Raw genomic sequence first — 72,089 nt, 5'->3', positions numbered from 1 at the left:
TTCCTCTCAAAGAATCAGTCCAACAGCTTTGTTTTTTTCCTGTCATGCCAGGGGTCTGAGAAAAAGATTTTGATGCAGCTGACATTAGGTGGAAGAGCTGACAGCAGGAAAAAGAAGAGATGGAAATGAGGGAAAATATGATCAATGCCCATCACCCCAACCAACCACACAGACCCAATAAGCTAGCAGGAAATCACTGAATGTAAAAGGTTTGCCAAAGATGCAAATCACCTAAAAAGCCTCTGATGTAGACAAGGTGAAAATAATTTTGGTGCTTCAAAGATAGCTGTCCAGGATGCTCTTGCATTTGGGACTAGAAGGAGACTTCCTCATTTCCTCCTTAATTTCACTTGTGCACTTTGGTGCCTTTGGTGCCTTTGCCCACTTGCCATGTTCATCATGTGTGAGTGGTTTAAGCATCTTTCCATAATGGAGTTGTGCTATCCCACTCTAGGAATCTGCCTCCTAAACAGGAGGGCTGAGGGAGCAAAGGGCTAGGCTGTGGGAACCTTGTGCCTCAGCTGCATCCCATCCCACCAAAAAAATCTTATGTAGAGCTAAGCTTTTTACGATAAAATAATTTCAGGGGTGGCTACTGGAATTGTGATACTTGAAATATGGATTCAAAATTTACAGCTTATCAATAAAACCACATTGACTTTCATAGAGATTGTCTGGTGAATTTAAGCACAGCAGTGCAAACATTTACTTACATCGTGTCCACAACTGATAAACTGCAGTTGCTAATTAGATCTTGGTTAAGCCTTGTCCTTTCTGCTTTTCTGCAAACCTTTAACATTTGAGGAGGCATTTGCATGCTTCAGTCCACACAAGCACTGAAGGAAGAGCTTGTTTAGGTAACAAGATAAGGAGGTGCTCTCTCCACTTTTGAATTTTAGCTGCCATGGAGGTACCAGTTCCCAGGATTCACAGCTGCTGTTTATTCAGGCAGCTCTGTGGTTTGTGCTGCATATTAATTTCTGTCCAACACAGGAATTCAATTTGTACTGTACATTTCATTTCTTCACAGATTTAGATTTATTTCATCTTCTCTGCTTTTAATTAACTCTCTGGCACAGCTGCTGGTCGGGATATAAAAACTCATTGCTCTCCCTGTGTTAGGAGTGCACCACCAATCATTCAGCACTTAGATGGTGGCACAGGAGCTATCAGTTTCCATGGCAACCAAGGCCGTGGTGATTGATTCCTTGCCAGTATGGCATCACCACAGGGATCGAGGCTTGTAATTTTTGTATGCTTGCACCATCCATCTAATTAAAATGGGATTAGAGAATCATCCCTGTGTATGTTCAACAACTGCACTGCAATCCATTTATGTAAATGTCATCTCTATTCACCACAGTAGTTGGAGTGTTTATGAAGAAACAGTTGTTTTGCTCCTAGTGTCTAGCAAAGGGGAGGAGGGAAGGGATAAAAAGAGTAATATGTATACAACATTAATTTGACTACTAAGTAAAAAAAGTAATCTTTTCACTGAGGCACAAGTGCTATGCAAATTGTATCCTCTTTCCAAATCTGAATCACGACTACAGGGAGCAAAGATGGCAGGGCTGTTACAGCTCTGCTCATGTGCTGATGGCTACCACAGGAAAATGTACTGAAATGCATTAATTAATTTCGCGTGTATGAATTATTCATTTGTCAAAAGCCTTTAATTCATGTGGTTGGTTTTAGTACAGTGGCGTCTCTTGAGAGCAAAGTAATCCTTGTATTCTCATAATTTTTTCCTTCATGGAGCATTCCTCAAGTCTGATACACTTACATGGAAATTTGTGAAGACTTTGCAGATCAGGGACAATGACAGATCTGTAAAATGCAAGGAGATTCCATATGAAAAGAGAGGCATAGTGAGTTTTGGAGGGCTGTAAGTGAAGCCAGGTTCTTTATATCACTAGATTTAAATGCAGAGCCAAATAAAACCCCAAAAGACAGAGAGTGACTGACCAGATAGGGGTTTTTTTGTATATCTTTCCATTTCCACTGCATAATTCTGACAAAATAGTCTGTTAACATGAAAAATTGCAGTTTGCAGTACTAATGGTCTCATGTCTGTTTTCATTTCATTTTGCAATCTACTTCTGTACTGTAAAACTTAAAACCATTATACAAATTTTAGAAAAAATTAATACCCCATGGGATTTTATCCATTGGCTAACCGATACTAGTCGCAGGGATTCTTATTGTTCTTTATGTCCATTTCCTTTCTCAACAAAAGAAAAGCAAGTGTATAGAAGGCAACAGTATACAGATGGCAGAAATACTATCTACAGCACAGGAATGCTGTGTTTTATCATAATTCCACAAAATCCTTCCTCATGAACCAATCCTATCCTGCTCTGGGAAAAAATAAATCATGATGTAACCATAGATGTGGAGCTATTGCAAGTCCTTCCACAAAAGCTGTAGAGGTATGGGATTGACGATTGGTTGTACCTTGTGAAAGCCATGATAAGAAGTGCCACCATCACTTTGGCTTAAAATGGTCTAATCCACCTTAAAATCCATACTCAAACCCCCTTCAAAACAACAAAAAATACCCACATAGAAAAAGAGAAAGCTAGCTGTAGTAAAAAATCTGCCACCTTCCTGCCAAATGAAAGCTCTGCCTTCCTCCTTAAGGAAAGCCCGGAGGCATTCAATGGTCATGCCTTTTGATGTATTTTACCTAAGAGGGAGCAATCCTTCCTTCAGGACTGAACACCTGACAGTTATGAATCAATCTTCAAGAGATTTCTGATACCTGCACTTGGTTTTCATACAGAGAGTGTCTAGCAGTTCTCTCAGATCCTTAAAGACAGCACTCCCTGTACATTAAAACAGCCTAATTACATCCTCCTCCTTCCATATCTCACAAGTAGGTCCACTTGTTTAGGAAAAGGCTTTGGAACTTTAATGGTCAAAAAGTTCAAACAACTGGAAAATGTTGTCTCAAACTGCAACGTCTTAAATTGAATAATTATCTTAGTGAATCCTACATTTCTTAATGAGATTATGAGCAGTTATTCCCAAAATAGAACATCAGAACATTTTAAATTTACAGAAAGAGACTGAAGAACACCAAGGAGAAAACTTTAAAATATATTGTTGGTAAAACAGAAGATTGTAAAACCAACAAAATATTGTTGGTAAACAAATACGTAGAAAAATTCTGTGTTTTCTTTGAATATTCCTATGCCACTTTTTCGGATTTAATTCAGCTACTGAAGTGCAAAAGCACATTCCTCTTCCTATCTGAAATAATTTTCTCAACATAGCCATTTCTACTGTTTCAGCACTGCCAGCTCTTAAATATCCTGAAATTATGCTGTGTTAAGTATGGTCAAGGCCGGGACTTCTGTGTAATCCCTCTGCAGATAATACAGATTCTCACCAGTAAAGAGCAACTCATTTTGTGCAGCTTCATGGCAGGCACAGCAATAGGAACTAGGAGAGGTTGCCCAAGAATTTTGATTAAGGTTTCAGAAGTTTAGCAGTACACCATCTGGGTTTTAGGCAGACAAATGAAATATTACAATTGGAAACTGAGATCTGTATGTGTGACTTAATAATGTGTGGGTTTTGCCATTCATTCAGTACCATGCTGAGCCGATGCTCTGTCAGGAATAGCTAGCTTGCCTTTCTCCCTTGGCTCGGTGCCACAGACACTCCAGGTACTGCTCCTACCTGTAATAATTAAAGCTGATGCTGAATCATTCCCATACTTGCAAGTAGCATGTTCTTGCTGTTTCCCTCTGCAGAAAGAGAACTAACTCAAGGCCATTGAATTAACCTGTCATTGCAGTATGTAAAGGATTGCCATAAGGTAAAACATGGTTTCTGAATAAAAATCTTGGGAAATAACTGCTCCAAATATTTGCAGAAAATGTTTTCAAGAATTTAAAATAACAAATACAGTGCAAGAAACAAGCTTCAGACTGTAAAACATGGAAAATAGTGGCAATGAACCTCAGTATTCAAGAGTAAAATATTGCACTGAAAATAAAATTATGTTGATAATGGAGACTTGGTCTCCTTGTGTGTAGCCAAAATCATTCATATTCCCGTAGACAAAATGATCTACTGCAATTTTGTTCCCTGCTTCCTTTCCAACCAAATGGTCTGGCTACCCCTCACCCCTTACAGTTAGCTGAGCATGTTTACCAGGGGAAGGTGCAAGTCAAACATCTGCATCCTCTGCTTGCAGAGCAGTCTGCCAGGACAATACAACAAACTTCCTTACCTTCCTGGTTTTCTGGAAGCACCATTGTAAATAGTATTTATTATTACTTCTTAAGCACTCCCTCGTGTCCCTAGTGAACTCAGAATACTCCTTGTCATCTATTAAAACCAACCACAAGTAGTATTTTATTGGTCTTATTTTTAATTTTGAATGTGCATAGCTTCCCTTTGAGCACAGACAACCCAATTCACTTCATCCAAGACAATGTAGAGCCCAGAGATGCTCTATTTGGGCCGAGTTTTATGTGAAGCATCCTGTTCTGACAAGAACCCATCATGTCTGCAAATGATGTTTTTAGATTTTCACACAGTTTTGGTAGAATCCAAATGCTATTTACATTTTTAATTTTTGGACAAAGTCTTACTATGACGATGAAAGGTCATTTGCAGTGTATCTTTTATTTATCCCTAGGAGTGGTCTGAATGTAGACTTACTAAAAAAAATGATAATTAATAGCTGAAAAGATATTTCTAATTAAGTGAAACTGCTCATCTCACCTTTTTCTCCTGTTTTGGGAAACTGATTGATTATGGAAAGCAACCAAGAGTTTTTTTCCAAAGGTTATTTTTTTCCAGGCTCATGGCTGGATATTAATACCATACCTAATATTCATATTGCAGAATTTTGCAGTCAATATAAATGACCATCCTAGGTCATGCTTAGGATAGAAATACATTTTGAGAGATGTGTTTGTGCCTCATGTCTCATGTATAGTTTTATGTTTCTGTCTCAGCCGTGGAGCTGTTAATGATCATACCTAACATTGGAGGGAATATGGAGAGCTCTAAGGGGCTGAGAAAATTAGTGACTAGCATCTGATCACAGACCCTACCTCGAAGAACCTCTCCTCCTCATCTGTGTCACCTCCATGGCATAAAGGATTACTGTGCAGACTGGCTCCTTCTAGGGCGAGGGTATCTTACTGCTTTCTTTGCAGGACTTGGCCAACAGGACTCATTATATGACCAGAACTGTTGCTTTTTCCTCCTTTAAAGCTGCAGAGAGGGCACAGATTTGGCTTTCAATTTTCATTCACCAATATTTCTAGGAGGCTTTTCCTGGGCTCCTCCCTTATATCATTAAAAGAATCTATTTGCTTCATCCTTTCCTTGTCCATATATTGCAGCAATCCCAATAATCTTCAGAGACTTTTGAATAAAGAAAGCACATGTGGCCCATTTCTTTCTTTCTCTGTGTCTCCTTTAGCATTTGTTTTCAGGAACAAATATCTAGAACAAAATGTGTTCTTGTGTACAAAATAAACCAGCTAGGTGTTTAAAAGTATACAAAAAGGTGAGCATGAGCTGACCCTCATATCTGTTGCCCTTATGTGGGTGACAGAAATAATTGCCTCTAGACGTATCACTGCACTGTGCGCAGTCAGCACACAGGAGATTGCAAGGTGTTGAACGCGATACGGAGTGTGCAGCCTGATTATATATGCTACAATCCAAGGGCTGCAAAGCATCTCTTTTCACTAAGTCGAGGAACAAGAATTTAAAGATACCACTTAGTTTTTCAACTGCAGTCAAGCAACACCAGTGTTTCAAGATGAATTTGCTAATCACATGGGACTAGGGATTGTATGTGGTGATAAAAGACCAGAAAAACATTTCCTAGCAGGCAGCAATAACTGTTCCAGTATGTTTAGGTAATTTTTTTTCCTTTGCTAGTTTAATTTCCCCTGCCTTGCTGCCTGCTTCAATTTATTTAAGTTGAAAGTGATTGCAGAGCTTGTGGAAGGCACCACATTCATGACTGTGGAAATGAAATACATTTGGTTGCAGAGTCTGTGTGAAATTTACTCTTCATGGAGTGAAGCAATGCAGGACCTCGTCACCACTGGATATCTCCACACTGCTGTCTCTGGGGGAGGTCTGAGTATTGTGTGATCCTCTCTCAGCCCAGCTCCGTGGCCTTTGCTGAGGCAGTGGTGGCAGGGCAAGCCCCTCACGTTGTGCCATCGCTGTCACCTGGTGCTTGCTTGGACAGACGGCAGTTTAGTGTTACAACTCACACAGACTGAGCATCACCAGATGGAAAAAACAGCTGTCAGGGTAGGGAGCACCCCATTTTCTGAGCCCATCAGCTCCTTGACAGGAGTACACACATAGCTCCTGGTGATTACTCAGACATATTCTTGATCAGTGTGATTCCTCCTGGACCTTTACACCATGCTTGAGGTGTTCGTGAAGGATTGACCAGGCAGGCTGGTCAGCTGACCAGCTGATTGACCATTGGCATGCTGCTAAAGAATTCGTCTCAATAAAGACTCTTCCAGAAAGTCTAAACCAAACTATTTAAACTAATTGCACATCATTTCTCTCAATGCAGAAACAGGCTAAGCAACTAATCCTTAAGAATAACTTCATTATTTAGAAACATAATGACTAAAAGTAGTGTACTATTACTGGTCAAGCATGGAGGAAGAGATTTCTTCAAATCTCTATAGCTGTTTAGTTAGATTCATATTTGCATCCTTTTTATGCATTTATTCACAGTATGTATACAACAGATGCTGAATTTTTCTTCCCTGATGTATTTGAGAACAAGATGCATTTCTCAAAACAGCATTTTTGTGCATTTGCAAGTGTATCTATGATGAAATGGCTTGTATCCTTTATTGCTGACTCTTAAAAAAAGAAAAAAGAAAAAAAAAAGCTACACATAATCAGAAAGTGACAAAGAAGCCACAAAAATCTACTTTTTTTTTTCACAGTATTTAGATTATTTATTTATTTATTTATAGGATAGTCTTCATAGAACAGCTTTTCCAGGCTTCTCACCAGCTATCTCACCAAGTTTACCCTTTCTCTCATTTAAAACTGATACTGGTATCACTGTGCAATACCAAGAGTGAATTCTCTTCTACTCTTCTGAGGCTTTCAAACCTCATAGCAACTCACTTCACTAATAGATTTCTGTTAACAGTAATAATATATATTTGCCACTTTTTTCCCTATACCTGTACCTCTTTTTCCTTCCTTCAGTATAAGACCCATTCTACTCTTCTTTCAAAACCTGCCATTGCTTGTGGTCTTATTTTGTTGATGTTATGAAAGTTGGTGTTATGAAAGGCCAGGTGCAGCCTACCTGAGACTTTGAGAAAACTGGATATGCAGACTTTTCCTTAAGTTCAAAAATATTTTTGATAGTTTTTGGGTATCAGTGAGACAAGAACTTTTCAAAGTCTTATCTAAATAAAACATACACATAAACATGTATGCATGAAATAATTAGGTTTGGAAGAACCTTAATAGGTATGGTTATGGTGATGTTGTGGTAGTGCATCCCTCTCCCATTCCCCACCCCCCACTAATCCCACAATGTGGTCTCAGAATATTCTCTGAGATATTCTTTAGAATACATTCTTTGAGCAGCCTACACTCATTTATGACAAATGTAAAGGACACACTGAAACAACAGTGGGTATGTATCAGGCATCTAAAAAAACCAAAGAAATTTACTCTCTCATTAAATTTTGTGCTTTAGTTTCTTGCTGAAACTTAGGCTGGATTCTTTCTTATTCATTCAGCAAGACTGTTTCTGTTGCTAAGGCAGCCCTGCTTATTTACTTTTCACCCATTACCAGACTCTTATCTGAGAAGAGAGGATTCATTTCCTTGATGCTGTGACTTTACTGAAAATAGTGTTCAGTTTCTAGAGCTAAAAAAAGAAGACAGATCATAAATAACTTTGTAGTCTTGTTACAGAATTAAACAAGCTTCAAAATTGGAGTGATGATCTTGATTGGCTAAGTTAGAGTTCCTGCTGAAAGCATGTAGTTTTTCTCTATGAAGAGTGTAGCCTCAATAAGCATTGACCCAAATGTCAGGTATGTAGCACGTGTGGCCCAGGTGCCCATGGCATGAGGGACTGACAGGAACCTGTGCAATACAAAGTTAAGCTAACCTGTGTGCTCAAGAGTGGGAGCTTGTCAACAGCTTTTCCCAGGCTTTCCAGGGTAGTGAGTATCGAGGAGACTGTGGGATGGGTGCGGAACAGGTTCTTTGAGACCCATCTTCACAAAGACTTCCTGCCCCTACAATTGTTTGTGGCTGCTAAGTAAAACATATCATAGTTTATTTTTTTACTAAAGACCAAGATGTGAGGATTCATCTGCATATTGTTCATTGAACAGAAGGGCTAAGAGCAGTTAGGCAGGTACCTAGAAAAAATTATCAATAGTATCTTTTGGAAAGTGCTAGGGCATCAGTCTTGCAAACTACACACAACCATAAGTATATGTACAGAAATTTTCAAAAGGTCAAGATCCACATGTGCAGAACAGTTTGTTTCATGTCACCTTATTATTGTTTCTACCACTTTTACATTCATACATTTCTATGCCTTGTTTATGAAATATCTTTCAAGTTGTCTTGCTAAAACATCTGATTTTGTGGAATATTCATAGAAGGAAAATTTTGATTCTAGAGATTGTGCCTTTTTAGTCAGAGAGCAAAACCAAGTTATGCATGCAAACAAAATCCAGCAAGAATTTTTCCCACTCTGATGGAAGGTTATTTGAAATTCAATTATGGTCCATGAGTTACACAATTCATGAGTTGAATCTTTCAAACAAATAGTAGGAGTGAGAAAGAAAATAACTATAAATAAATCAAAAATTGCAGCACATTTTAGAAGAGAGGCAAATGTGCATAAATGCAAGTTTCACACAGCATTCAGTGTACAAAGTACAGAATCTGTTTTCAGAAAAGTATCCTAACCATCAGCTGCTGTGTGATACTGACCCTCTGCCTGCAAAATGCAGTTGATAGCATTTCCTCAGTTCAGGGTTCTGAAAATACAGTCAAGAGTTACCCTTCAGAATCCCTTGTCATGGAGGTTGAACAAAGAGAAAAAGGATATCTGCAAAATTTCAGTTTTAAAAATATGATCATTTGGGGTATTATTTCAGTGGCAGATAATTAAACAAAAATAAGCAAAACCAACCAACCAAACAAAAAAAAAAGGGAAAAAAAGAGAAGAAAACAAAACAAAACAAAAAAGAAAGGGCAGAGTCAAGCCAGGTAAGACTTAGGATAAGAATTCTTTGTGTATAAGAAAGGAGTACATGAGTAGTTCCACTGAATCTAAGTCAGTGTTACATAAGACACATGCTTATCTGTCAGATGTTAATTCTTACGTGTAAACACTTTAGGAAATCATTCCTCCCTGCCCTTATCACAAAGCATGAGTGCAGTTCAGGACAGGGGATATCAGAATCAGCAGCATGACTTCTGAGCTGAAGTTCTGATGATGTGAGAGCAGAGTTTGCAGCAGCTGGGAATATTGAAATACCACAGAAGAGAAGTAGTGATTTGCTGTGGGTTTTAATGTATGATTTGCACAGTGTATTAGCAAAGGGCTACTGTTCCATTTCCTCTCTGCTGCTCTCTTTTTATTCTCTACAGTCAACAAAATGCAATTATCTGCTAGAGCTTAGGTGTGAATGTGAGCAAAGTTTAAAGCTGTGAAGAATAACCCATGTTATTATTTTTTAATGAAAATTTTGTGCAGGATCACTCCCATGCTTCTGGTTATTTGTACAAAACAGCAGTAAGTTTTCTCTGCAACAGGATCTGACTAAAAGCAACCCTGGAAGCTAAGATACTGTCTCAGAAAAAGTCACTGAGAGGTCACTGACCGAAGTTTCCCAGAAGTAATTTCCTGACATGCTGTCTCTAACCATGACGTATTAGAAGTAGCATATCAGAGCAAATGAATAGTGCTGTGCTGAGTGCCACTTATTTATGTACCATTCTGAAGCCAACAAGTGCAGCCCAGATATCTACTGTCATGTCACAGGGTCATTTTTTCTACCAGTACAGTCTACTAAGCAGAAAAAAAGGGTGACAACTGGGTGATGCAGAGTAGGCAAGCACTTCATGTTGCTTTTTTAAACTATTTGATTGAGAAATCAATGTGTTTCCTATGATTTAAATGAGGGAGTAGCACACGAGCCTTTCCAGAAGAAGAGTTGTCTATCTTTATTTTCTGGATGGAATATATGCTGTCTAATATTCCTTTCATTGCTAGCTCACATTCCTGCACAATCTCTTCCATGTGTTGACTAATGGCTTTTGTGTTATCACAGTAAGTAATTTATACATTTAAGTCACTTTATTTTCTGTTTACCTTTTTGTGCTTCATTTCTCTTACTAAAATTAAAACATACCTTTCTTTTCTTGATCAGTGTTAAATTTCACTTGCAAAAAACCATAATGCTATCCTTTTTGGATTTTAGTATCCAAGAGCGTGGGTGGAGGGGACAGTTAAATGTCAAATTAAACCGTTTCCACCAGAATGTGAGCAATTACGTTTAAACTTTTCTATTACCACTGCTTTCTTTGCTTGCTTGCTTTTAATCTTTCTTTCCCATTTCAATAGAGCTCACTGAGAGATTTATAACTACCTGACAAAAAATGTAGGCTATATGTTACTTCTCTCCCAATATATATATATATTTTTTTCCCTCTAAGAGGATTGCTTTGCTAGCTAGTAAAATTCTGTATCTGTTATAGTTTATAAGATTGATTTTGTAACAGTTCTGCACACACAGTCCACTCAGGTACAATAAAGAATTGAAAGCAATGAGTCTGGCAACATGTAATTACATTTTCTCATCCCTTCAGAAGGAATATTCCTGAGAAAATGTTCTTAAGATTTTGATGGGTCAGTTGTCTTTAATTAAGGCTCCTAATTGCATTTGGTTGCTAGAATGACAAATGAACAGGGCACAGAGTCCAACAGCTCATTTAGTATGTTTTGCTTTCTCTCAGCTTCTTCTCTGAGTGAAGGGAAGCCATGCCAAGGAGGACGTTGGCACTGAGAGGAGACAACATCAATGGGAGAGTGTATTCTTGCAAGCAAAGATTTGCATTGTGACCCTTCAGCATGCATCCCCCATTATGGTGCATGCAATGCCCTAGTCCGACTCCTGTTTGATTGAGGACTTGCTCCCTGGTTCTGAGAAGCACTTGCTTTGGTTCCAGAAGGAGAGTCTCAAAACCAATACCACCAGACTCTCCCCAAAGTCCTCCCCAAACTCCTGCTCCATCTTGGCTATGAGCATGCCCTAGTGCAGAGGGACAGAGTGCCTGCACAATGGAGAAGACAATTCTTCCGGATTCATCCTTTTCCAAATGTAATTGAAGTCTTAACAGTTAATGACCAGATATTTGATATCCACTTACGGAGTATATTCAGGAACATTCTCAGTATTGAATCAGCAAACTGTGGTGGCCATAGAGCAGACAGAAGACCAAGAAGATAAATTAAACCAAACCCTTTACACACTGTTCTGTAGAAGCTGAAAAGCAGTCATTCACAAATAAAAGAATAGAAAAAGCATTTTGTCACTTGAATAGAAGATTCATCTGTGTGAGGCAAGACATCAAAATTGCCATTTGTGCTGAAAATCTTATCTCTGAGAGGAATGAAGTACAACTCTTAATTACTGTATGAAAATAACATCCATCACACATGGGGTGAATGTAGAAAGAAAATGAAGTGATAAAGACTTGTTTAATAGGCTGATGAGTAGAAACAGAAGTGTTTGAGGGGTGGAAGTGAATGTTGTGGGAGAAGCAGTAGTTTGTGCATGCTGTACTGCTGATTTAAACTCCCTTATCTCTGACAAGTGTAAAAAAAATCCGCAAGTACCACTTCCTGGGATCATGCTAAGAAAAGTCTGCTTGCATGAGAGAGTTTATAATTCAAGAAGATTGGAATAGCTGCCACATTTTATAGCTTAAAACCAAGGCACAATTAGGAAATGGATTGGCTTTTGTACGTCCAGTCAGACAAGACTGGGGTCAAAAAGAGGACTACAGCAACCCATTATCACTAAGATAGGAAGCAGTTTCACTGCTTTCTGGGCTTAGACAGGTCTGTGCTTCAGATACTGGAGCTAGGAGTTCAAAAGCCTGGCAAATATATGGCTACTCTGGCTGCATGCAGGTCAGCTCTAGAGTGGTTGGAGGATCACTGGATTAACACAGCAGCACTCAGCACTCCCACTGAAGTGCCCTGCTAGATTGCTAGACTGGAGTAGAGTATCATCCCAAACACAGGCTCCATGCAGGTGTGCCACCAGCAATGCTCTGATGGTGCATAATTCATGTCAATTGCCTTGTGGGAAAAATCACAACATTTTCTGCATCCTCCAAGAGAGCATACTCATCCAAATAGTCTTAATAAAATTGACTTTTCCTCCTTGTGAGAGACATTTTTCCTTAAAATTCATAAATTCATGCTAGGATTTTGATGCATGGTGATGAATAAGAGGAGGGTTTTCTTACAATCCAGGCCTTGGTCTGTTTCTAGAGCAAAATAAACCATAGGCAAATTTTGTAGCCAACATATGATGTATGTACCATTCATAAATCTTCTTTCTCAACTAAGCATATTTTTTCTCCAATATAGGTTAATGCAATGAAACCTGTTCCCATGTTGCTATAAGTTCCACAGCACTATTGGCCCAAAAGGTTGGTAGGGATCCAGCTGGACCAGCAGATCCTGCACAGCTTCAGGGTTAGCTGGGAGTTGATCATTCTCAGTCATGGTCAGGGCACTGACACTCCCTTCATTCATTATCCACACTGAAGACAGGGGCAAGAATGAATTAAACATCCCTGCCTTGTCTCTGTCCCTGTTCACCACCGTCCAGCTGGTGAAACCTTTGAAATCTTCCTTGGTTTCTCCTGACACTACAGCTCCTTGCCTCCTTGGCTGCCAAGGGCTTCCAGGCTGTGATGAGGCTCAGGGCTGCCAAATGAGTTCCTGAACTCAGAAAATGCCTGAACAACTTGATCTTACCCCCCATACTTTCCTTGAGTCATGGCCACTTGAGCATTCCCCACTAAGGTATTACACTGCCTATATTTTGTCCGTGTTGTTTTGCAGCAACACAAATCATAGAAAGGGCAGAAATCCTTTGGTCTGATAGAAAACCCTGAGGGGTCCAGTTTTTGTTTTCTTTCTGTGAGAACAGAACGTTTTTTAATTCTCTGGCTTGCTGCCAAAATTGGTGACTGCAGCTGTGTTTTGTAGTCCAGGCTTACTGCTTTCTCCCACTCTGAAAAAACCACACTGGGTATTTCTGTGATAATTTACAGGGTCTCTTCTGTTCCCTGATTTTTGGTGGGCTTACCAGCTGCTGCACTGCATGCCTTCATAGCTGGTATCCCAAATTTTCTTTCTGTAGATTTATTTTTTGAGTGTTCATCAGGAATGTTGAAAATTTGCCCTGTGCTTGCATCGTGCCCTGATAGACTGGCCACAGCAGCAGCCTCTAAAAAAACGTCCTTGAGTATTTCTTTCTCCCATTTCCTGCCCTTAACTTTAGCAGGTTACCACTTTTCAGAATGGGCATTTCTGTGGCATAGTTCTGAACACAGGTGCTCCAGCCCTTCCCCTCATGCTAAAATATTAACCCTTTCAGCCTTGTTACTCTGCGAGACTTACACTGGACAAGCTCATGCTAACATTTTATTAGAGTCCTCATATTAGATTCCACAAAAGCAGAGAGAGTGAGATTTCAGTGGATATCAAACACGTGAATAAAAAACTGTGAAGAAGGTTGAAGTACTTAATTCAGACAACGGAAAGAAACTTGTTCTGTTTCACATATCTTAGGTGTGATGCCCAGCCACTCCTTTTCTTCTGAAAAGTGAATTCCCTATTCACTAAGGTCCCTAAGGGTCCTAGTCAGAGCACTGGTCCCCTGGTAAAGCCATGTGGTCACTGCTCGCCTTGGGGTACCCAGGAAGTAGTCTAGCTGGCACTTGTTGGAGTCCAGGGCATCCCTCTGGTCACCCTGGAGGATCAGGGACCCAGTCAAAGGGGTCTGTGACCCGGACAGGGGGGTCTGGAACGTGTACAGGGGGATCTGGGATCTGTACAGGGGGGTTGTCAGCCTTGGCACAGAGCCCAGGGAGATGCAGGCTTTGACTTCAGTCCATGGGAGAGAGTACCTACATTGCAGGAGGAATTGCAAGTCACCAAGGTGTGAAGTAGATAGTAGTTAGCTTATCACTGGGGGTGTATGTGTTTTGGGGGGTGTGGACTCAAGAGGACAAGATGGAGGATTCAGGGCGTGGTCCTGTCCTCCTGCTTCTTCTTGTCCGACATTTCTGCTGTGAAGGTGGCACGTTTGGATAGGCTCAAAGTAGATATGACCTGTCTAGCATAGGTGTTGAGTATTGGTAATTAATTGTAAATAATAGAAATGTAATATGTAGTATAAGAGGTCAAGACCCTCCCAGAGGAGGGGTGAGCGTCATTGCCCCTGCTGCTGCATGGAGCTCAGCAGGGCATGAAAAGAGCCTGAGAGATAAGAAATAATAAACAGAGAGCGAGACCTTGAACACGAGAAACCTGAAGACTCCGTGTGTTTCTTTGCATCCGCTCATGAATCCTCAAAGGGCAGAGACACTTTATCACCCTAATCTTGGGGGGTTAAACCCGAGAGGGACCCACCAATCAAGAATTTACATAAAAAAAATCCCTGTTTGGGAGTAGCACTAAAATTTTACTGAGGGTAACAACAGACCTTGATGTTTTATGAAAAAAATATACTTACTTTATGTGCCAGTATTTTTCAAATAGCAATACTAATTATTTTCTCCCTTACCAAGGTCTACACCATGGCTCCTTTACTACTACATCGATAAATGCAGAAAAAAAAATCTTTCTCAAATTGGAACCATAATTGCTTTTCTGATTTTAGCCCTAACAACTACAGGAGCAACTTGAAATCAAATAAATGACTGTGATTTACCCAGCTGGTGATCTACACTGGTATTTCTTATCATGAGCATGTGCCCACATATTCAAAATGAACTCATATAGTTCCTACCATAAACCTGCTGGCTTTTTTTGCTAAATGCATCAATTTTATGACAGGCAAAATTTCAGTGAAAGGAGCTGCCTGGACATCCTATTTTCTCATGATAACAGTGAAGCCCTTTTTGAGCTTTTTCCAATGCTGTATTTGAAAGGGACTGAAAAATAATCTTAGAAAGTAAATTCTTCTGAATTTTAAGACTCATCTTAGTTCTGAGTTTTTTACATAATTAGAATTAAAAAAGACCTTTAAACCATAACTGAATGGAAAATATCTACCCCCGAAAATATTTCATGCTTTAGAGGGCAATTTTTTTTCACTTGGCTGTGCAGTCAGATGTGCTAATTGTTGAACAATAAACCCTGTGTAAGTTACCATCTTAGGGAAATTTTTATAAAGTAAAGGTAGTATTTCAGTATTCCCAAATCAGGTGATTCAGTCTTGCAGCTGTATGAACTGTGAGTGTTTATTTAACTTTGGAAAAAAGTATTTTTCTTTTAATGCCATATCACTGTGGCAGCAAGTTACAAGTTTTGGTTTTGACAGAAAGTATTGAGTGTCAAAACAATTTCTTGGTTGTTACCAAACTGATGAAGCTAGGCTGTTGTGATAAAGCTGTTAAGATCACAGGTGGAGCTAAAGGAGCAGAACAGACTTACAAGATACTTGCTCAGAAGCTGTTTAAAGTACATTGGAAAATCTTTATTCATTTCTTGTGTTTCGTCCCTGGAATATGATCTGTTTCAACTCTGCTGAACAGACAGTTGAGAAATTCTCAAAGGGAACAATTTTTACATCAGAGAATATTTTTTTGTCAAATTTCAGATGTTTGCAGAGACATTTTTATTTCTGTGAAGGTATGATAGGTGAAGCAGGGTTTTGAATCTTGCCAGCAACTCTCTTTAACAGCTCTGTATCGTACCTGTCTGATGGAGATTAAATAATTCCCAGACTCTTTGGTTTCTTGTCAAAGTGGGAATTGGACCTTTTCTGGGTTTTGAGGTTTCAATTAGGACTTTAGATGCCAGTCATAAAAATTAGCTTGGAGACAAGGCCTGTAATTTGGAGGTGCAGAGCTCGGGAACTAGCACTTCTAGGGTTTCCAGATTCCAGCTGTTAATAAAGACCCACTTTTCCCACACTTCACAATGTTTAACTAGAATCCTTTAAAAAACATATTTTGACACTTCCTAGGGGTTGGGAATTGTTGTTGTTGTTGTTGTTGGTTTGTTTAGCTCCTTTTTTAGCTAAAATTCATGACTACAAAATTATAATGAATTTCAGAAATTCCTAAATCTTTAAAATTAAATTATTTTTCTCACTTCTTTTAATCACTTTACAGTTATTTTCAAAACTTCTAATTACAGTTCTGCACCATTCTCCCATAAGGACTTTCAGTTCTAGTCACTGTGTCTAACTATTGATTGTTATTATTCTATTTAATATGAGAAACTGGTATTTTGAAGTGTTTAGACCCTTTTTTTTAGTCATTTTTTTCCCTGATGAAACTTGGCAATTAATTACCTCATGAAAACCAACTGGCTACTGAAACTCAAGGAGAGACATAGTGATCTTGTATCTGCCTTTTGTTCATCTTCTTCGCAGACTCCCTATAATTCCAAGACTTGTATTGGTAGAACCTCCCTTTACTTTCTCCACACTCTTGCACCAGAGTCCCAAAGCCATCTGTAGTCCTTGTAAGCTACACTGAGTTTCCATCATTGGCCTTTGTTTAATCAGGCCAGTCTCACAGAGTTGTTGTCTATGGATATAAAAGTCTGTATCTTTGAGTTCTTCTCAAGCTGCAGCAAATAGTGTCTCTGTTCATACATAGTCAAGAACACTTCCAGCAAAAATGACGTGCCTGTAGCAGATCACTGTACCAAAAATGTGTTTCTTTCCCTTCAGTTGTATAATTATCAACATTTGAGCAAATGTGGAGTGAATTTTTTTAAATGAAAATTCTGTAGGACAATATCTGGGCTTTAACATTATTTGCTCACATAGAACCGTACAACCCTGACTACACCCTGCAATGCAAAGAAAGCTTTCATTTACACTCTCATTTGTCTGCTTCTAATTTGTTTCCCCTTCCTCTCTCCCATCTTCTTCTCCTCTTTTTTCTATTCCCTCCCTAACTTTCTTCTACACGTCTCACTCTCTGCTAATTGATCACATGGATTTGACTGATTTAGTAACAGAGGAAAACCCACTAAGTCTAACCTGCTTCTTCCATCCCAATCCCCACTGAGCTTGATGTCCCTACCAGCTGACTTCCAACATAATCCACCTCCTTTATAGCTATTTTTAATTGCACAAGAGCTTCCTCTAGATGCTTTACACACCTATTCAGTCAAAGAAGCTCCATGCTTATCTATCTCTTTCCCTTTTTCCTGTGTGTGGGTTTTTTTGGGTTTTTTTGGTGGTGTTGTTTTTTTGTTTTGTTTTGTTTTGTTTTGTTTGTTTGTTTTTCTTTTTTTTATTTCTTTTTTTTTTTTTCTTTCTTCTTTCTCTACCTTTTTTCTTCAGGACTCTGAATTATGGGCTATTAGTGCCTCATTCCTCATAACTAGAAGCAAGGCAAAAATAGAAACTCTTTAAAACAAGGAATCTGCCTTATTATTTCTTTCCTGTAGTTACTGAACTTTCCCAAATCTTGTTTTCATGTCAGGTTCCTGTTTAAGTTTTTGGGACTAGCAGGGGCTAAAATAAACCTTGGGATAGGCAGGACTGTGAACAGCATTTTACTGAAGACACTGATGGGTGAAAAAGAGGATGACCTGATTTACGTTGGAAAAATGGCAGTAGGGTACACAGTAATATGGTATTTGTCAGAACTGTGCCCTACAGTTTGGCAGTCTGATATTCACTTGCCCTGTGGAGTGCACAGTTAGAGTAAATTGCAAGTCTAAGCAGGAAGAATTTAAGGCATGGAGCGCCAAAACTAATTCAGATGCCAAACAGCTCTTGGGTGGTTTTATGAGGATCCCTTTGTGAGGAAGCTATGAACTGTTTCCTGGTACTCAGTTTTTGTAGCTGTGAAGTGTGGTCATGTTTGTTAACCAACTCTTGACAAGATGGGAAGACAAAGAAATGTGAAACATCTTGTATGGGTGTTTGAGATCCCAAATTGCAAGGCCATGGGGTTTGTTTTCAAGATGGAAGTGTTTTAAAGAACATGGTACTGTTGGCTGATTGTATCCTAGGTGTTCTGATCCAACACAGTCCCTCTGGCTTCAGAGTTTGCAGAGGGTGTCAAGGTTTTTAGATTTCTTTGATTATAACTTGCTGATAGAAAGAAATGTGTATCTGTTAGCGTTATTACTTGGATTGTTTCCACCACTGGAAAGGCACAGAATAATAATTCTTTCCTATGGTACAATCATCAAATTATCAAGATCCTTAGGATTTGAAACTAAACTACTACTACTACTACTACTACTACTACTACTACTACTGCTACTACTACTATTAAAACCCTAGGCAAAATAAAATCACCACACTGGCATATATTGCATATTTACAGGACAGAAAAGCTCTTCCAATTTCTGTTTATACTGGTCACATGCTTTTTAAAAAAGAAATCTCAACAACCCATTAGTAAGCAGATGCAAGATGCACTAATGGCCTTCATATATGTATTCCAAACAGATTCTTTATGAGCAATTATCCCACAATCAATAAATGGGAAGTGTTTGCATTTGATTGAAAGTCGAGTCTTTTCTAAAACTGAAGTTTATTCTGAATCTGGAGAAACACCTCTAAGGATGAAGAGGAACCACAAAGAATTAAAACTTCCCCAAATCTCAGTGAAAGCCTGTACAGTTTACAGCTTATGTTGGCCAGTAGCACTATTCTTCAATACAATCCCATTTTCAGAGAATAACAGACAAAAGAGACTGTTCTCTGCAAGTTTCCTGTTCACTTTTCCATGTTTTTTAACAGGCAGGATGTGTCTGCTGATGTAATCTGATTTTCTGTAGGAATCTTTGCTGGAGACACTAGAGAGGATGCAACTTTAGCTGAGCCTCCTTAGACTATTTCTTTCATATGGGAGTCTGTGCCCAAATCATTGCTCATCTCACACCAGATTCTTGCTCCAAGAGTTTTAATTTAAAAAAAGAAGAATTGTTACCTTCAAGTGAGAAAGGTTTATATGTCTTCAAACTTCAGAGTCTGAAAAATAAGTTGAACAGATAAATTAATTTGGAGTCCAGTCGACTTAAGTTAACAAAGTAATAAGGCAGCATCTTGCTTAGTGTAGATTTTAATACATTACTACAAGTGTATGTAGTGTATTCATTTGTTGCTATCAAGAAATAATGTTTCCAGAGGAAAGACAAGTTATTAATACTGTCCTCACAAACATATGGGCCTTTTGTCATAAGTATTTTTTTGAATGTGAAGCATGTAGCTATGCACTCAACAATAACTGCTAATGGCTAAAATGGATTGAAGTGAGTACAGAATATTCTACCTATTTTAGCAGCTTGAAAATTTTTATATTTTGCTTTGAGAAAATATGTTTTTTGTTTAAACCTAATGAAAATGAATCCAAACAAAGCAAAACATATCTGCTAAACTGTCTTACCTAAGATCTTCTTCTGGGTCATAGATGTCACTTGAACTCTAATTCTGTTTTTGCCTTTATTATTGCTATTTATTATTGCTAGTGTTATTGTTATTTTTTTTCTTTGTCTTCAGATTCCAGCTTCTTTTCCCTTGGCTGCTGATTTTTACTGGAGGAAAATGAAAACACGAGTGTCTGTGTGATCTAAATCTTCATGTCTTCAGTATAAGCTTTTTTACTTATGGTGTGCTGGAAAAGAGGATGCATTGAACACCATTAAAATATTCTTGTGGAAGATGGCACTCATGGTCTCTCAGGAGACAGCCTGGAAGTTTATTACTGGCCATCTGTGAAGTCTCGTAAAAAAGTCAGAAGCAGAATCTTATCTATCCAGTTGCTGCATCGACATCACCTTCCCCTCAATGTAATAAAATTGCTACTGGCATCTTCACCTCACATCATGAACCCTGGTCTCTGGATTTATGAAGACAGAGTAGTTGTGTTACTGCGGCCATTGGTTTTATACCAGGAACAGAAGTATGAAAGTTTCAGATACCAAAGAAGGAAAAAAAGTATTTTCAACTCATGTTTTTGCAACCACTCTTTACTGATGAAGTCCAGCTCATTGGTTTTGCCACACAAGGGGACTCTGGAGAGACTGAGAGGTGGGCATCACAATTATTTTTCAAAAAGGTAGCGTTGCTGCTGATAATCCCAAACAACCTACTTCAGTTCTAGTTCCTTTTTTTTTTTTTTTTTTTGTACCCTATACCTTGTATCCTCGAGCTATCTTCCATTAAAACTGTCGCTCCAAACTTGTGCTCTCCTATTCACTTCTGTTTCTTTTACTTCCTCAGCTAAGGACTATCTTTGGATAGTCCAATTAAATAATGGATCCCCCAACTACCTAGAGCACTGTGCCATGAACAGCAAAACAAGCTGGAGACAACATCACTATCTTAGACAGATGTTTGCTTTCTGAGTAACCTACCTACTACTGCTGTGCCACCTGTCCATAATACTTAAGGAGTGGAGGGCTGAGTGGTTGTATCTGTAGGATTTGTGGAAGAATAACATTGTGAATAATTGATTAAAGTATTTGTGTTGACTGACTGTACTCAAAATTATTTGAAATCCAATACCATTGCAAACTCCTTCACCGGCAAAATGTCTGTTTGGGTTTTTTCAAAGAGCTGTTTCAAAGATTTGTTCAATGTTTTTCTGGGTACCCTGTTATAAAAGGTAAACTTAATGTTTAGTTTCTTTATGGCTTTTATTAAAAATTAATTCTTATTTTTCTCCTAAAGGAAGGAGCTCTGAGTGGATGTACCATAAAGAAATTAAAGGTAATCATTCCGAAATATGTAATGCAACTAGGCTATTGGAGAATTAATCAAATAATCCGTTCTGATTATTGTTACAGTGACTCCTTCTTGGTCACCAAGATTTTTTGTTATTTCCTCAGTTCATGCACAGACTTTCTTGTCCTAGCAACACTTCATCCTGTTGAAGGATCCTCATCTTGTTATTATCATTGGCCGATTCTAACCCTGGCATTACTTCAAGCACTTTCAGTGTTGATTGGCCTTTCAAACCTTCTTATAATTGACTTTACATTTATATTCTTACAGACTGACAGTCATGCTGGCTTTATGTACTGTTCATTTGTATCTTTCCTTTTGTTCATCTGTGTTTTTGATTCGAGTGTCGTTCTTTCTCCCTTGCATTGTGACATTAAAATTTGTGACTGACTAACATTTCCATTAAGTCACTGCTTTTATACCATTCCTAAAGATTTCCCATAAAATTTCAGGAGAAGGTGAACATGAATAAAAATCATAAAGCCCCTGGGTAAAAAAGAAATGTAATTGCATATATAAATCTATGAGCAAATGACACTATTTGCATGTTTAAAGTTACCCACATACTACTTCTAATCTTGGTCATGGGGGAGAAGAATATACTTGTGATTTTAGCTGTTTTGGAAGGTTTCACTAGCAGTTTTTTGAATAGAAACCATGAATCATCTTCCATGATGTTCAGAATTCTTTTCATTTACGTTCTCCAAATGTTTCTCAAAACAAGTTTTTGTTCAGAAGAATGTTCAATGCTGAGTAAAATATCAGAGATAAGGATGTGAATGCATGTTTGCATAAGTATTGACACTAGAAGCATTTACATGGCCATCTGGACAACTCTGCCAGTTTGGGAGATGTTCAAAAATTAGCATGTGATCTGGAATTCATAAGTGAAGTGCAAAAACAGAGTAGCACAGTGGTGTTAGTTTCAACATCAGTACAGTGTGTCATTCAACAGCAACCTATGGAATGAAATTTCACCAACTACTTCTATTCCTTATTTAATTCAGTCAGGTTGTGTCAAGCTGGAAAAAAACAGATTTAGAAATAATGAAAGTATTTGTAGAATTCCCTACTGAAGTACTTAGGGTATGAATACATGTGCAAGAAATTTGCAATTATTCAAAAATTGTTCAGTTTTCCACAAAACTATTCATCACTTCACTTTAAATAACATAAATCTGTCAAATTTCTATTTTTGAATGTAGTTACTATGAAAAACCTCAAAATGAAGATTATGGAATTTGGTTTTTTCATTTTGTGCTTTTCTCACAACATGCTAGCTGCAGAAATGAAAAGCTGTAGCAACAACAGATGTGGAGAGAGCATGAGTGTAAGTAAACCTAATCTTAAGAGAGTTCATCTTCAAGAAGCTACTTTATACGTGTCAGTAGCTGAAAGCCACTTGACTCTATTATAACCATAACTTTAGTTAATCTGATTGGCATGAACATGAGTAACATCCAGAGTTACTGGGTCCAGGCTCTGATTTCTTATTTCTAACAAGTTGTCCCAAGGCTCTCTGGCAGAAATTAGCCACCTTCTATGGGCAGAAAAGGCAATATTTGAAAATCTAGTTGTTTGAATGTTAAGCCATGGTAAAGTGATTCTTAATTGGAAGCTCATGTCAACCCATTACCAGCAACAGAAGAAACTTTCTTCTAGCTAGAAGAGGACGGAAGGTAGCAACAGCTGAGGAACACAATCCACTCATAAATTTTTTCATGAAAATTTGTTATTACTTCTGCATATTTTCAGAGATAAATATATCTCTTCCTATATTCTACCTTTCTTGCATATTTCGAAAACATTTTCAGTGCAGGAACATGTTGAAAAAATTCCAGTAATAAAGATTAGTGTCTCCATTTAAGCTCACCCTTTTGCACAGGGAGAAATGATGTTACATGTTTTACCATGGCCAGCCCTTTGATTAAGGCACAAGAGATACATGATGTTTGGCTTAAACTGGAAATAACTACTTTTTCTTAAGATCTTTCACATCTGGCATTTTTTTCCTTCTTAGTGTGATGCAAATATATAAAAAATAACCAAATCAACCAAACCAAAACAAACCTCAACTCCTCTCTTTTCTATTGAGGATTAGTATTATGTAAAGGATACACAGAATTACAAGAACTCCTCTCTCATTTTTATCAAGCAGCAAATATATTTTTAGATCTTCACAAAAAAAAAAAGTGAAGGTGAAAATAGCAATATGTTCCATAGCTGTTACTTTGATATGCATTATGCCTGAATGAAAAAACCAAGAAAGATGAGTCATCTGGGGCCCAGTGTTAGGATCCTCGTTTTATCAAAAGTTTCTTTGGGGAGTTCCCTTGATATTTCAATTATTCTCTTTAAGTACTGAAATTGCCTTTAATCTTCCAAATAGTTCTAGTTTTGTGAGTTTAAGGAAAAGCTGGTTTACAGGGGATTTTTTTGCATGTTTAAGGAATCTAATCTTGTAGCTACTTCAAAGGGACAGAGCTCTAGGACCCTTACAGTTGGCTTTGTTGCAGCTGTGTTGGACATAAACCACCAACTGTGACCAAGTCAAATTGGCTTGGAGTGCTCACAAGCCACCTGCTCCCAGGGTCACTCTGATCCACCATTGTAATCAGGTTGTTAATTATAATTTTAACTACCTTTAATTATTATTGGGAGTGGTAACCTTGCTTACAAAACTCCCATCATTAAAATTGTTCATGCTATGAGGAAGTATTTTTGCTGGTGTATAGTGTGTAGCTCTTACTAGGTAAACCAATAAAAGGGATAGTGTGAAAAAAACAGGGTGAAAAAACAAAGCTTTGTGGTCCTTGTGTAAAGCCACTTAAGTGACATCCTTAATCTCTGGTAGGACAGGGAGTACAGAGATGGTAATGGGAGAGAAGTGCCTGAGGCTGGGAATCAGATATGGAAATTAGGCTGATTCCAGGGGAAAACACTTATCCTCTGGAGAAGACATTCAGGCAGCAATGAAATACTCTGATAGGAATGATGGAAAGAGCCAGATGAACAGAAAAAATACACAAGCATTTTGTCCATTTCTGGCCAAAAAACAAGTTAAAATCACTAAAATTAACATTTGCTGTTACAACAGGGAATTCTTGTTAAGGTGAAGCAGAGAGTCACAAGGAATAGAAACTCAAGTTGTTAATTTATATGTAAAATCAATTCCTTTTAATTAGATTTGGCTGAAAGCTGCTGCACCTGATGCTTTTTGATATTTTCTGTATCAAAAAAGAAAAGGAAGACAGAGAATGAAATATAACAATTTCAATGTTATTTGCATAGGATCTAGAACTACAGAATTAGAGGATGTAGCCACTTCTATGTTTTGATGTTCATGCAATAGGGAATACAATTTTAAAAAATAATCTGCAAGGTTCACTATGAGCCAGCAAAAACAAGTAGAGAAGAGGACTGGCTTAAAGAGAAGCTATTACCTGAAGTGAACAGGAAAGAAATGAGCTTAAAGTGAACACATCTATTCAGTGCCATTTAGATAATATTTAACTTACATGAGAAAGAGGGCCACGAATATTGTTAGAGGCCTGGAGCACTTCTCCTGCAGAGACAGGCTGAGAGAGTTGGGATCATCCAGCCTGAAGAAGGGAAGGTTCCAGGGAGACCTCAATGCAGCCTTCCAGTACCTGAAGGGGGCTACAAGAAGTCTGGAGAGGATTATTTACAAAGACATGTAGTGACAGGACAAGGGGGAATAGATTCCAACTGAATGAGTAGATTTAGATCAGTAGATAAGAAGTTTTTCACTGTGGGAGTGGTGAAATGTCATGTTGGCATAGCGACCTCAGAACTGGACCATCCAGGAGTGGCAAAATGAAATAGGAATGGGAACCATGGAGTGGCCCAGAAAAGTAAATTTTGATAATGAGCAAAACAACAAGGGGCAGAACCCGTGCATACAGGACAGTCTCCAAAGACCTAGCAATAGGGTAAACTTCTCAATATATACGGTTACATCTGAGGGTAAGGAACCAATCATCAGTGTGAACTCAAAACATAACCTTCTATAGCGAATGCTACAAAAAATCATAGAGAAGAATTAGAAACATTGCCTGATATGGAATCACCTAATCAACATAATTACTCCCATAATCCTGTTCTGACCATTGTCTGGCCAGATGTTTTGCCTCTCAACATCCTGCTTCCCACAGCCTTAAGCTGAGGCCTCCCGTGTGACCTGGGGAGGCCAGCCCGCCATCTACCCCAGCCAGCCTGACTTCCACAGTGAAGCAATGGAACAAGCTGCGCAGAGAATTTGTGGATACTCCATCTCTGGGAGATTGGAGGATTGGCCCCATCTCAAGACCAGATTGCATGGGGCACTGAGAAACCTGTTCTAATGAGAGGTGTCCATTTAGTGGTGGTTGAAACCAAATGATCTTTAAGGCCCCTTCCAACCCAAACCGTTCTATGATTCTATAATTCTGTGGAGGGAAGGGGAGTATTGTTGCAGAACTGTGCAGAGGTAAAAATTATGTCAATAAATTAGTTAGTCATTCCTCTGCTTTATAGCAGATGCTGAGGGCAATGGTGTGAGAGGGAAGGAAAAGAATGATAGAAGAAAATTGTCTGAGGATTTTTTCCTGTAGAGAAGAACTGAGGCTAGTGACTGAATGCTGCTGTTTCATCTGATCAGAGTGATGCTGCTGGCCTGGATCCTCAGCTGACACAGCTCAGATGAATCACATCAATATGACTAGAATAATTTTAATTTATGTTGCAATTTATAAGGTGTGCTTATGAAGCTCTAGTCAAAAACAAGTTCCTGAGGGAATGATGCTTTGGTTAAGAAAGGATGAGCTTCAGTTGCTGGGGTTTCCTACTCTGGCACAGTACTAAGCTCACACATTTAATGTGTTTTAAATATGTTAATGTGAATAAACAGATTTAAACCTGTTTCAATGTTTAAAATGTTAAAAAGCAGCCTCCCTCTTACCCTTCATTTCCTGGGATTTGTGGCAGCACAGCTGTTCAACAGTATGCCATGATCGGTGTCAAGAAATTCATCCAGCTATAAAACTCCACTCTCTATGTTTTCCATAAACGTATTTGGCATCTGATTCAATTCCTCCAGTCTGGTTCTCAGCATTGTCCTTAAAGACAAAGCTGGAACTTAACCTGGCAAGGGATCTAAAGAATAACAGAAAGTGTTCTACAGGTACATTCACTGGAAAAAGCAGGCCAATAACCTATGTAAATTGGTGACAACACATACAAGAAGGTGACCACCTGAGGAATCTGAATGTACTAAGTCCATGGGACCTGATGAGATGTATCACAGTGTCCTGAAGGCATCACTAATATACTTGCCAAGTCATTGTCCATCATATTTAAAAAGTCATGGCAGTCAGGTGAACCTCTGTGTTACTGGAAAAGGGAAAATATTGTTCCCATAGTTAACAAGAGAAGAAAGGAGGATCCTGGGAACTACTGACCAGTCATCTCACCTTTGTAGCTGGGAAGAGCATAGAACAGATCCTCCTAGAAGCTGTGCTAAGGCACAGGGAGGACAGGGAGGTGATTTGAGACAGCCAGTTGGTTTCCCCAAGGCAAAACCCTCTTTGGCTAACTTAATGGCCTTCTATGATGGGGTGATTGTATCAGAGGATAAGAGAAAGACTACAGATGTCATATGTCTGGACTTATGTAAAGTCTTTGACACGGCTTTCCCTAAATGTCCTCCTCCAAATTGGAGTGATGGATTTGATGAGTGGTCTGTTAGACGGATAGAAAAGTGGGCTGATGGTCACATCCAGAATGTAGTAGTCAATGTCTCAGAGTCCCAGTGGACATCAGTGAAAAGTAATGCCCCTCCAGGGGTCTGTACTGGGATCAGTGTTATTTAATATCTTCATTAATAACACAGATGAAGGGATTGAGTGCACCCTCAGCAAATTTGCAGATGATCCCAAACTGAATGGTGCTGTTGATGCACCTGAAGGTCAGAATGCCATCCAGAGGGACCTGGAGGACAAGATGGAAAAGTGGACCAATGGAAATATCATAAGGTTTAAGACCAAGTGCAAAGTGTGTCTTGGCTGGGATAACTCCTAGTATCTTTTCCAGGCTAAACAAACCAAGTGTCCTTATGCTGTCCTTAAAAGGTCTTGATCCAATGGCCCCTGAGCTCTTCCAGTGCAGCCCTTGTTGTGGCTGTGCTGCATCAAGGAAACAATGCAGGTGAAAACAAGGCCTCTCATTCTGTAGATCAGCTCCTCCATCTAGTTCACCATGCAGCTTCACAAAAGGCTGTGCTGACACATTGCAGGGGTAGGTAAGCTCAGAGGATCAAAGACTGCCGAAGTTCTTCCTCCTAGGAGGAAATCTCTGCAAGACTGTGGATGAGATTCTCTGACCAGGGCAAGCCCAGACTGGTGAACGAGCTTTACCTTGTAATTGCCATGGGGGTGTCAGATGCCCTGATTAATTCTCCTCATGGAAACACAAATGTCTAAAGGTGCTCCAAGAATTTCACCTCTGAAAATCAGCTTGCTTCTTTGTGCCTGTTTCAGGTTGCACTTCAAAATCCCAAGGGACTTCATAGCACCAGATAGGTATGTAGCTCTTTCCTCAACTTTGAAAATGCATCTTTTTCTCTTAAATATAGAATTTGGGGAACAGAGACATCTGGAGAAAAAAAAAATTAATGGTATAGACATTTTCTTATTCCAAACAATTATTCATTTTTGAAGAAAAGTGAAGCTATTTCCCAAAACTTGAATGATAAATTATTTCCAGTAACAAAATAAACGACTTTTAACTAATGTTCTCCTGAATTTGCAAAATATATTTACTAGTCAATCTTTTACTCTGGTTATTTTCTATGTGGCTATTGTTTTTTGTTTGTTTTGTTTTACGTATGAAAAGTGAGAAAACTTCCATAGCTGTGTAGCCTTGAGGGGTATTTTTTGATATCTGAGTGTGGCAACTTTTTCAGACACCACTAATAAAGACTGTTTCTGTCTACAGTATAATCCTTTTAAAATGTCTTTCCCTGGTACTGCAGCTGTGAATGATTTCCTTCAGGGGAAAAAAAATCCCTTTTTATTCTGCTCCTTCACTCCTATCTAAGTATTTGCTTTACAGCAGTTCTGCAAGTTTCTAATTTGAGGCTAATTAAATGCAGACACTTATGAAAACCAAGGATGTGATTTGCAAGGAGAACAACACTTGTGGGGATGTGAAAAATGAAACAAAGTAATGAAAACCATCCATTACAACTAAGGCTGCAAGGCAAAATTCTCTGTAGGTGTTACTCCACTGACTTGTGGGGTGACACCAGAGGAGCCTCTGGTGAGTCAGTGTAGTTCTCAATGTCTCTGAGTGTACCAACAGCAGAGAAGAAGTGTGGCAGTGCTTCACCCAAGGCGTGGCTGGTGCTCTGAGGGCTGATTGCAGCCCATCATCCTGCAGGGGCTCCCAGGACCTCTGGGGATCTCACTGGGGCATGCATGGCCCAGCATGGGAACAAGGCTAGTGGTCATTTCATTGCCTTCACTGCCCTGGGGCCCAGTCCTTGCTTACACGGTACAGGATTCTCTGGCCCACGGGGCCAGGCAGGAGACCTCTCCTCCTGCTGGCAGGGAGAACCCAAGGAACCCAAATTACATGCCTAAAGAAGTAATTAGGCATGTAATTTGGTTACATGCCTAATTCGGTGGTTGCAAAACCCAGGCTTTTCTTCCGTCAGACCAGAGCCCTTTGTCATTTTAAGTCCACAGCTTTTAGACCGACTAATGTGTGCTGCTGTAGATCTTCAGCTACTTATCTGAACCAGTGTTAGCTAAGAAAGTGATGAGTAAGTTTGTTTTCTCTGCCATTATTAATAATTGCTCTTGGTAAAATCTGTCCAATTTTGAATCCAATACTGAATATCTTGTAACAAAACTGCTACTGTTCACCAAATCAAAATTTGATATCAAAATGTAAAACATTTTGAAAGTGGTTGCATTTTCTGGCTGAAGAGGATCTCAGTTTCAAGAAGGTACTTGATCTGACTTTGCTTCCTTATCTATTGCGGAAGACATCAGAAATAAAGAATATTGGAAAGAAAAGGTACTTAAAGGTCACAGCTAACAGTGCCTTTATCACTTTGCTGTAGTTTGCTGGCACTGGAGTAATCTTTCCTTGTGGCAAGTGTTGTTACAACAGACACTGAAATGGAAATAAATTGCTGGCTGTGAGCAGATCACAGAAAAGGAAACCTCACATCACAGGTGACTATATAACTGCAAGGAGGGAAAGTTTTCCCTCTTTTTTTTTTTTTCTTCTTTTCTTTTTTGGTTGTTGTTGGTTTTGGGGGGGTTGTTCATTATTTTGTTTGTTTGGGTTGGCTTTTTTTTTTTTTTTTAATTTTTTATTAATTTTTATTTTTATTACTGATATACCAAGCACTTTCAGAACATTTTTTTCCAAAGTCAAGAGATGGCATTTGATTTGGAAAGGATCCCAGGGAAGCACAGTCGTATTCCTGCTCATGGAGAGTCACACATAGAAATGTAAATGCCTCTTTAGAGAGAAGGGGTAGACAGTTGTGTTTTCTCTTTTTGTTTTTGTGATTGAAGTCATCTATGGTAATCAAAATGTGCCTGGAAAACAAGGTCAGTGATGACAGCTAATTATATAGTGTCTGAAAATTGTACCCACTGATTTGAAGTCTAAACCCCCATACTGAACTGAAGCTCGTGTTCTAAGTGCATGGAAAGATTCAGGTGCCAACATCAGCAACCTCAGCAGCCTTTGGAGAGCTCTTTTTTATGTACAGTGAGGATGAGACAGGTGGTTTGATGGTCATGTTCAGACTGCAGGTGCGGAACTATCTGCCTGAAGATCATACTCATGGGGTCACAATGTGCCATCTGTCCTGCAGCTTGCATGAGCTTCATGTGGCTGCTGCTGCATAGAGATTGTTAAAGCAGAATTCACGCCTCTGAACAAAGTTCACGGGTTTTTTTCCCTTCTGTGTCTTATTGTGCTTATAGCCATATAAATACAAAAATAACCTTTCCTTTAAACCATCTGCCCTGGTCTATTCACTTCTTTTGAGACAATTCCAGCTTATGTAACTAATTCCTTCCTGCAAAGCATGCATGGATCCATACAAATAACTTGTAATGTTTAATTAAACTAAACTGTAATCAACAGAATTTATCTTTTGACAACAGTGTACCAGGGAAGTTTTATCTGCTGAAAATTCACAGTAAGATTCGCTTGACTTTTAAAAGCACCATGTGAGGTTCTCATTAGCCTTATTATAATTTCTGAATAACAAATATGTAAATGATGAGTTTCACATGGGAGATTTAATTCTGTGCTCTTATTTCTGATTAGCTGGAAATATACTCTGGCTCTGTCAGATAATTGGTAGCACTGCACACCAATAAGACATTTCCCTACAATTCATCAGAAGCAATTGAAATTAAAGAAGGCAGGAGCTGTTACATCTTTGACACTTTTGTAATGCCAACTTGTTGAAGTTATAACTCAACCACTAATATAATGTATGAATTATTAAATCTTTCTTATGTCAGGAATTTAAAAACTGAAGATCTGAGCCTGAAGTATAAATGCTCTGGAAATCAGATTTCTGCCTTCCTCTCTGCCTCATTTCTTTTCTGAACTACTCTGCAAAAAACCTCATCCATTAATTTGAGTAAAGTGGAGGGAAAATAGTATCCTTAGGAATTTAAACTTTACATGCACAGTCCAATGATGTACTTTAACTGTGTGTGGTTTTTTGTTTGTTGTTTTTGTTTGTTTTGTTTTTTGAGATCTTAACATTGATAAGCCTGGCTCTATGACGACTAATGAAGTGTCACTGCAAATGGAAGATGCCAAATAAATGTGAGTGTGGCGAGGGGTGCAAAACAAATAATATAAAGCACCTTGACACTTGCATGAATTTCCCTTTCCTTAACTGAATGCAGTGGAAGAGGCAGGACCATATGAAAAAATAGTAGTTGATTCGTAGTAAACTATCAAAATGAGAAAGTACCCTCCACATCAAGAATCAATAGTTTTAATATATTATCTTTATGCAAACTTTATTTTGTTGCTTTAGTAATTGATTCCTATATATATAATAAAATGCAAACAGTTCTCTACTGGGATGAACAAAATAACTACAGGCAGAGACTGTGATTCTAGCATTATTTTAGTATTTCATGACAGTGCAATATTTGAGTGTTTTAATGAATGTAATATTCTCTTCCAGGTTTGAAAAAGGACTCCTTTTTTTAGTTATAATGTGGATATCCCCTCACCATTTTATTTCTCTTCTCAAAAGGCCAACTTCACGTTCTTCTTTTGGCAATTCGAGTTCCAATTTTTACCAAGCATCTACCATCTCTACTTCACACAAGCAGTCTCCTTGGCTGGCAAAGGACAGTCCTCCCTATCCCAGGTCAGTTTCTCCTCTCCATTAGAAGGATATCAGTTTTATCAGCTTCTCATGCCTTTTTATTCTTTACTCTTGATTTTACCCATCCATTTCAGAACACACTAGGCAGCTCTGCTGCTTTTCTCTGTCATGGTGTAAAAAGTCATAGAAATAAAGTTTACTTAAACTGCTCCAATTGCCTTTTAACACTGCAAAACTCAGTAGAATGAAATCAGGAAAGGATTTAATTTAAAAGTCTGGTAATTGTTCACAGAACATAAATAAACTATGGTTGCCAAACTTGTTATATGTCCAAAGTGGGTCAAATATTCATGCTTTTGTGTGACTTATTTAAGAAAAATATATGTGGCTATATTATGTATTTACTCATTTTTAGTGAAGATTCAACAAGAGGTTTTTCTTTGTTCTATCTTTCTAAATAATTTTTCATTTTCCAAATTTCAGTTTTCCAGTTTTAGAAAACCATCAGCTACAAACTAATAAAACCTGTCACATGAAAAGAAGATTCATATAATCAAATATTTAAAAATGTGTTACCAACTCAGCCCCTAATTAGAATTTTTGGCGGTGTATGCATTTTTGTGTGTTTGTGCAAGTCTCCATTATTTCTTTACAGTGGAGCCCATGTAAAACAGAGAAGAGATTATTATTGTTGTATACAATGATCAATCTCTATTTCATTACAAATATTGCAGTAGTTAGTTATCATCAGTGTTATAATGATTTTATTAAGTTTAAAAAGCACACTCTTTCTCTGTTCATTAGTTTTCTCCTATTCTTATGATCCTCATGGCATCTGTAGACAATGAAATTAAAGTCTAACAGAGATGGAAAAATTCCTTTACAGACTGAATGGAAGTCTGCATATTCTGATTTATAGTCACTCTACAGTGCAGTAAAAAAAGCTTTAATCCATATGATTTTTTTTTTAATATCTCTGCAAAGTGAACAAGGGTACAACCCCCTGGAAGTATTCTTTTCCTTCTGTTAAGTGCTGAGTAGTATGAGCAATTCTCCTCATTTGCAGACTTCTGTAGCAATGTCTCTTAGTTATAGGGGCACTCCATTTGGTGAGGCGCAACAACAGTTCTTTAAAGGGTATTGAGAAACTGCCTTCCATGAGGATGGAGGTGGCAATTCATGAGTGTCAGCACTGTGTGTAGGGTGGTTTTTAAGACCAAACACTGTGTTCCATCCCAGGGGATGTACAAACCCAGGCTTGGCCCTTGGCATTGTGCAAACCCACAACAGCGGCTGGGATCAGATGCTGCAAAGGTGAGGTGCAAACAGGAGCATACACACCTGGGGCTCTGGTACTCAGTACAATAGGACTGCTCTTTGAAAAAGTACAAACACAAGCACAAGTTAAAGCTGTGCTCGTAATGAAAGCTGAGATCACTGCACAGTCCACATGATCTACACTGAGCTATCTGATACCAGAGGTGGCTGTGAAGAAATATTCTGAAAAATGCACAAAGTAGAAAGATAAGAATTCTCCTCTCTTTCATGGGGAAAGCATTATAAAGACTCTTTTCATTCATAGGGAAATATTCCAAGAAAATAATATTAAGACTTGGTGTGAAAGAGACCTATACCAGTTGCAGGTAGCAGGGTCTCTTCCTTGATATAGAAACATTGTTTAAGCATTGTTTAATCTTGGAAATATTAAAACTACAGCAGCAGCAGGTCTTAGCAGAGTCCTTCTCCAAGCTACTGGAGGAAACCTTCAATCCTTTACATAAATGATCAGCCATTTTAGAAGTAGTTCCCTTCTGCTCTTCCTTCCCTTCTTGCGTTATCCTTCTGAAAAGACAGTCTCAGACTTTACAAGTTAAAAAATCTTCTTGTTTCATAGATAAATTTATTCATGATATATGAACAGGCTTTGCTTAGCACAGTGTCCTTATCCTGGGATGGGTTTTCTGTGACCTATATGCCTGTGAAGCATGTTTCTGTTTTGATTTTGAGTGTTTCTTTCTTCAAGATAAGAATAAGAGATTCCCCATCAAATTGCTCTATTTATGTTATTTTCTGCTCTACTGGTCACCAGTTTCCCTGATCTTGGACTGCATGGCAGTTTAAGACCTTGCTTAGGTCAGCTCTGCCACACATTTAGATTCAGCAGATAATTGCTCATCTGCTGTGATAAAAGACAAAAATTATGCCTAACATCCCCAGCTGCCAAGTTGCTGTCCTACTTAAAACATGAAAACTGAAGGAAGCAATAGGAACCATTTCTATTAAAAAAGCCCTGCTAGACAGAAGCAGCAAGAGTCAATCTAACACTTCTCAAATCAGCAGAATAAAATCATGTATGCTTCTACTCTGGAGAAAGCCTATGTCTTCTTTACTGTCCCTGGCCACTTCCTGAGAGTCCATCTCCCCTCAAGAGTCATTTTGTTATGATGCAGAATTTGCTAGGCTGTAATACTGGCTGCCAAATCTGTAAATTGAATTCCCCATCAAGACAAATCCTTCTTCTACAATCTCTCTACAAAGAGAGCAGATTGTGCTGGTTCAAAAGTAAACCAGTGGGAGGAATGAACCCCACAAAAATACTGTGAAAGAAATATCAGGATTTTTATTTTTAATAGAATGATTACAATAAATGTAATGATACAGAAAAACTGGATTAAACCCACGAAGTCAGAATACAACCTGGCACTCTGTTGGTCAGGGTGGTAGTCACAGCCCTATCAAGTAGTGATTGCAATCCTGTTGAAATGGTGGTTGCAGTTGAAAGTTGTGGTCCTGTCTGCTCTAGTCTTCCAGTGGAAATTCAGGTCCTCCTCTGGATCTGTCCAGTGGTGGTGGTGTCCCAAATCCCCCAAATGCCCAGACTGTATACAGGGGGGTTCAGGCAGTACCACCCCCAGTTCAAGCCAAAAGAAAAGGCAAGCAAGTAGAAAGAAAATCCTGTATTTTTAGGCTAAAATGCCAAAGATTATTGAAATGATATGTGGGTATCTAGGATATTTAAATATATAGTATAAAGTGAGACTAAGCATTGTGATTACTATTTCTAGCACAGATCCTGTTTTCATGTGGTTATATTCCATCTTTTTTTTTTTTCCCAGTTCTGGTCTTGCAGACTCTCTTGCAAGTATCAGGTGAATAAGAGCAGAGTAGCAGTTAATATAGACAATTTATATCAACTAAAGTAAACCCTATTTATTTTTCCAGCTTTTAATCCATCTTGCCAATGAGTTTCTTGCCAAGGAGTATATCAAGACAGTTTGGAGACCAGCAAAAAAGTTTGGATATTCATGATAGGAGATACAGGCAATTATTCCTTAATGTTTTTCACATATCACTCATTAACAAACTAGTGTGATTTGGATGACTACAGTAACACTGACACTACAGCTGCAAGCTTTCAGTGTGCTGTTGCTGAGAAACAAAGAAATATGTGGGTATTTTAAGACAAGTAAAATATATTTGTGATTTTGAAGTCAGGTTATCAAATATTGTTGGTTCAGGGCACACTCTAAAAATACAAAGAGGTTTGTTTCAAAAAGCATAATATGCCATTAAAACCTGTGTGCAGGTACCAAAGAGATGTATAGACATGAGCTTTGCCTACAAATCTGATTACCATGTGAGTAAAAATACAGACACGGGTGTGTATTTTTGCAAATAGATTGTGACTCAACAAATTGCACTTTCAGGCTGTGACAGTAAATATCAAAGATGCTTGAAATGAAAGTGGCACCAGGGCAGCCCCTTGGTCCCTTTGAAAAAGGCTGGGGACTGGCAGAGGTATTTAAGCACTTCAGAGAGAAGTAAGCACTTCATGAGAGCCTGTTGTGAAAGCTGGCAGTTTTCTGAATGCAAGCCTTTCCAGAGCTGTAAATCATGTCTTGGCCTCTCCTGCATGACCTTTCCAGTAGGGCTCATCTTGGTAAATTGCATTCTCTTGGCTTCTTTTATTTTTGTTTTAATGATTGCTTGTCTAACCACTGCTGCTCTATAACACATCTTCTCTTGACTCCCTGCAGACTTGTTCTTTAGTCCTTATTCCACATGTATATGAGGCATCATTTCAGAGAGATAACAATCTAAGTTCAGGAAACAGAGGGAGAGGAAGAGAGCAACACATTCATTTATAAGCCAACTTGAAACAGAAGGGTCTTGCTAATAATCAGGGTGACATTGAAGCCCTGGATGTAGTCTCACAGTATTTTAATACAGGTTGTCTGTGGCTGCAGGATAAAAAAAGACATTTACTTTATGCCTGGAGAAGGGAGAACATGTTAGAATAATTTGTTTTACTCTGTTTTTCATGCACCTCTTTCTTTTTTTCACCTTACTGTTGGTTTAGTATCACAGTCCATCAGGTGGTGATTTTTTTCCTGGTTTACAGCACACTCAACTTTCTTGCTTGTTATTCCAAGGAGTGAATGTGCATTCTACGTGGCTGTATCAGGTGGAGCAGCAGAAGTAACCAAGCTACTCAGGAAATGTCTTCAGTGCCAGCTGAGAGTATTGATTCAGGAACAATTGCTCCAAATGTGAGTAGAAGCTGTAAATTTGCTCTCCTTTTTCCTTCTGACATGCACATTTTTTCTTATGCTCCTGTTCCTCTTGCACAAAAATGCCATCAGTTGCCATATGTCATTTATGAACATACATAGGAATATAGGAACATCTTTCCAGAGAAACTATTATTTTTTCTTAGCTTTTTTTTTTATTTATCTACTAAATATTTGTGAGATCTTGAAACTTATTATATTCCAGTCCTACTCTCCCCTTCCCCCTTTCCCCCTCCCTGCCCCCCATTTCTTCAGTGATGCAACTGCACAGAAACCTTTAGATTAGGAGAAATTCTATAATACACATAAAACTGGAATTTATATAAATCTACCCTATGAATCCTTGATGGGGATTACACTAGCTGGAATAAAGTGGAGGTCTTTCCACACAGTTTCCTGGTCAAGAAAGTGTCTCCTTCGGAATTGATGCTTTTGTCAATGGTCCTTCACTGTTTGCTGGATTTTGAAGCAGTGAATTCCATGGAAACATTTAAAGTCTTACTTGGTGTCCTTCTTAAAAAGTTAGGAGAAAAGAAGGTTATATGAATTTGTTGTTGCTGTTTTTAGGAAAGAAAGTAAATAAAATAAAGGCAGAAATACCTTTATCAACTTTTTGAATTCTTCTTTCTGGCATACTGTCATTTGTCCTCGATTTTGAGAACTTTACCTGTACTGAAGTCATGGAGAAAATGGGCAGAATTTTTCTTATCATCCATGGAGACGTTTGTGGTGCCAGCACACAATGCTAGAAATGTTATATTTGGGATTTACAAACCTTTATCAAGTTGAAAGCATTTAACCTTTAGCCTGTCCCTCATCCAACATCATTCTCAGTTTGCAAAAGCTGAGACTGTATGATTATTTCTCTATTAATTGACATACTTTCAGACAGGAAAATCAACAGTGAAGAATAAGTTACCTTCAGGCAAGAGTGGCACAGATAATTAAAGCCAGAGCGGGGACTGTCAGTAATTCTCAATTACATGCTAGTGCCGGTTGGTCCCTCCTAGTTGAGGGATTTAAATTCCCCTTATCAAAAGTAAAAACTGGTTGCAAATATTGGAAGGTCCTAGACACTAGGTATTTATCTTCTTCTCTGCCTGAGATTCTAGATGTTCAGATTCCCTGACTTTCTTAAAGAACGCTGGGTGCCTGAGTGCTCTGAAGGACTTAGGCATTACAAAGCTTTTGAAAACTTTCCTTTACTTCTGTTTCTGTAGCTCAACAAAGATGACATGCATATAAATACAGCCAGGGTTATATGGGAAATGGATGCTGCTGCTGCATGAAGCATTGAACAAACAGGGCCATTCTGCTCGTGAGGAACCATCATGTTCTCACACTTACTATCATTCAGAATTGCACTGGAAATTATTTGCATTTTTGGCAAATGGAAGGGAACTGTAGTTTGAGGTTACAAATTTGAAAAGGTTCATGAAAAATTACTAAAACTGGAATTTTCTACCTGAAAAGCTCTTGCAGTGAAAGTGCTTCCTTCTGCAAGAGCAGCTGTGAGTATCAAAAGCTGTTCATGAAAGATGCCTCAAGACAAAAATTTGGACTGGGAGCCCTGGATTCATGACTGGATTACACTGCAATTTTCCTGCATGGCTTCAGGCAGCCCAGGTTACTCTCTGTGTTCAAAATTCCCACCTCAAACAGAGGAATAACAGCATTTCTCTTTCTCACAGGGCATGTGCTGCAGGTAAGTGCATTAAAAGTTGTAGGATCTTTGAAAACCAGAGGAGATAGATGTGCTTTAGAGCTTTGCAAAGGAGGAAGTAGTTAAGAAAGTGTTTTCAGAAGAGGAGCAATGCATAACCACATTATAATATCTTCTTTCCTGTGTATCTGCCATACACAGAGAACACGTTTGGTAGTATTTTAGGCAAGGACATGAAACTGTTATCTTATGTGTTATCTTCTTTTCCCTTCCACTTTTAAGGGACCCTAATTAATCATCCTCAGTCCATTTAAAAAGAAAAAAAAAGATTTCAAAGTTTTTCAAAGTCATTTCAAGTACCTCTTATGTATGCAACATGTCTGTTTAGCATAAGTATCACATTTTATATATATATATATATATATATATATGTAATTCATAAAATTAGTATTACATAGTTTCTTACTACTTCTTACTACTTGGAATTCTCCCAGCGAATTACAGCATATATTTTTTATTTATCCAAGAGGGATTGCTCATATACTGCTTCCCAGGCAGCTGTGACAGGAAGGAGGGAAGGAAGAAAATGAGGATCTCTATTTTCTTTTTAATAGACATCCATCTCCTCTTCAAGATAGTTGTCTATTTCTAAGAAAATGCAGCTGATAGGAGCTGCTCAATAATTCGAGTGTTAGAGACAGTCTTTCTGGAATATGCAGAATGCACTTTGAGGCACATGATTAATGTATGTTTCACAGGGCACTGAAATATGTAATGTACATAACCCTGAGCATGCATGAACATACACACATGTATTTACATGCATTGGCACATTTATGATTTTTGTAGTATTTTTGCAAATCAAACACCCAAATTCACTTGCACTTCACCAAAAACTCTGGATATATAAACCCATTTAGTATTACCTGTTGTTTTTTTTTTAAATTCAAAATATTTCAATGCCACTATTGTTCTGTTAACATCATCAGCTTTGTGGTTGTTATCTACTTGGTCACTTTCACTTGAATTCTCCCCTTGTCATGAAATTATTAGCAAGGTCCACAATTATGAAGGATTTCTGATTATAAAATAAAGCAATAAAGACAAAAATCAGTAGAAGACTGGCTGTAGTGAATTTATAAGTTGTTTAAAGTGTAAAACTGTCCATTTAACTTTTAAAAACATTCTTTTTATTCTTTTTGTAAATATTGTCTGTCATTAGAAAAGCCAGGAGTTTAAATAATCTTCATCAGTTTGAGAAATTATAAATTTGAAAATTTATCAGGCAAAAAGTTGAAATGATACTGTCTTCCATCTTCTCCTAGAGTAATTCATTGCAGACTTTCTGCAAAAATTACAACTGGAGAGAAAGGCAGTGCTAAACAGATAAACAAACCTAGAAGGTCTCGATAAATAACTGTTTCTTGATTTTCCAAATACCATGTTTGAAGTGGATTCAGAAGTAGAACTGCTGGTGTCCCCTTATTTCCTCCACCTATGACTTGCTCTGGAAATTAAAAAAGTCTCAAAAAAGGGCCTTTTCAGATCTTATTGAAATGAATATTTAATCTGATTCAAATTAAATCAATGGAGCTGCTAGCACTTCTCAAGCCAGACTTTATTGTTTTGCAAAGATGAATGCTTATTTAAATATTCACACAGACACGGACAGCCTTGCTAACTCAGTTTGACTGACAGTTCACACAGTGCGCCTGCAGGAAGAGAGGGGAACAAGTCCTCTCCCCTGAAGGTGGGAAAACCTTGCTCTGTGGTCCTTGAGGCAGTCAGCCCTGATATGGCAACTTGGACAGGCACAGGCTGCTTGACCCTCCAGATGTTCGCCCCCTGGGGAGCCCAAAAGACCTTGCGGGGATCCTGTGGTACATGAGGAGTAAGACTAAGGAGATAAGTCTTTGTTATCTGCTGAGGCTCTCCATGGTGCAGCATGGTCAGGAATTGTTTCAATTGCAACAGAAGGATAAGACAATACTTGTGTGCAGGATATGTAGCAAACAGCTCTGCAGGAATACCTCATCTTGAAATTTACTTTTCTCTGTATCCCAGCCAACCTGTGTACAAATGAGTGCAGTGGAGACCACGCTTTTGATACAGAGCTGCAGGAGTGTTGCAGAAACTTATTTTTCATCCATCAACCGGAGGGATAGGATGAGGATTTCACTTTGAGGCATCTAATGTGTGATAGGGTGAGCTGGCGGCAACAACTGTGGGACAGTAGTGGTGGATGCATACTCCCACTTTGCAGGGTGTTGGGTTTTCTATAGGCTTAATAAAGAATCTTAAATCACAAAAGGGTTTGGGTGGGAATCGACCTTTATAGGACATCCAGTCCAACACACCTGCAATGAGTATACACACCTTCCACTAGACCAGGTTGGTCAGAGCTCCTCTAATCTGACCTGAACGTTTCCATGGATGGGGAGTATCCACCACGTCTCTGATGTGTCAGCATTCTCATGGTAAAAAGTTACTCCTTGTATCCAGTGTAAACTGACTCTCCTTCTGCTTAACACTGCAGAATCAATTGCCCTATTGCTACAGACCCTGTCCCCATCTTTCTTGCAAACACTGTTTAAGCACAGGGAGGCTGCATTATGGTCTTCCTGGAGACTTCCCCAGGCTGCACAGCCCCATCTCTCTCAACCTTTCCTCATGAAAGAGGTGCTCCATCCCTCCAAATTTTTTCATGGCCCTTCCTCAGACCCACTCCGACAGCTCCATGTCATTCTAATGCTGAAGATCCTGGAGCTGGAGGCAGTGCTCCAGGTCAAGTTAGACAGTAATAAACGGTTCCTTGTGTAGTCCACCTTTGTGTTGCTCTGAAACTCTCAACGTCCCAAGCTGTATAGGGATATAACCTTCCTAAGTAAAGGAATGAATCTTGTTTTGTCCTGTTCTTTTTTCCAAGCTGAAACTTCACTGCAAAAAATGTTCCTATTTGTTTATGTTTTTACAGACACTTGCAGTTTTCAGTGAAAACTGACTAACACAAAATAGTTTGTTGTCAAACATATTTTTATCAGGCTTGGGAGGTTGCCATGCATACATCTTGTAGTGTATACCCCTTTTAATGAAAGTTAGCAGAAAAAGAGAAGAAGATCAAATAATGAATAATGGTATATTTAAAAAAAAAGGTTTTATGTGCAACTTTGGTTGAAGTTTTTAATTAGTTCTTAGACTAGCTAATTTGTTTCTTCTTGGATTACCCTAGAACTCTATGTAGTTATTGGGGTGGCTCAAGTTTTCTGATAGGAATTTAATACTGGTTTTGGCTGAATATACTGAGCAGTCCTTTTAGTGGGATTAGTGGTCTGTGAACTGTTTGAAAGGAAAGGTCTGGAAGTTTGTAGGCAGCAGGTCAAAACTTTCAATGGATATTGACAAGTATGAGGGAAGATGGATAACATGGGGAAAGACAGTGAGATAAAAGTCAGAGAAAAACCAAATGGAAAAACAAAAGCAAGTTTATACCTAGATGTGTATTGTCCACCCAGCATGGCAATACAGTTTCCCTTTACAGATATCCTCTCTTATCCTGCAATTCTAGTCCTTGTCCCTGTCTCTGCCAGTCTAGCTGGAATTTCCCACAGTATTTTTCTAACACTGCAGAATGAGGGAATTGGTTGAATTCTATTTTCCTGATGTTGAACACTTGCTTTAGTCAGAGTACAACCTTCTTACTCCTAGTAGATATGGAACATAGTTATATTAAAATCTTTCCTCTAAATTTTACTTTTCTCTATCTTCTCTTTCTGGGGCCAGCAGTGTGGGACAGCAAGCGGCTGAGAAGGAAGGGAGCTGGGCTGCTGGGTGCCTCCCAGTTCCATGCTCCAGCCACCTTCCCAAAGGAAAACAACATTCCAGTTAGTCAACCCTAGCAGTCCTTGTGGTCAAAACTTTCACAGTCATCTCCATTCCTGTTTCTAAAAATCCCTTTAATTACAAGTGTTCATGCAACTGATATCGCTTCTTACAGAAGACAGCATAAAGATTCTGCATAAATCTAAAGATTTTTAGCATCTTGTAAAACTTTTTTAATCTAGGGAGGGAGAGCTCCTTCTGATATTAATGTTTGTATTTCTCATGGAGCTAACACTTTAGCCCTAAGCGTTTTTTGTAGCAAACCAGTAGGTGACCACTGATGTTTGTGGTCTGTAAACACGAGTTCCTGGGCTGGGGAATGACTGGGAAGGTACATCTAGCCCTCTTACTCCTTCACTACAGTTAGAAGGAAATAATCTAAACTCTCTGAAAAATACTGCAAGTATCTTTTTTTGTGACAAATATATTACAGGCTCAACTACTTGAGTCGCTACTTGGGTTGTAGACATACTCTGTTTCCTGGTTATCATAATCCTCGATAGAGCTATTGAATTCACAGACTAGGAGCCATTTTACTTAAGGAAACACATTTGCAAGTGATATGTTTCATATATACGTAAAATGATAAAAAGTTGGATGTCTAGTGCATAAAACCCATAAGGATAAGGGCACATCTTACCCCACTGGCAGAAGTAGGAATTGGGTCACCTGTGGCACTGCAGAATTTGCTTCTCCGGTAAATTCTGCACATGATTTTGTCAGCCAAAATCATCCTGGAGATCAGAGGAGGTCTAGCTGCTTGGTTGAAAGTTTATTGTGAGCCTTGAGAAGAGTTTAAAAAATGACTGACTTGTATAGAAGGGAATTCCAGGGGAAAGGTTCAGCTGAGCTCATCGTCATTTATATGAGGAAAGACTTACTCAGAGCCCATAAAGCAATCTTTCTGCAAGCACTGTCTCTGGTCCTGTCATGAGAACTCTGTGTAGGCACTTTGATATATAGGTCAGGTCACGCAAGGTATTTCTCACATTATATGTGGGACTAGATAGCCAGCGTAGGAAAGTTTAAAGTATTTCATTTATCTAAAAATGATAGCAAAAAGGGAGCAGGAGGACTGACTTTGCTACACTGGCAATCAAAGCACATTCCCAGGTGCCCCAGGCTTGTACGGCCCAGCTTTGAAGTTCAGATTCCTTCCTGCTACTGTTACCCAGCTCAGATTAGCAAAATTTCCTTGCAGCTTCCAATTGTGCTTCCCGGACCTACACTTCCAGTTTAAGCCTCACATGGATGAACAGATGTCATTAAAAATGCTTTGTTAATTAGCTAAACAGAATAGAATTTCATTGAAATCTTATGGTTTGAACCTGATTAGTGTTGCAGAAATACTTCAGAAACTTAAAGCAGTGTTAAACAAAGAAGTCTGTAGAACTTCTTTCACTCTTTCTCATGGCAGAAAACTGAGCAGTGATTAAAATCTTGCTGCAAAATTGGAAATGGTGTGATGTTTTCAGCCCTAGACTATACATGGATCAAACTTATATTAAAATTAATACACAACCAGTGTGCATTCTGCATAACATTGACAATTAATATTTGAAATAAAATTAGAGTGAAAAATAAGAATGGGCTGATATCTTGCAGACAAAACTTTGAAGTCAAGTGCAACACAAAGGAAGGAACCTTTATCAGAAACTGCTTGGAGCACTCATAAAATTGCTAGAAAGCCATACTCTTTGACAAGTATCTTTTCAGTACGTTTTAAGAAAAGTGCCCAGTCAAAGCCTGCTTTTTTGTTATTTGAACCCAAGAGCTGAAGTGAGTTAGGTGCTATAGGTTTTCAAAAGAAACTGAAGCAAATGCATTATGCTAGATCCTGCTTACGTACTGTGATACACATAAATCTTTGATCTTTCAATATTGCAGGATCCAAGTACTTACTCTTTTGGGTATAAACCTGTGCTAAAACCAGCTGGTTATAGCTCTGGCCACAGAAAAGAACCAGGTACAAATGACTTTAAACTGATGTCACTCCAGCTAGTCTGTGCACTTTTGAGTTAATTAGCATGTCTTTGAACTTAATTTTTTTTCTGTTGAATGTTCTGGAATAAATAGAAGTTACTAATAATCTACTTGAAACTCATTTTTGTGCTACACTGTAAGAGAGAGAGAAAGACATGAATAGAAATGCATGGCTGTGTGTGTTTGCTCTCCTTATTCTTAATATATACATTTTTTAAAAAATCACATCTAGCACTTTGGTTGCCAGTTTTTCTTAACTGGCAATGCTTCATCTTAAATCAAGTACTCACAGTAGCATGAATTAATTAACATTAAGGAAAGCACAAGAAAATGCTGCAATGGGTCATTCTTGTTAAAAGTGCTTATTTGATCATATAAAAACAGTTTGAGGTTCTAGAGGGAGGGAGAAGGAATTGCTTTCTTGTTTTTAAAGGCCAATTCTTATGAAAAATCAGCCCAAAGCAAGGCAGAGAAAAGCTCTGGATAAACCCTTTGAAGATAGGGTACTTGCTAGACTCCTGGACCCAGTGAAAATTTTGACCATCACTAATCAAGGAACAGAAATGTTACACTTCACAGGGGCTTTTTATAAATAAAAGTAGGAGAATATTAGAAAAAGTGGTAGAGAATCTTTGTTGACTCCTTAGCATGTTTTCTCCCCTTTTTCTGTAAATAACACTGGCCCCAGGCACCTATGCCCTGGCCCCACTTTCCATGTGATTCAGGAGGGCTAGGTCCACACATGCTTCCTGCTGAATAACACTAGAGACTCTTTCCACTAGTGGGCTTGTCTCCTGCAGCACACAGGTGCTGAACAAAGTTTTTTGAGCACTGATGCTCTTCTGCTCATTGCAGTCCTTGCTAGCACTGTTAGCTTCATTTTTGTGTGCCCTTGGTGTGGGCACACAGATGGTGGACTTTTCTGACAGTGCGTGAGATTCATTCCACTCAGTGGACAGTCTCAACAGCCCTCTTTGTACCTGGTTTGATTAAGGTTATATATAAATGTCCTTGCTAGTGCACCTGCCACAAGCACAAGGTTTTTAAGGTTTACAAATCTCTCTGCATCATCTCTGAGTCCATGTGAATATGTAAAAGTAAGAATGCCCATTCAGTCATGGATGCAAGAAACAAAGGAAAACAGTCAGAGACGCTGGTAGTACACAGACTCTGCTTCTTAGGAAATTGTCTCCAAGTATCCTTTCCTCTTACCTCTGCTTTACATTATCCTCTAAAGAAAAAACAAGGGGGGAAATGCTCTAAGTGAGAGAAAATTCCTAAAGGAAATGCACAAATATCACCCACATAAAGATACAGATCAAGCTTAATACCTGAAGCTCAAAAAGATACAAATCAAGCTCAAAAGCTCTAATATCTGAAATGGTTTTTGCTTTGAAAAATGCACAAGAATTACTAATGGTAATTTACATTTGAGGCTAACAGTGATTTGATACTGCAAGAATGTTGTTCTTTAAGAAAAGAGCAAGAAATTACCTAGAAACTTAATAGGGTTTCTTTCAAACCATCACAATAAAGAAACTTTATTTTTTTCAATGGTGCATGTAGGCTTTGCTAGAGATTAGAGTTATTTTTTCTTTCAATTCCCCCTACAATGCACATAGGGCAATGAACTGAATTTGCATGTCAAGTCAGCCTGGCATTCCATAACTGTTGAATGCTACCTGGATATGGACTTTGCTTTTTGGACTTTGTTTGTAGTATTTACCATTTAGCAAATTCCATTTCCAATTTCACTCATCCTAATGAATTCTTCAAACCAGCATTCAATGAATGGAAAAAACCTAACCTCATGGAGTGAGGTGAAGTATGTAACTTTGAGAAGCTTGTGATTCAGCATATTCTTGGACTGGAAGTATATTCACTTATCAGGCACGTAAGACAAGACTCATCTATGAGCAATCCAGTGTATAAGGTGCCATTGTTGAAGAACATTACGCTCAGAAGAGGCTTTCAGGGCCTCTGTTTACTTCTTGAACCTTACACTGCTCAGTTCTCCTCTCATATAAAAGATTAAATAGTGTCCTAAGTTTTTTTTAGAGCCCCAAGTAAAAAAAAAATCAGTGTAGAGGTAGCTTATTCCATTTTGTCTTGCTTGTCCATCTGTGGTTCCTTAAAGGTATGCAAAGTTTGACTAAAGTGCCTATTTGTCCAGAACAAAAGCTACTTCAACTCTTTCAGCTTTGTCAACAATGTCAGAGGAGAGCAAGTTGTCTGGGAAAGGAAAATAAAGTCATGCAAGATTTCAGCCTAGAGTTATGTAAACAAGCTCTTAAATCTATGATTCATTAATCTACAACTGTTTGTATTATGCTGACACGTTTCTGTAGCACTAAATAAATTACTAGTGCATTTGGCACTTGTAGGCTTCTTTCCTCATGCTTTCTCTACCACATCCCCTCAAAAGACAATTTCTTTTAAGATTCCCTGCCCAAACTTACTGCATTTCATTACCTGTTAGATGTTATAAAATAATAAAAAACCAAAAACAAACAAACAAACCAACAAAAAAAAAACCCAGAAAAAAATAAACCAACCAACCAACCAAAAGAAGATATTTAGATGGAAATTAGGCTAACTAACTGAATTATTTAACAAACATGTTACATGGAAATGCATAATTTATTCCAAATGTGTGGAAAGGAGCTTTAAGTCTATGGTGCTGTTAAGTCAAAAAACTTCTCCTTCTTATATATTTAAAGTTACCAAGCTCCTGTCATCCAATTGAGTAGTAAAGTGAAATAACATGCTCCTCTTTGAAGACACATGATGTGAATTAAAAGCCTCTTTTGGTCCCACTGGCTTGTATTTTAGTTAAACTGGTTAACTAGAAAGTGAGATGAACTTGAGCCAGCTGTTGAAAGCATGGTAAAGGGTTCAATAAATCAAAATTAACAGGGTGAGTGTGCATGCCTGTGAGGAAGAGAGATGAAGGCAGGGAAAATTTTTAATGCTTTTAAAATCATGCAGTTATTTAGGTTGGAGAAGATCTATTATTGTTGAGTCTAACCATTAACCTAATACAGCCAAGTGCAACACTAAACTGCGTCTCTTAGCACCGTATCTATGTGTTTTTAAATATCTCCAAGGATGGTGACCCAACCACTCCCACAGGCAGTCTGTGCCAGCACCTGGCTAACTTTTCAGGGAATAAATTTTGTCTAATGATCAATCCAAACCTCCCGGTCACATCCAGAGGCCTTTTAGTCTCATTCTTTACCTTGTTACTTGAGAGAAGAGAGCAACCTCCACCTGGCTACTACCTCCTTGTAGGTATTTATTGAGATTGAAGGGTCCCCAGTGAGCCTCGTCTCCAGACTAAACAGTCCTTGTTCCCTCATTTGCTTCTCATATGATTTGTTTTCAAATCCTTCACCAGCTGTATTGCCCTTCTTTGGACATGCTTAATGGAAATATCCGACAGGGTCATAAATTAAGCCAAAGAGAAGCTACAGGAAAGTTTTTGAAAACTCCATATTCTAGACCTGAGGAGAAACTGGAAGAGCTACTAGTTTCAGCATACTCTGAAAACCATGGCACTACTGAGTCAAGGGATTTTATAAGTGGCTTAGCTCTTGAGTGCTTTTAAACAACAGGGTAAGATTTTTATATTATTTGTCAAAATACGCTAAAAGAAAAGTGAGGGTTCATTGAGTAGCCAACAATATAAATAAGTAACATACCAAACAGAGAAATTGAAAACTTCTCAATTCAATGACTCTTTTCTTCATTTGTAACAAACTAGATAATTATGATCAGATGTTTCTGGTTTTATTTGATGATAACAATCTGGAACAGGAACATGAGCCACAAAAGAGGGAAAATGGTAAAAAGAGTTTTAAATTAAGGAGTTATTTGAGCCCAACTAAGTTGACCATATAATGCCACCAGAAGAAGCTGAATTAGTTCCTTAAGTATTAATTATTATATTCAAGAACTCAAGAAAAAAAGTGCTAAGAATGTAAGAGAAATAAAATACATGTCAAAGGGTACAGACTAGCTTAAACTCATTAAATGAGCAGCCACTGGAATAAAAATTATATACATAGATTAGATGGGAAGTGTGGACTTCCCATCTAATGACGGGATGAGTGAACAGTGAGATTGAGAACTGCCTCAAAAGAGGAGGAGCTGGAGGCCTGTTCCTAGTGCTGTTTCCCAAGGTTCAATAGCAGGCCCAGTCTTGTTTAACTTACCCATCAGTGACTTGGGTGAAGGGGCAGAGGCCTCCTCAGCAATTTCCCTGACAACACAAAGCTGGGAGGAGTGGCCGATACCCCAGAGGGCTGTGCAGCCCTTCAGAAGGGCCTCAAGAGGCTGGGGAGATGGGCAGAGGGGAACCTTCTGAAATTCAGCACAGGCACATGCAGAGCACAGGCTGGGCTCTGATCTGCTGGGAAGCAGCTCCACAGAGAAGGAGCTGGGGTCTGGTGGACAGCAAGCTGTCCATGAGCCAGCAGTGCCCTGGTGGCCAAGAAGGCCGGTGACATCCTGGGCTGCATTATGAGGAGCAGTGCCAGCAGGCTGAGGGAGGTGATCCTGGCCCTCTACTCTGCCCTGGTGAGGCCTCCCCTGGAATGCTGTGTCCAGTTCTGGGCTCCTCAGTAAAAGAGAGACATGGACATGGAGCTGTGGAGTAGGTCCAGTGGAGGGCAACAGAGAGGATTAAAGGAGCATCTCTCTTATGAGGAAAGGCTGAGTTGAGCCTGTTCAGCCTTGTTGAGAGACTTCTGATGTGGGACCTCATCAATTTCCAGAAGTATCTGAAAGGAGAGTGTGAAGAAGCCTTGGATCATTTTAGTCATGCCAAGCAACAGGACAAAAAATAATGGCCAGAAACTGATTCACAGGAAGTTCCAGCTGAAGAATTTTCCATGTAGGTCCACACATGCTGGAGCAGATTGCCCCGAGAGGGTGTGGAGCTCCTCTCACTGGAGATACTCCAATACTTTCTAGACTCAGTTCTGTGCTGTGTACTCTGGGATGACCCTGTTTAAGCAAGGAGATTGGATCAGATGACCCACTGCTGTTCCTTCCAGCATGACCCATCCTGTGATTTTTGAGAGCATGGTAACTGGGAAAATTAATCAGAGAGGAAATGTCAAAGACTTAGTTTATACTATTATGATCCACCAGTCAATGTTTTCATAAATCAGATGGAGAAATGAGTCAAAAACGGACAGACAGAAGACATACCAAAAATGTTTGCATTATCTTAGGTGGATATCAAACTAAAATTTATCTAGTAATCAGTTACTGTTGCAAGGAAGTATATAGTATAGTGCAGCTGAACCCCATATAAATGATAAGTTTGAACCTGCTTTCTCTATTAAGCACTATCAAAACATCATTATTCTTAGACTCCAAAGGCTTACAATTTCTTACAGTGATCAGAGAATTTTTGGACAAAGGAATGACTAAAGATATGGACTAATCTGATCTAATCTAAAACTAGATTAGATTAGATTAGATTAGATTAGATTAGATTAGATTAGATTAGTCCAGAAATAAATTGTTTAAACCGAACTTCTCACATGCCCTGTATTATTTTCTTGCTGTGCTGGTTCTGCAGGGCTGCATGTCGGCTCCAGCATCCTGGACCGTGGAAAGTCTACCTTCATATACTCTCTGAGGCCTGGTGGTACTTTCTTATTCCTCTCAACAGTCATGTCAACATATGAAGAGGCCAAACCAGCTTTGTGCAAAAACAAAGTTCCTCATACTCTTCCTTGTTATGAAAAACACAAGGTCCCCCACAATGGAGTCATTAGACCTAGTGTCCAGTTCTCCCTGGAAAGCCAGATGGTTTGGAAATACGTCCATATGAAAGGTGAACAAGAAGTCATGGGCATTGTTTGTGGGACTTGGAAAGGACTGAGAGACAACTGAAAGCATAAAGAGGAAGATAAGTCTAGGCTTCCCTGTATGACTTGAACCATCAGCTGCTCTGAAGAGTGTTTTTGATGTGCAGGTTGAGCTCTCAGGACAGGAGCCCAAGCTCACTGACCCTTTCATAACAAAGGGCCTGGGGACCTGTGGCCCAGCCAGGGAGATACCAAAGGAGCCAACAATTTCAGACTTTCCCATGTGTCCCATCCCACTGTAGAATAGTTATCCAGAAATGTGACAGCAAGCCAGACTGAGCTGACAGGGAGGTAAGGGGAGCAGAGTATGTATGCAGGACCTACAAAGGTGTGGAACAGCAGCAGTCCACTTCCATGTGGCCCCAGCAGCAAGGAACATTGTGTTTCTCACTCAGACTGCAGGAAAGTAGTTGCTAGATAAATTTGTGTTGCATGACAGCCCTCAGTCCACAACTCATCCAGCTTTCTTAAAGTGGGGGTCACAAGCAAGCTGAGTCAATTCTGAAATACATCAGGGATGATTCAAGTCCATTAGGAAAAGCACAGCTTATGCCTGAAGAGGGAGGAATGTCCCCCTGCCACTGTCCCAGGGGAGTCGGTCCTCCCGGCCATTGTGATGCCCCTGGTGAGGCAGTACAGCTCTCTACATCCCATGAAGTGTCTACATAGATGTCCAATAGTGTATCCTTGCACAAGTGGACATGTTGCTACAGTGAGACATGCTGGCAGACACCAATGTCAGCAGAGACAACTCTGCTCTCCCTCTGGGGCATCCACACTGCATGGAGAGAGTTGAGGGGATCATGAAAAGCCCAGGCAACCTCCTGGTCTGAGCTGCTTCCCCATGTCACTCACTGCAAAGACATTGATAGTGATAAGGAAAACCTGCCTTGAGGATGCTTAGGTGGGGATGAGCATATATGCCAGTATGGATACGGTACTGGGAGTGTTTTTACTTCACAGCTAGAGCCTTTAGGCTACAGAGTGAGATGGAAACTCTTACTCCCACTTCCGTATTTATGCGGTCATAATTTACAGTTTGTCTCCTTACACACACTCACACAAGTACAAAGCACTAAATTATTCCTAGGTGTGAAAAGTACTAAAATAAATAAATAAATAAAGATAGCAAAACCTCTTAATGGTTACATTTTTTCTCTTACAGCCATCCAAGAGTGCTCTAATACTGATATCACACCTTTTCTTCCTGAACTGTCACTTCATCAACTTACTCTCTCCCCTTTTGTTGCCAGACGTAACCACATCTCCCATGTGTTGCAGTTAAAATCCAAATATTTCTAGTGCCTCATGTGCTTTATCCAACTTCAGCAAGTGAAATGGGACACTGTCTTAAGAAAGAGATGAACCTTTTCTTCAATGCTGACTTAGAAAATTTTTCTGTTTGTTTCTTAATATAGTAATAAATGAAAAATAATCAAGTTAGCAGCCAAGTCTATATAATTACCCAAATCTTTTTGCTCAGACATGACCCTCACAGTTAAATTCCTACACAATATTATTTTCAGTTCTCCATATAAAAAGCAAGATTTTCCAAAGTGCAGAAAGCCACCCAATGAAAACTTGTGGGATTGTTAATACTCTGTAAAATAAGAATATAGTATGTGAAGTCTCAGTGTTGGTTCCTTGAAGCCATTACCATGTACTTCTTGTGGAAGAATGAGTTTTAGGGAGTTCTGAGGAGCTATTTAAATGAAAATAAGTCATATTGGGTGAAATTGTGCAGCCTTCTTATGCTTTGATCTTGACAAGTATAATCCAATTATCTTGAACGGTATTTTAGACTAAGCCCTTTCAGATTTGGCCTCAACAACAATAGCAGTGAGAAATATTGACACGAGATAAATAATCTTCTTACTTTTGCATACCACTAGTCCCAACACTGATCAGATTACTTGTGTCTATCTGTTCTCTGTTTCAAGAGACTGATGTTCTGGCTCATAATATAGAAAAGTTTTAATTCTATTCACTTCATTAAATAATACTGTTCAAAATTAAAAAGATAGCTAAAATCCTCACAGTATAAAATGAGAACTCTAATTTTAATTAAGGACCAGTCCTTGGTAAGAAGGAAAACTACTAGCCTATCACAGTTGAGCCTCTAAGAGGAAGCCTGAAGTCTCTGACTTACAGTGGGAGCTAAAATCCTGGTTTTTCTTTTGTATTTTATTACTGCTTTGTGCACATAATATTTATGTTCCAAATTCTGACATTTCAAAGATAGAGTTAGCAATGGGGAAAGCTGGGAAGAAAGTTCATCCGTATAATTTTCAGTCCTAGAAGCAGAGTCTCCTGACATGTTTTATTCACAGCTTTCCCAATTCTCTTGGTTGTCACATGTGGAACCAGGTGGAAATTTCAACTAAGTTTTTGCAGAGGTGCATTGATTTCGCTCACTTTTTAAAGAGGAGGTATCCTTTTCCAAGGTCCAGGGCTTTGCTGTCTCTCTCTACTCCTCTCTTTCTAGGGAATAAAACCTTTTAACCAAGAAGAAGAATTGCTGCCCCATAGGAAAGTGTTTGAAATACTTTCCCAATGCAGATGAGGTGAGAGAAGGAGAGTGTGCATGTAAGAAAGAGTTAATCAATTTTGATTTGATTGTTACAAATTAGAATTTAGATTGTTGGATACACGGACATTTTTTGCCTGATATTACAATGGCTGTTGGAGGCTAGGACCAAGATTTTAAAAACGTACATGGGCCATCAATATGAAGACAAATGAAAAAGAATTATATGGCAGCTATGATTGAAATGAAAGATCTCTTGCCTTCCTTCTGCCTTTAAAACACAGATTACAACTCCCAGATCCCCCACATTTTCAGGTTCTTTTGTTAAACTAAAAAGTGAATTCTGGCAGTCTGTCTGGAGGATATTGCAGTAGACTGGCTGCTAATTTCAGTGTCTTCTTCTGAGAAGGACAAAACGGGGGCTGCCCACCAAACCTTGGTGACAACAGCAGAGGAAGAGAATTTGAGATGCACTGTCACATGGGTCTAGCACTTCTCTTAAGGAAACAGAACACCTGACAGCCACAGGGTCAGTCAAAATCATATTCATTTGGAATCTACCATCATGTAAAGGTAAAACTGAATAGTTCATGTAATGTTTTTTATCCTCATTCATTGCAACAAAATACATAGTGTGAAATGATCCTTACCAGAACACAGAGCTAATGAGAGGAGCAAAGTGCATTCCTCTTTTTCTCTCATCTTATTAAGGGACCACACAGCAGATACACCCTTCCTCTGCTCATAACCAAAACTCAGTCCTCCTAGACACCTTTTATCTCCCCATCCTTCTCATAACATCCTCTTATCATCTGCTATTTCCCCCTTCTGCAGGATCACAAAAAGTCATTTGCTGAATCACAGGCTGTCCCTAGGACGGACAAGTCTAAAACTGGAGAGGAAACAACAGCCTATTTACCTGAATTACTCAAAAGTTTCTTTAGAAATAAATGTTCCAGTTCTTCTAGCTTCTTTAAGATTCCTTATAGTCAAAAGTACAAAACCAGTGATGCTTCCCCACATATACTAGGTAAGCAAATCCTGGTTTTTCTGATGCTATTGATGGAAATGAAATTGGTGCTAAACCTAAAGCATGGTCTGGATAAGACTGAATGGAAGGACAGTTTTCTTCACTATAAATTGTTTGAAAATATTCTTACGAAAAACAAATTCTTTAAAGATAGGCTTCCAACAAACACTGTAACCATGTGAAAATAGTATAGCTATACAACATAATTGCTTCCCTGTGACAGATTGGAGATCAAGTCTTCACATTGATTGACAAGTACATAAGTTGCATTTTTGCAGGAATTTTAAATAATGACTCAAGATTTTAACCTTACGTTTCCATTCATATACTAATTTCCATTTTTTTTGTGTAATTTTTCATGTTATTATGACTCTATGTGTTGGGGTTTTTTTATACACTGCATTCACTTCATTTCTCCCTTTCATTTTACTTCCTTTGATACCCTAACAGCTGGGTTTAAGAAAGTGCCGCTTTTATTTACTGTCACTACAGGCAAGGAAATTAGCACCTTGATGGGAGACATGCTGCATGGAGCATATAGGCATTACAGAGCTCTTAAACACATTTCACTTCACTGTGGTTAACAAAATTTAAACCAGGCATCAGCCACATCCTTTTCTCCCTTCACTGCCTTTGCAAACAACAGCCATAGAAATGTGCATTATGAAAAGTAGCTCAAGCCTCACTCTTGATATTGTTGTCAAAGGACAGCAGCAATAATGAACTTTCTTTTCCATACGTGATTTGAGACCAGAAGAATAATGTACCAGTCTAATGTCTTTTTAGTCCATTCCCCATTGCAGCAGTGATGGATACCTCTGAAATATCCCAGGATTAACTGCAGTCAGAACTTAAGGCCTGGATTGTGAGCAATGTCAGGGGCTGAAAGCACAAGAAAGAAGACTGTATGTTTCCACCTTCAGTTCACAACAATCTGTGAAAGACTGAAATGGTAATGGTGAATGACTCAAACAATCAGCCATGTGTGAAGGTGGAGGGTGCTTTGCCAAGGCCAGGTTTGCACCATCCAGACAAAGGGGAGGAGGAGAGGTTTTGGGTGTGTGATGGGAAAGCCTCTGATCTGTGCAGAGGAAGTGAGCACCCACATCTGGACAATGACTGTGCAAACTGACCTTTGTTTTAACAATAAGTGGAGTTTGAGCCAGATAAGGCAAGAGGCTGAAAAGAAGCAGATCCCACTAAGTGGGATAATGCTTTTTATTATGTCAATGTCCTCCATGCACAACTGGATCATGTGTGAAAACCCTCCTCTGGGGACGTACCAGGACATTCACGAGAATCTGAAGGTATTCAGCCCTTCTGATGGGCCACAACTGGCTCCACTACTCTGATGTGAGAGGCAGCTGTCATGTCTTAGAAGGTGTCATAGACCACCACCGACACCCAGAGTGCATCCAGACACGCTTCTGGAGCCTTCACCAGAGGACTGCATCTGATCCACAGTGTTGTATTAGAGGGTGCAAAACTCCCACACTCCCAGAGGAGCTGCCTGGGTGATGCCTTAAGTTTTAGCTTTCATACTTTTTAGATTCTGTACTGCCTCAGTGTGTGACTCTGAACTTCACATAAAGTGTTAGCAAGTTCTCTTCATAGAGTAGTTAGACAAAACAATCCATTTCCAGCCCAAGAACCAAGGACACCGTTAAAGATTTAGGCTCAAGAAGTATAAACAATGGCAAAATGAGGAATGCAGTCTGAGAGGATGGGACTTCATTACCTGAAGCTATAATTGGACAGTCAACCCCAATATGTAAATGGAACAAAATTTATAAAAGTATGAAAACTCATGTCCAGGCATCCATCTTGCATCCATCTTGAGTCCATCTTGGGTGTAGCCCTGGCTAGGCTCTTGTATTGCCCAAAATGTATCCTTTGAAGGCTTTTTAATAAACATCTACTTTATCCTTTAACTCTAGCCTCTGTTCCAGGTTAGCCTCTCTAGGCATCATGCATATTCCCATAAAGCTGAAGGTATCATAACCCATTGAACTCTGTGTTTTGTGGGTTTTCCCTGCCCCTGACAGATCCACACTGTGACCATCACTTCAGTCAGCAAACACTGAAATTGCAACAATCAAGTCTTGTCACTGGATCTATGGATTGTGACATCTTTTTACACTTATTCTTTTTCTTCCTGTCTTTTCTTTGTATGTTTTTGTATTGCTATATTTCTACAGATAATAACCCAAATGGCTACATACCTCCGTTCCATTGCAACCAAAGTGTTCTAAAAACAACCATACAAGTACATTCACAGTGAGTGACTGGTGTTTATATGCATGTGTATAAACACCAGTCATTCAGTGTTGTTTCAGTCCAGTCTGCTCCAAGGAATCTATTAACCCTTGCTTTGGGGTCAGATTGTAACATAATCTGTACAGAGAAGTATCTAGGAGCTCCTAGAGTTAACTTGCTGCAAGTCTGAGGAAGAAGACACCTGAAGACATGATAGACAAACCTTCCATCATGCTGCACAGGGAAGGACAGTAGCTCTTCCCTGGAGAAACGTACTCACCCACTGCTTCCAGGGAATAAATGTACTCCACACTCTAAGTACTAGCTTTGTAAATTTCACCCTCTCTAGTTATAGTAAGATGGGCTTTTAGGAACTTTTTCGAGGTATTGCACAAAAATACAATGTTTTTTTCCCATCAGAATCTCACGATCTTAGGAAATCCACAGTCCAGAAATGCAGGGAAACATATTTAGTTAAGAAATACTGTTGACTGTTAAGTGATGTTGAACTCACACTACCTAATTTTGGGCACCTAAGTTGGTGTTTGTGCTCAGAGACTTATCTCTGTGATTCCTTATGTGGTCACAGCAAAATGCTCCCCCACAAAAATGAACCAGGGAAGAAATGTTCTGCAGATGCTCTGAGTTTCCTTAAATAAACCTCTCTCTGCAGACCACAGAGAGAGCTTAAGGAAACCAGTCTCCTAGTGCAAGCACTAAGGATACACCCTGGAAAAGTAATCGGTTTAATATGCATACTCCATGGACAAATAAGGCAGAAAATGGCATGCCTGGTAGCAGATATAAATAACTGAATATTAGGGAAATACAGCAAATCTTAGTACGGACCTGTATCAAAGGTCAAAATGACTCAAATCTAGAATATCATGTCGAAAAGGAGCATAAAATGCTAGAGGACTCAAAGTCAAGGATATTCCATAGTCAGGGGTTGGCACTGGTTATTAGATATATCCTTGATTTTAAATCTGGTATTCCGGGTCCAGGGCTGCTGTTGGCATCCCTTTTTAACAAATGCATGGAATTGTGCATTGAAGTGGTTAGGGTGCCTCAAGTGTCAAGAAACCTCACATTTTTCCTTTCACAAATAAAAAAAAAAAAAAAATACGTAATTAGTCCTACTGTCCTTGTATCTATACTCTAAACTGTTCTGTATATGAACAAGTACATCAATGAGTCCTTTTGCAAGAGATTACCTCATAAGAATCTACATTCTTCCAGCATTCCTTTACCCTGGTCTCTTGGGTCAGAGGGCTGGTCTTAATGAGGGCCAATGCAAAGGTGGTGTTCAGTAACCCTGCCTTCTTTGTGTCCTCTGTTACCAGGCTCTCTCTTCCATTTAATAATGGATCCACATTATCCTTTGTTTTCATTTTGTTATTTATGTATTTGCAAAAGCCATTTTTGTTATCTTTGACATTCTTGGCCAGGTTTAGGTCTTTGCCTTTCCAGTCTCATTTCTGCTTATCATGATCACCTGTCTATATACACTCTAAGTGGCCTGACCTCATTTCCATCTCCTGTCACATTTTGCTTATACTTGAACAGTGACGGGAATTCTTTATTCATCCACAAAGTTTTCTTGTGCCCTTGGCCTGATTTTTTTTTTAAATTAGAATGCATTATTATTGAGCCTGGAGGAAGTAAGTCTTGAACATCAACAACCTCACCTGGACCTCTCTTCCTTACGGGGTCTCTCTCCTTCCAGGGATTCTTCCAAGAAGATTCCTAAACAGGCAAAAGTTACCTCTCCTGAAATCTGTGGCTGTAATCTTGCTCCCTATCCTGCAGCACCTTTATTCAACACTGGATTCTACAGCCTCATGGTCACTACGGTCAAGGCTGCCCCCAGCCTTCACATCTCCAACAAGGCCTGCCCTGTGTATCTTAGGAGGTAAAGCAACACAATTCCTTGTGGGATCCTCCACAGCCTGTGACAGTAGAGTATTGTCAATGCTTTCCAGGAACCTCCTGGATGGTTTGTGCTTCACTGTGTATATTCCCCAGCAGAACTCAAGGTAGTTGAAGTCCTCTCATGAACCAGAGGCCATGATTTTGAGACTGCTTTTGGTTGCCTGTAGAAGGCCTCATCCACTTTCTCCCATTCAGCAGTCTGTAGCACACACCCACAACAGTGCCACCCTTATAAATCTGCCCTTTTATCCTGACCCATAAGCTCTTGACTTGTTTTTCACCAATACAGAACTCGATACATTCCATTTTTTTTCTCACATACAGTGGAACACCACCACCACTCCTTCCTGGTCTGTCTCTCCTAAACAGTGTGTGGCCCTTCATGACAACATCCCAATCCTTTGAGTTATCCCACCATGTCTCTATAATTTCAGTGAGCTCAAAGGCCCATGACTGGACACGAATCTCTAGTTCCTCCTGTTTGTTCCCCACAATTTTGTGTGCATTGGTGTACAGGCACTTTATAGAGGTATTTGATAGCGACAATATCCCCGTGGGGATGCAGAGGGACATGCCATAGTCCTCTCTAGAGGTTATTTGGTTTCTTGTGCTTGGTCAAGGTATTCCTTCTTAAGCCTTCTTTTGCTCCTCAGGGGTTTATCCAATGTTTCCCTGTTGGCTTCTACTGTCTCAGGAGTCCTTGGTACATCTCTGCAATTCAGCAGGCGTGCTCCAGTGTGGCTGATAAATCTCACAGGGCCTTCACAAGTACTCTGTCCTTCTAATTTTTCCATACTATCCCTCAGTTTTCCAGGGACAAGCCTGATATTGTTGGTGTTCCCCATCATACCTAGTTGTACTTTTTAAAATAGAAGATTAAGAGAAGCTCTTACAATCCCTAAAGCCAAAAAGGATCTCTTCTTTTTTAGAAACTTTGGTATGTTTTCATGACATAGGAGAATTCTGTCAACAGTTTAAAATCATTTTGATTTATTTACAAGGGCACATACTGTACTTCATTAACAGGGTTGCTGTGAAATAATGAAACATTTCAGAGAAAGCTGCAGGATATTCAGAGTAGTTTCTTCCTGAAAATATGCAAAACCCTTTGGGGAAAATGTAAGCAGATGGTGTGTGAAATGTTCATTGTATTTTTATGTAGCGATAAACAAACACTTTAAATTAAGATTCATAACTTTAGGAAATTTCATTCTGAATTATGCACCCAAACAAAAGACTCTCAAAATCCAGTTTACCTTTAGATCTCCAGTGTTTTGTTTCGGCCATTTCCATTTCTAAGGTTATCCTGCTGGGAACTGACTTGAAGGAAGAGCTTTTGGGACAGATGCTCAGGTGTATTATTATTCAGGACAACACGTAAGCAAACAGAGGCATGCCAATTAACAGGGGCAGCAAACTTGTCCTTGTAACCTATAGGGGTCAAGAGAGATGAGAGCAATAGTACTCCCACTGCTGACTAGTTCCAAGCATTTCTAGCTGTTTACAATGTATGTATTATTTGCAGTTTTGTATGATCCTCTAAATTGTCACTGCCATGTGTCTCAGTTTACCTGGGTGTAAAATGTACTCTTCAAAAATACAACTTAAGTTACTTGAATCAAAGGCCATAACATTTGTAATAACACACACCAATTAATCCCAATGGCCATAGTATCCTTCTGAAGAGCTATCACTAATGGGACTGTGTTCTGTCTAGTGAAGGGAAACAGCATCTTACTGAATTTGAACATCACAACATGACATTTTTGCATTAGCATATTGCCACAATTGCTGTCATTGCCAGTTTGGCAATCAGAGCACAAAAAGATCTCTTCTCAGAATGACAAAAATCCTCCAAAATCCAAAAAGAAGTTATATTTTAAAATGTTGTGTGTAATGAGTATTTCTGTCCCTTTAGTAAAGTTGTTTTTCTTTCTTCACACCTGCAAAATGATACTGAAGTCTAATAAACTAACAAACTCATGCTGTTATATTTTACTTTGATTGACCATAGTGTGAATTTGCCACAGTCCTGTTGACTTCAATAACAATGATTTAATGAATTAATTTATATTTACACCAGTGTAAATGGGAGCACAGCTTAGTTCTCAACACGACAAAGGATTTCCTAGTACAGGGTACCTTAGTACAGCTGTTCAGTGAGAATACTTCACCTGCACTGTGGAAACACACAGTCAGTGAGCTGAGGTCTGTGAAGGAAAGAAGTAAGAGGAAAGCCTGTCCAGCACTGATGGCTCTGGAGTGGTATTTTGCATGTGGATCCTGCCTCATGCTTTCTGCAGAAATATGTTCTCTGTCTCTACCTCATTTCTGCATAGGTCTTGAAAGACTAGTGGTTTGTTTCTATGGCTCTGTTTATATCTAGTAATAGATTTTGGGACCTAGGCTTCATCAACAGCGATTCAGGAGACAAAAGGATGTGATATAACAGGACAGCCTAAGGAAAAAGGGGTACAATCTGTTTTCAGGGTAGGAAGATTAGGGACTGCCACAGTAGCTAGCATAACAAAGACTTGAACTCACCTGAGATATTCAATGTAACATGATTATGAATATTAAGCCATCAGAAGAAAAGATTAAAGGATAATATAGACAGAGAGGGTTTCTAAGTGGAGTTGAAAATAAGCAAATCAGATATTGAAGTGCAAGTACAGCAAAATTTTAGTTGCTCTAGTTAGGACCATGCATTGAGCTGTTATCTTGCTATGAATATTCATGCCAATTGAGTAATGAAAACTGATATATGATGTAAGGTATGCTGGGCATACATTTAATTCTTTCTTGAAGGAAAACTTCAGGAGCTTAAAAACCACACACCAACAGGAAGACTGACATCAACATGCAACTCATTCACATTAAATAAAATAATTCACAAGTCACAGACATCTCTAGAGATCACCATCACCCAGCCCCTGCCCTGAGGTGGATTAGGGTTGCCCAGACTGATGTCCAGTTGGGTTTTGAATATCTCCAAGGATGGAGAATACACAACCTCTCTGGGCAACAAGCTTCAATGCTCAATCAAGGTCACAATTAGAAAAGCATTTTCTTCTGTTTAAATGGAATTTCCTGCAATTCAGTTTGGGCTTCTTGGCCTTAAATACGAGCTAAGTAAATAACTAAGTAGCAATTGAATGAGGCATAATACTCATGCAGATTTTGGAAAATTAAGTGAGTGGCATGCATATGAATAGACTAATATATGTGGATATTTAAAAACAGGACCCCAGTATGCAGGCTAGCAGTAATTGGTTTTCTTAATTTACTCTTTCTTGTACATTTTCAACTCTCTTAATTCCCATATGAGTTGGTGAGCTATTATGTAGAGGCTGTCTTTTAGATACAAAGCTTTACAAGCTCATTATTGATAATGTCAATGTCATGAAGAAAATTCGGGCCAGTTCCAATACATGGTACAAAGCTATCTAAAATTGTAAGTGTGGGCGTTTCAAGCGTGGGTCTTGCCTCATTTGAAATTGAAATATGTTTGCAATGCTTGAATGTGGAAAGATTAATTAGCACCTCTGTTTCAAAATAAGAGGTAGAAACCCATCACAAAGAATAAGGGAAATGACACAGTTGACAGCTAGGAAAAGAGGGTTTTCTACCTGGAAAACAGGGCAGAAAAAACCCAAAATGCATCTATCTTTATAATCTAAAGGGAAGGAAAATGACACTTGATACTGACTGAGTTTTTCAAAACAATTCCATGGTCACGTGTGGGAACCCTAAAAATCTCCTCAGGGAAACTTCCAGGTTTTGCCTCGGAAGAAGGTACCACAGTTACCTTGCCTAGGCTGAGAGAGGACTTCCCCCATGGTGCCCTGCAGAACTACTGCCAATCTGTCCTGGATTGCTTCCCCCATTGGCCTCTTGACCCTGCCCGCCCAATTGTTCATCCTTCATTCACCCCAGGGGTTTGCTGCCCCTTGCCCTGCCTTTGTACCACCCCAGTGCTCTCAGACCATTGGTTCCTGACCCCATACTTAAGCCAGGACACTCCACATAGTCCTTTGTCTTTGTCCCTGATGTCCCTTTGGTGCCAGGAATAAACCTCTGCAGGAACTGAATCATACAAAGGCCCTTCCTCTCTGTCCTCAGCTGAGGCATGTGTGCATGGACTTGACATGGCTGTTCCTGTGGCCTGACCTGAGCTGCTTCTGAAGGAGATACTTTGAGAAGGTAGCAGCATTTCTCCTTCCAGCCACAAGGCTATAGCCACATCTTTCATAGCTGCTAAATAATAGCAAACTGTGATATTGAGATAATTCTCAGGATGCTACTGATTTAATGATATTCTAAGGCATCAGCTTTCCAAAATTCCAGCTCTTGATTTCTCTAAGAAAGTGAAAAGAAGTTAGAAGGCAAACAAACAAACAAACAAACAAGTACCCTTGCATATTATGGCACATTTCACTCTGATGTATTTCAGTGGAAGACTGGGATACATTAAGCAGTCCTAGAGGTCCTTTGAATGTAACTCTCTGCTACAGTCTAGGATATAGAAGCTGCCTATTTCCCTATTTCATCTTTTTCCTCTACTGGTTGGGAACACTTCCCTTTGATATCTTATATAGGGTCACTCGCAGATGTTTCTTTTATTCTTTATAAAAGCAATCTCAAGACACTGATAGTTGGTACAGTCTTCATTAACTATCAAAGGGACTTAATATAATATACCAAAATGACATTGAAAAGAGCCATCTCTTAGTGGGATAAATTTGTGAATGCAATTTGCAGATAGTGAGGTACCTATAAAAAGATGTACAGAAAAAAGATGAAAGAGAAATATTCAAATCCTTGAAACCTCTGTTTTCCCTCAGGTGATTGTCTTTTTGCTTCATCTAGGTCTGTAACACTGCAGCATTGTTTAGATATAGATTACAGACGGACAATATGAAACATTCTAAACTGTAATTATGACAGAAAGTGGGCAGTTTATGTAAAAACTGGAACAAGCCAAGAAAACAAACAAATAAAAAAAAATCAGAATCAACTACCCACAACAAAAAAAAAGCCCCAACAAAACAAAGAAAAAGCCCCACCTCCCCGCAGTAAAAAAAAAAACAAAACAAAAACAACAACAACAAACCCTCACCACACAACAAAAAGCAACCAAAACTCTATTTGGAGATGTGATTGTGCAAGAAGCAAAGAGATTCTTGTCACAAGAATTTACTCATAGGAATATCTACAAAAACACACTTCCCTGTTTCATTTTCCCTCCTGGCTGGATATCTACCTCTCCTTTCTATCAATGTTCAGAAAAAGAAGACCTAAGTGTCAATATTGCATGCACAGCTGAACAGTAAGAAGGTCTGCCCTTGAAAATTATCTATATTTACCCTACAAATCTCCTTTTTAAAGAAAGTTCTTGTAAAACGTAATGATATTTCATCATTATGATAACGACACTACATAAATTAGTTAAGTCTGAATTTTGCACAGCATATGAACAATCTGGCGTCTCAAAAAATATTACAGGAAATATTTTATATTTTGTCTTAATCTCTTGAAAGAAAAGGTATATTCTGTATGTACTATGCAAAGAACCTCCCTGAATCATCTGTTATGGGTTTTTTTGCAGCTCATATAAGCCAGACAGGGGCAATTTAGCTTAGTCAAAGTCAAGCTGCCTTCTGTCAGTGCTTGCATCTTCAACAACCACTCCTGAAACTGCACATTTTGTGTTCCTGATAGTGTTGGTGTTGAACAAAGCAAATTCAGTTTGATTCTTCTAAATTATGATTAATCTGCAAAGCACAGATAAGGAAAACATTATTTTGACTATCAAACTGAGCAGATATGATGACAGTTGTCAGGGGAAAACGTGTCAAGCACATGCATAAACTTACCACAGAAATAAGCTGCAAGATTTTGTACCAGGCCTACTTCCTTTGCAGGAGTGTCTTACTTCAAGAATGCTTTGGGAAGAGGAAGGGTGAAATGAAAAGAAAACTCAAAGGCTTGAATTGATTAAAATAAGAAGTACTCAAATGGTGGCTTAAGAAAATAAACAGTGAAAAGAGCCCCCAAGATTTAGTTTCATTTTGAAAGTTATTCATCGGTCATGAAGGGCAGTTCTGTAAAAGTTGTATGCATTGACAATTAATTATCCACATGACAAAATTTATGTGCACCTAAACAGTATTTATCTGAAAAAACGTGTCAAGGAAAGCCTGTGGGACAGCTGGCTCAAGTTCCTAGATTTTCTGTGAGCTCACACCAATATGTTTTCTAAGGACAAAGTAAATAATTACAATCCACAGGTTTAGGGGCTAAAATGTCCAATCAAAATAAACTATCATATCTAGTTTCTAGGCAAATGAAGACCTACATGGTTAAAAATGAGGCTTGGGCTGAGGATGACAATATTGGTCAGACCAGGGAGAGGTGTATAACCACCTAACAAGAATATTGTCTTTCACTGGGCACAGGCAGAGTCCTGCAGGTAGGAATGTTCTGGTCTTGAGTAATATTATAATTCAAGACTAACTGGAAGAAAAAACAAATCAAAGCAGATAGAAAAAAGGGAAACAATGTTTCTGGTATCCAAGACATTAAATTATGTCATTAATTTTTTAAATCCAATCATTATTCTATAGAACCTATTAACAAGAGAAGCCTGGCAACATTCAGAGCAGCAGAAGGAATGTCATGCAATACAAAGTGACAGAAGACTAACTAGTTCTATTTTTTGAGGATTATTATCAGAAGCTGATTGTGTGATTGATATCTTACTTCAGGTCCTAAAATATTACAAGACCTTTTGTTTATGGTTTATTTATTTGGTTGGTTTGGTATTTTTAGGCTTGGGTTGGGTTTGGTTTTTTTTTTTTTTTTTTTTGTAAGAATGGTAACTGTGGACATATAACTAAAAGAAAGAGAGCTTCTGTAAACACATATATAATATTGCATACATAACAGTCAATATAAGTAGTAGTAGTAGCACAGAAAAGTATTCCTCATGACATAAATTTTTTAACTCCCCCAAAGTGTCAAGTCATTATGTTCTTTTCAAAAAGAAAGAAAGCAAAAAAGGGGTGGAAAAAGGACCTTCTAAAAACCTGTTAAGTGACTTCAGAGACTATAACAAAACTTACAGTGATATGAGGGCTAAAACTGTGAATGTAAGAGGTGACGATTTTTTAAACATTGTTACGTACTCGATAGAATGTGTGTAAAAACATCTCTTAGTTCACCTTAGAAAACAACATTTGCCTCCTTTAATGGGTAGGAATACCATAGCACTACCCCAGACAAGGCTGTTTCATACAAATGAAGTCTTTTGTACTGCTGAGATTTCCTTTGTCTCTGAGGAAGTGTCAAGATTATTTGGCATTCTGCTGGGTAGTTTTATCTCCTGAGACAGGGCCCATAATGTCTGAAATATCAGTCATTGCCATCGGCAGCCTGATCCACCTGCTGGTTCTGATGTTCTTCAGTGGCCCAATGCTTGGATACGTGAACATCTACTAGATGTACCTTCACAAGCAGGTTCTCCATCAGGGCATGAATATCTTGCCACAATGTAGCAGCCCAGATGGATTTACAATTAATGTTTGCAACAGTTTGGGTTTAACACATTCCGATCAGATCTCTAATTATTTCAACTCTGTGGGCCTCACATTGGATGCCAAAAATGTCTGTCATGATTTAAACCCAACAGGCAAGAACCATACAAATGCTTGCTCATGCACCCCATTCTGATGGAATGGGGAGGAGAATCAAATATAAAACCCAAGGAAATTCAAGTTTTTCACAAAGCAGTTGCTCACCACCAGCTAGCTGGTGCCAGACCCTGTCCCAGAACTGCAATTGGTGTCCCTTATGGGTAACTCCCCCAGTTTATATAGTGGCAATGATGTTCTGTGCTGTGAAATATCCCTTTGTCCAGTCTGAGACACACATTCAGGCTGTGCTCACAAAGAGGTTTTTTTAGTCCCTCCTGACTGACAGAACATGAGACACAAAAATATTTCTTGACTTAGGATAAAGAGTACTTATCAACAATTAAAACACCAGTCAACGATATTATCAACAATATTCTTATACTGAATCCAAACCATAGCACTGTATCACATACTGAGAAGAAATGAACTTTATTCCAGAAAAAAGCAGAAGATATTTAGAGGAAAGGAAGATGTGAAATAAGTGAAAAGCACAAAAGATAATTGATGCATTTCCTTACCTATATTTTTCCTCAGTCAATGTTTACACATTAATTGTCTTGTTTTATCTGTCTTAGTTGAAGGAAGTTTGCAACTGCATTACAGAGGTGAAAAAGTGTCCCTCTAATTAGTTTTTTATTGTAAGCTATCAAATTGTTTGTGGGCTGCTGGTTGGAGGACAAAAGGAACAGCCATAAAACAGTTGCTTTCTTCTCCACCCATCCCTTCTGACGAAAGCACACTCCTCACTGAGAGAGAAGGCACATGCTAGTAGTTAGCTAATCTTGTAACACAGGTATTATTTGGGGAGGTTATAAAGGAAAATACATTGTAATTAAATGCAATTTATTTAAAAGAATCCTACGCATTCCAGTAAAAAAGGACAGATATCATTGGAAAAGAAATGCAAAAATAATGTGTGGAAGTGAAAACCTGCAGACAACGGACATACTAGATGGCAAAGGAGTAAAATTCTGCCCCTGGGTAAGCCTTGGAGACTCATCTAAATTTTCCATATTGTAGTATATTGATTTATATTAGTGCATATTTTATATATGGTTGTATATTAATGACAGTCAAACTGGAATTAAAAATAAAATTAACAAATTGCTTAGTGACAAAGTGTAATCCAGACTCTGGTCCCCTTTTTCCCCTCTAGATAAAAAAGAATGCTTGCCATACAAAGGAAACATCATCAGAAACATTGTTTTGAAGATACTGGCTTTTTGGGCCTATCCATACATTTGAAGAATATTCACTGTAAGACAGACTAGAAAGCACTGGCTACAGAGCATCACTGGAGTTATCAATGGTCCTTGAGAACTGGTACTGTGAAACAAGTGTACTTGTTCCAGCATCATATATTACAGGGATAGACATCCACATGGATGGGACACAGCCTCATCCATTTGGAAACAAGATGTGTTGTGGTTGTTCTTGACTTTAACCCAACAGCTGCTATTTCTAAAAATACTCCTAGAGGGATGTCATTTGAAGGGTTGGAAAGCAGGACAGAATTAAAATCTGAATGGAGAAGCAATCCACTGCCAAATAACACAGTGCCTGGAGCAATTCACATAAAACTTCTTTCAAATGTCACTTACATTGTTGCAGAGTCCCATAAAGATAGAGCCTGATCTATTTTTCTTTTGTTTCAAAACTTGTTCCCTTTGACATTTTGTTACTGCTGTAATTGCTGCCTTTTTCTCATTCCTTCCTCGCTCTGACATTTGTTAGTGTGGCTTGTTTATGTTTTGCTTCTACATCTTCATTTCCACTGCCTGAGAGGGATCTGGCAGTACCTGCTATGAGTCTGAAATGACCAGGAGCATTACAGCACTCCCACTTTCCTGGAGATGACAGGATATATGGATGGCAGGATATATGGATGGCAGGATATATGGATTAAGATGTTAAAGTTTTCCTTTACCCAGGGGCAAACACCACCTCCATCAAAAAAAACCAAAACAAGTCAGAGGGCTTTTGGGCTTTTTTTCCCACCCTTTCCTCCACACTTGAACATCTTGAAACTAGAATGCTGTTTCCTGGCTTAGCAAGCCCTTGGAATGTCAGTACACCATACAAATGACAGAAGCCCAGCCTGGAGAGGGAAACAGGGATTCTTCTTCATCCTTCCTTGCCTTCAGAAGGCTGGTCCCCATAATATGGTGGATCCTGAAGGGGGAAAAATGTGGAGGTCAGCATTTCCACCTTGCTAGGAGGATGTACTTTGCATACTTGGTCCTGGTACAGAAGCTGACATTGTGTGGCATAGTTCACTGTGAGCTGCAGAAGACAGACAGAGGAACCATTGTTCCCTCATTTGCTCTCCCCAGACCATTACAATGCAGATAATTAACAATAGAATAACAGAGAGGGATCAAGCTCTCTCTATCTGTGGCAATGGTCATATTAGTAGAAATTAAATAAAGCTAGCATACAAAAATCAAAGGAAAAATAAATCCCCCAAAATGTCTTTCAACACTCACTGCCCTATTACAGCCCCTATGGTAATACATTTTCCTGTCTGACAGAGAAGCAGCATCTCCATAAACTCTTTTGTGTGCCTTCCTTAGCAGTGGAAAGTTAAAACAAACAAAGTCAAATGGTCTCTTTAGCAAATTATTCCCAACCCAAAGTATTCATTCACACCTCTGGAAACCTCCACAAGAATATATCTCTGACTCACACGTGAGTCAGTTTCATGTCCAGGAATCTGTCAAAATGGGTTTTACCTTTCATTAAATATTATCTCATTACCATGGAGAATAATGTGAGACTAATTTTATACACAGGAGAAAGTAGCAAATATTCACCAAGGTAAAATAACTAAACAAGTATGTAACAGGGGACAGGACAATAAAACTTTGACTAGAACAAGAAGTTTTCTCTTACTTAGATCTTGTCATCTGAGAAGCAAACAAATTCAATATTAAGATTCAGAAAATCACTCAATTTGTACTCCTAAATATTAACATAAATTGTTTTTGTCCTTCTATACACAGCAGGTCTGGTTCCTAGTAGCAACTACATGAAGTTTTGTAAAAACCATCAAAAATATTGCAGGCTGGAGATATATTTTTTATGCTGTCCAATGAAGGAACAGATAAGAAGCCTTCCCTTGAAGCTCCATCTGTGACAAAAGCTATAAATTCCATTTTTCAGTGGATTGAGTTGCCCAACACCTTATTTGAGATTAGCAGACTTAAGAGAAATCTGGGCTATTTCACAGTGATAAAGAAAGCCCTAATCATTACTGTGAGACTGAGAATATTGGTGTCCTTTTTCACCTATAGCAAAATAAATAGTATCTCAAGCAAGAATTTCAAAAACAGTGAAGAACTAGTGGAACATTTTATTTCTTTTAAGATTTCATGATGAACAAAAAAGCAAATATTTAAATTTGGCTACAGAGAACCCACCACTGGGAAAGGAGAATACCTGCTCAAGTGATTTGCTAAGACATGAATATATTGGCAATACATGACCTTACTGTGAAAATCTTGAGTGGTGTCCTAAAAATGTTGAGAACCTCTTTCGATGCTTGAAAGCACAATTTACAGCATTTATAGTACTTTTTCTCTAATGCCTTGTATAGAGGCAGCACTTTTGAGTGTGTTAAGAGGTAATAATCAAGGCCAGATCCAAGTTTCTATAATGCTGTAAATATTTCAGAAGGAAAACACAGCAGAGCAAAATGAAACAAAACCACTTTGTAACTCACCCTCTGGAGATCACATGGGAAACTTGGAAAACAATAGCAAAGAATGAAAATAAATACCTGCCTTATTCACAAGCCCCAGGCTGAATAGAAACATTCCTGAGAAATTCTGTATTTGATAACAAAACAAAAAAAAAAAACCCAAGCCCTTACACTAGAAGAGTCAACAAACCAGATCTGTTAAGGTAATTTTCAAAGTAGATAGTATGGACTGGAGATCCCAAATGACTGCTACAGATTTTTTCAAGATAAAATAGCCAAGATGAATTAATTGTACTACAGTTATAAGGACAGCATGTCAGTATTTGCTGATGTAGAAGGATATACCTGGAAATTGTTTCTTAGTACCCACATTACCAAACTTAGTGTTAAATAATTTTTCAGAGATTTGTTTACCTTACTAGCCCACTCCAGGAAAGAGCATTAAAAGGTAAGTGTAGGCTTTGGATACGTGCAAGTACAGTGGAGGACAGAGGTGACCGCAAGATTTGTAGCTTGTTAGGGCCACTTGGTGCTAGAAACAGATTTTCAGCAGAGTCCTGAGAATTTAAACAGAATTTATTTTGAAATTCTGGAGACATACTTTTTTGAAAACCTCATTCTGAATGACTAAACAGCAATGAGCATTAAGCACTTTGCCTAAGCTACGGTTTAAGCAATACTAAAGTTTTCTCTGTAACGGTGACGTCGTATATGTGAACACAGAACACTTAGAAGAAAAATATCTCCTCAGGTGCACAAATTGACAATGTTGCTGAAACTTGTGTTGATACTTGGATGCAAATCTAACTTCAAAAACATGAAATAAGCCCCAAACTTAAATATTGCGTCAGGCTGATTCATCTTACAATTCAGACAGAATTATACTGCACGGAACACATTCAGCTACTGTGTCAAGACTGAACATGGCAAAACTCAGTGCTCCAGTTTCTCCCACCCTCTCAAAAAATGATTTCATGTTCTAATTGACCACAGCTGCAGTTTTTCTCTTTTGTCCATCTTCCATTCTTCTGCCACTGAATATTAAGCAATTACTGCTTGTTACTACTCCCTAAACTTCTCTAATCAACTCTTCCACCTCTTTTACCATGCAAAAAAGAATGTTACTGTTCAAGCATTAGACTTTTTATTGAAATATTAAACAATATTGGTTTTCTCTTGACTTTTAAGTCAGTATGAAAGACGGATTTAAACTCATTTACAAATCTCTGAGAATGAGCTCCTGTGTAACTGTTGTCATAAATCGTATCATTTTCACATCAGCAGCAAACTAACTGTATGATCACCTTCATGTGGGATGGTTTTGTTATTGTTAGATAGGATACGCCACAATCAAAAAAAAGAGAGTCATAAACAGTCACTTAGTGACTTCACTTGGTGACATCTCCTTATGATACAGAGATGATAATGTGAAATGTTGGAATATGAATATGTGTGTTCTATTAAATTTTTCATATGATATGAGAGGAGACCTGCAAATACAATTTTTCCGCCTATTAAAAAAATTGTTCATAAACATTTAAGTATGGTTCAAAGGCAAAACTTTCTTTCTAAACCCTTTCATACCACAGAAGAAATGTTTCATTTGAAATGTCAAATGAAAACAAAGATTGCCAAAGAGCAGACTTTGAGTTCCCCTGAACTCTGCATATTGGTGAAATGTATATAGCCACAAAGTAGGGATGTCATTTACATGCTTTGTTTAGCACGGCAGAAAGCTTTCCACTCTTGTCCTGTTCTTGGAAGTTAAGATCAAAGTCTCAAGACTTCAGTCTCTAATTGCGAGGCAAAAAAGTCTCAGATTTAACCTCATGTGCAAACACTGAAGAAACTTAATTTTGGACAGGGCTTCTGGAACACTTTATTCTGCTCTGGTAAAGAACAGTAAAAAAATAGATTTAAAATGGCAACACAGTAGATCCCAGGTTAGCTGGCCTGGTGTAGTAGAAAAGGAGCTTGCAGGTATTCCCATACTCTATCATACACTAATCATATTACATATTATTCACAATCACTAATACTACTTAATTATATTTAATCACCGGGATTTGTTAATGGAGAAAACTTTGAAACTGGTTGGCACTTATATGTACATATTTTGATTTAAATATTATCTAAATCTAACAACTAATGCATGACTTTCAGGATAAGTATTCTTCAGTCCAATAGTCTGGACAACAAATTGCAAAACTCCTCAGTACAATTCCTGCAGAAATACTAGGAACCATACAAATAACCACATAATTATCTACTGTTCTTTTGTTAATTACTTGAAAAGTTCTAGACCACAGGTTTGAGTGTGAAATACTAGTTCTAGGGATTATGCTACCAGCACCAGATACTATTTGTTTTGTTACTTGGACCCTTAAGAGTTATCATAATGTAAATTAGAGTATTAAAAAGCGCAAACCCACCAAAACAAAAACATCCCCCCCACACCCCCCAGATCAAACATAAGTTGATTTGGTTTTGAGTTTTCCTATATAATTCAGGTATTTGCACAGCTCAAAACTTCTGATTTGAATCTTGGATAAATCAAGAAATGGTAAACATGGTACTTCCAGTTGGTAATTCCAATATGGCTGTGATCATTAATGAAAGAAAGCCATGAGTTAAATGGCAAATGTTAGTATGCCAGAAATTAAGAATGCTATAGCATTTATTTTAAACTTTTGAAAATGTCATCAGCATTTATCTTGACAAACAGAGAAGAAAGTTTAGGTACTATAAATAATGGATTTCTTGAGTAGTTTAGCTGAACCAAAAATTGATTTGTGTCAAAATAAAATATTTTATTCACTCAAGAAAAAATGTTTTGTTCAATTTCTGGAAATTCTTCATTTGACCATTTTCAATTCTTGATTTTCAAGTCCATGTATGAGATCACCACTTTTGAGATCCCAATTACATCAAAACAAAAGTAAAAATTAAAAACTCACTTAAACCTCAGCAAGGCAGGATGATTATTTGGGTGATACCAATGGATGCTCTGACCTATCCTGCCCCTGAATTGATATTGAACCTCTCTCTTGCATGGTGTTGTCTGTTGCCTGGAGAGGTTCCTGGTGTCTATCTGGCTGTCCTGCTCCCTGGATGGAGCAGTGGTCTGCTCCTGGTCTGGGCCAGGTCTTGCTCACCACTCCAGAGGCAGACCCTGACATTCCTGACACCTACTAGCCCCTGGCATTGACATTTTCTAATTCTCCTATTCCATGCTTTCATGCTTTGGAAAAAACACATTGTTGACTTCCCTGTGAATAGAGGGATTGCTGCTTCCTTTTGAAGCAGCTTGGGTGATTTATGTCCGATAAGATCATAACAATAAAAAATGTATTTCTAGGCTCAGGCCTAGAAATAATGGAGCTAAGTGTTATATTTTAGTACTTCAGTAACTCAAACACTCAAATTTTCCACTTTGTAAAATGTAAATCTCATCTTGATATTCATCCTACCCAATGAATTTTATAGAATTTTATGAAATAATTGCAGAGGGCTCTAAGCAACTTGACGAAAATGTGGAATGAGGGATCAGCAATACCAGTGAACCAGA

This window comes from Prinia subflava, chromosome Z (assembly GCF_021018805.1).
Source record: "Prinia subflava isolate CZ2003 ecotype Zambia chromosome Z, Cam_Psub_1.2, whole genome shotgun sequence".
Classification (NCBI taxonomy): Eukaryota; Metazoa; Chordata; class Aves; order Passeriformes; family Cisticolidae; genus Prinia; species Prinia subflava.
This window is presented reverse-complemented; position numbering follows the sequence as displayed.